The sequence below is a fragment of the Stomoxys calcitrans genome, chromosome 1 (genome assembly GCF_963082655.1).
Source record: "Stomoxys calcitrans chromosome 1, idStoCalc2.1, whole genome shotgun sequence".
NCBI lineage: Eukaryota > Metazoa > Arthropoda > Insecta > Diptera > Muscidae > Stomoxys > Stomoxys calcitrans.
This window is the reverse complement of record NC_081552.1, coordinates 4,237,055-4,298,173: the sequence shown is the minus strand read 5'-3', so window position 1 is coordinate 4,298,173 and position 61,119 is coordinate 4,237,055. Positions and strand designations below refer to the sequence as shown.

General features: G+C 39.5%; 4 protein-coding genes across 7 annotated transcripts; 3 read left to right on the top strand and 1 right to left on the bottom strand.

Moving 5' to 3' along the window:
• Nucleotides 1-3,482: 3,482 nt before the first annotated feature.
• On the top strand, nt 3,483-10,247 carry LOC106090005 (heat shock 70 kDa protein 4). 3 transcript variants are annotated; one of them, XM_013256035.2, is made up of 7 exons: nt 3,483-3,584; nt 4,046-4,268; nt 5,880-6,180; nt 6,250-7,443; nt 7,978-8,073; nt 8,710-8,910; nt 8,991-10,247. In XM_013256035.2, exons 2-7 carry the CDS (start codon nt 4,162-4,164, stop codon nt 9,603-9,605), a joined length of 2,514 nt encoding a protein of 837 aa, XP_013111489.2. In that variant the 5' UTR covers nt 3,483-3,584; nt 4,046-4,161; the 3' UTR covers nt 9,606-10,247. The 3 variants fall into 3 exon arrangements, with proteins under 3 accessions (XP_013111489.2, XP_013111492.2, XP_013111490.2); XM_013256036.2 differs by lacking the exon at nt 3,483-3,584 and adding an exon at nt 3,657-3,753; XM_013256038.2 differs by lacking the exon at nt 7,978-8,073.
• A 100-nt stretch (nt 10,248-10,347) lies between these two features.
• On the top strand, nt 10,348-36,063 carry LOC106090006 (glutactin). Its single transcript, XM_013256040.2, has 6 exons — nt 10,348-11,007; nt 33,570-34,242; nt 34,306-34,623; nt 34,688-35,063; nt 35,129-35,325; nt 35,392-36,063. The coding sequence occupies exons 2-6, from the start codon at nt 33,709-33,711 to the stop codon at nt 35,983-35,985; spliced, it is 2,019 nt and encodes a 672-aa protein (XP_013111494.2). The 5' UTR covers nt 10,348-11,007; nt 33,570-33,708; the 3' UTR covers nt 35,986-36,063.
• A 10,070-nt stretch (nt 36,064-46,133) lies between these two features.
• On the top strand, nt 46,134-55,532 carry LOC106089994 (glutactin). Its single transcript, XM_013256019.2, has 7 exons — nt 46,134-46,349; nt 46,408-46,878; nt 46,946-47,146; nt 47,296-47,464; nt 47,516-47,712; nt 47,792-48,412; nt 55,413-55,532. The coding sequence occupies exons 1-7, from the start codon at nt 46,134-46,136 to the stop codon at nt 55,530-55,532; spliced, it is 1,995 nt and encodes a 664-aa protein (XP_013111473.2).
• Nucleotides 55,443-59,542, bottom strand: LOC106090007 (glutactin). 2 transcript variants are annotated; one of them, XR_001221736.2, is made up of 7 exons: nt 57,973-59,533; nt 57,755-57,913; nt 57,375-57,692; nt 56,943-57,143; nt 56,530-56,877; nt 55,721-56,465; nt 55,443-55,575 (listed from the first exon to the last, which is right to left on the bottom strand). XR_001221736.2 is itself a non-coding variant. In XM_013256041.2 (6 exons), the coding sequence occupies exons 1-6, from the start codon at nt 59,413-59,415 to the stop codon at nt 55,788-55,790; spliced, it is 3,147 nt and encodes a 1,048-aa protein (XP_013111495.2). In that variant the 5' UTR covers nt 59,416-59,542; the 3' UTR covers nt 55,661-55,787. The 2 variants fall into 2 exon arrangements, 1 of the variants encoding a protein (XP_013111495.2); XM_013256041.2 differs by lacking the exon at nt 55,443-55,575 and having other exon boundaries at nt 55,661-56,465; nt 57,973-59,542.
• Between the last annotated feature and the right edge of the window lie 1,577 nt (nt 59,543-61,119).

Below are 61,119 nucleotides of genomic sequence, written 5' to 3'. Positions count from 1 at the left end.
CAAGTAAATTCAAAAAATTAAAAAAATTAAAAATATTTTTTTTTTCTATTTTTTTGGCCGTTCCTACAACATATATTTATGCCCATATTCACAAAACTTATTGCAGCTTTATAGTAGGTTTATTTGACAGATATCCTTTGAATAAATGTCAAATAAATCTACACCCAATAAAAAAGCAACTTTGAAAACAAATCCCACAAAAGCAAAGTTAAGCCAAGCGATCAGCCGACATACAATGTTATTAGTTTTTGGCAGTACTTGGCATTGAGGATGTCAACTTCTTATCTTTTCACGTTTTTTCTCTGTTTACGTTTTCTCCTATATGATGACATTTTCAATCGGTAGATTTGACAGGGCCTATTCATATTATGTTTCGCAAGTGATCTAAACCTTCTATTCAGGATTCACTAACAGAAGGTTAGGAGATAAATTGTAAAACCCCGTTTACACTGCTCTTTAAAACCGGAATTAATGACCCGATCATCTGTTTTCCTTTATAAAATCAGCCATGACATAATTACCAGATAGTGTACCATAAACAGCCGAGTACAATTTTTTCTTGCGAATTACATCTGTCAACGAGGTTTGGTTGTGTGTGTGTGTGTATTATAGTTGAGAACCATTACACACAAAGTAACACACTAAAATCAGAGTTGCACTTTTCACTGATTTTTACAGATAGTGCACTCAATATTTTATTGAGCCACTGCCACTATCTGTAAATGAATATATCTTAAAATCAGCTGAAGAAGAGGGTTTAAAAGAACGTTTATTTTTAAAACCATTTAAACATTTGCACAGGATTCACTATTAGTGAATCCTGACATTTGCATTTGCACATCAAGGTAGTTCCTTTGAAGGTTGATTTTTGTTGCTGTGCTAATGACACTACAGGCGGCCACCAGGATGCACTTATAAGGTGAGGTTATCAGAACAGCTGAGTAAAGTTTTTTATTTTTGTTTTGATTTTGCAGTAAATCTTGAAATCAAAGGCTAAATAACACACTGTTTCTTCTAAAATTATTAAAAGATGTTCTATTTGATCCGATATTCCACACATAACCAACAAAACAGTGTTATAATGATGAAAATACAAATATAAAAAACATTTGAACAAGATAAGTTGTAAAACAAAGTTAATTTCTGAAACCACTTTGATATTTCAATTTACGGCATTTGCCACTCAAGGTAGTTTCGTTAGGGTTAGAATTTTGTTGTTATGTTAATGACACTACCTCTTAATTCCACCATGTGTGTTCTTTTGCTTGAGTTACATACCATGCATGATATAACTACCAGGTGGTGTACCGTAAACAGCTGAGTACAATTTTTTCTCGCGAAGTGCCACAAGGTTGATTTTTTTGGGTTTCTTTGGCCAAAATGTTGCCATTTACATATAAAACCATAATATGGTATCAAACAATTTATCAGCTCCTTACGAGCATGTATGTTGTTGTAATTTCAACCAAAACCCACCCCTTCATAATTAATTTATAATGAAACACAAAACAATTTAAAAAGAGACAAATGCAGAATTTATTTGTAAAAAGAATTAGATTTTGTAGTATTTTCACTGTTGTAAGTTAAATAAGCACAACTTTCCAAAAGCCTTTGTCAGCACCTTCCACTTTTAGTATGTTTATAAAGGGTGATTTTTTTGAGGTTAGGATTTTCATGCATTAGTATTTGACAGATCACGTGGGATTTCAGACATGGTGTCAAAGAGAAAGATGCTCAGTATGCTTTGATATTTCATCATGAATAGACTTACTAACGAGCAACGCTTGCAAATCATTGAATTTTATTACCAAAATCAGTGTTCGGTTCGAAATGTGTTCATTCACCGTAACGTTGCGTCCAACAGCATCTTTGAAAAAATACGGTCCAATGATTCCACCAGCGTACAAACCACACCAAACAGTGCATTTTTCGGGATGCATGGGCAGTTCTTGAACGGCTTCTGGTTGCTCTTCACTCCAAATGCGGCAATTTTGCTTATTTACGTAGCCATTCAACCAGAAATGAGCCTCATCGCTGAACAAAATTTGTCAAAATTTGAACACATTTCGAACCGAACACTGATTTTGGTAATAAAATTCAATGATTTGCAAGCGTTGCTCGTTAGTAAGTCTATTCATGATGAAATGTCAAAGCATACTGAGCATCTTTCTCTTTGACACCATGTCTGAAATCCCACGTGATCTGTCAAATACTAATGCATGAAAATCCTAACCTCAAAAAAATCAGCCTTTATATATATTAAAAAATACTTTGTTATTTATGCATCCACAAACACTTTATTTTTTTCCCGACTAGAGAAAATACGTGTGAGCAACATCACTAACACTTACAAACACCCAATTACAATTAGAAGTTTGACGATCGCGTTTATTTGGCGTAAGAACATGACTTGTTGCACATCGACTGTGGTTTTGCTCTCAATGGGCGTCGCGAAATGTAAATTTTCCCTGGATGAAAAAACTAGTTATGACGAAACGAACACATTTCGCCAATTCTTTTCGTTCATTTTCTTTAAATGGAGTTTCAACGCGAAAACCGAATACAGTACCGGCCTTTACGCGCGTTCAAAGTTGGTTAACTTATTCCGTCAGATGCGTGCATGCATTTGTTATTCAACTCACACAATGCAAACTAATCTATTTTGAGTTTTTCTGACTTGCACGGGTAAATACACATAAGTGCTGCGCGAGGTATGTAACTCCACCTCACCTCTTAACTGTACCATAACGAGCCAGTGGAGGTAGTGCGCATGGTTGAATTTACAAGGTTGGCTCACTTGCCCAGCTGATGGAATTGTCCAACTCAAGAGTTGTTTCCAAATCCCACCAGAACGTCAAATGCTTGGTTTGGATTTTAAAATTTTTTCACATTTTGTTCCTTTTTTTACATTTAAATTTTTTTTAAGTTATATCTTACACGTTTTTAATCATAAATCTTTTGAACTTGTGGCTGCTGGACATGATAATGCATATAAAAACTAGAATGTCAATTAGGAAGTTCCAGAAATTTGATAACCTAGTGGGAATTTGCAAGACAAATTTATCCAGATAGTGTACAGCAAACAGCTGAGTACAATTTTTTCTGCCGGAGTACACTCAACGGGGTTCCATAACGGTCGGTGGTGTATGTGCTTTATAGTTAAGAACCACAGTACACACAAGCAAAGAAAACTTTCGTCAACTAGTACCATACTCAAAATCAGAGTTGCACTAATCACTGATTTTTGGCAAATAGTGCACTCGATTTTTTGTTGTTGGCCAACTGCCTGTAAAATTTGTCTTGGGAATTTGCACCACCATTGTCGTAGTGTTGTATAGTTGATTTCATTGTTTTTGGGCAAGTTAGCCAACCTTGTTATTTCAACCATGGTAGTGCGTTTTGTCGCCATGCCGCATTTTGTTTAGGTGTGTCTTATTTGATTTTTGACACATTTTATGCCATTTGCAACAGCTGTCAAAATTTTCTAGAAGGTTCGTGAGAGGGAGAGGAACGACATATCAATTTTTGATATCACAATTGAAAAAGAAACGCGTTGAGAAACACTCGAAAGAAATTTCCAAAAGGTAACCAACCAAGTGACTAACTAAAATCACACTTTTTTCTATGAATTTTAGACTTGACGAATTCGAAATGTTATGCCAAAGTCAAACACAAATGTTGAGTAATTGACAACGAGTTGAAAAAACGTGATATTTGTGATGCGAAAACGGAAAATTTGTGAACTTTTATAAAGTACATGTGAATAAAATTGCGTACATGTGTGTGTGTGTGTGTGTGTGCTTGATCGGTAGAGTGGAAAAATATAAAGGGACAGCTCTGGACTTTGTATAAAATACCTATGCCTCCATGTGGCTCTATGCAATCCACTTTACGGTCTAAAGAGTTGTCTAATTTTTTTTTCGGTTTGACGAAATTTCTGGATTTATTTAATTTGGCTTAAACTGACGTGTTTTGTGCGTGTGTGTGTGTGTGTGTGAAAGTCATACATATTGTGTATCACTTCCCCCTTTTCTTTGCTTTACAGAATTTCTGGAAGTTGTGATTTTTGAGGCTGTTTGAGAAGAAAACGAAATATAACCAAGAAATCAAAGGTTTTTTTTTTCATACACCTAAATAGAAGAATCAGTGAAAAAAGGAGAAATGTCTGTGATTGGTATTGATTTTGGAAGTGAGTCTTGCTACATTGCCGCAGCCAAGGCTGGTGGTATTGAGACTCTGGCCAATGACTACAGTTTGAGAGCGACACCGTAAGTACATTGCATGTTTCTTTTATGCTTATGTGTTTCATGTGCTTGCATTAATGCATTTTAAACAAATGGGGCCTGTGACAGACCAATACAAGGTGATTAAGCATTACAAGTTGCATATAAAAGTGAGGTTAGTTTTGTACATTTTCATTTTGTTTTTTCTTTTTGCCTTATGCTCCCAATGGTGGTTCGGTTCTGGGTTTTCAGTGCAATGACAATTCTCGCTCTTTTTATCTCACTCTCTTTTTTTTTTTTGTTAAGAGGGTAAGCAGAGGAGGAGTGGGTCAGCGAAAAATGGTTGATAGAATAGAATTAATAAATTTTTCAAATTTTAAATATATGAGAAATGCCTTTATTGGAGGTTTGTTTTCAATTTAAAAACATGTGTGGCCACGGAAAAATTTGGGGGAGGATTTTCTTTGTTTGATGTTGGGAGCATTCCAGAAAATGCCCGTATCTTACCAATTGTTCTGGAAATTATTGATTTTTTTCGGTTGGCCGTCCTTCAGCTGTTACGTTTTCCTGAAAAGCAAAACCACCCCGAATATTCTCACTTTGATCATATGTTTTGTCTCAGCTCGGACTATTTGCCCATATTCGTTGTCAGAGCAGTAGTGAGTGCGAGGTGCAATTATGGTGCTTTTCATAGTTGTTGTTGTTGTTGTTTGTGGATTGATTTAGCCGGCTTAGAGTTTCTCAATGTCGTGAGACTTGTGTTGGTATACGATAGAGACATGGTTTTTGTTTTTTCGCCACAGCACCAAAACGAGGAGGAACATTTGGTTGGCTGCTTACATTAACCAAAAGTGTTTCGGTATGTTGTTGGATGCAAACCATGTATGGCAAAAATATTGTTGTTCAGCGGTGCATTGTAAAATGAATGCATTTTCGGCATGTGAATGATGTCATTAGCTGTGGATGATGGCGGTGACACGGCTTTGGATCGATGAAAATTAAAGTCATTTGGGATGTGATTTTGCCCCTGTCATCAAATTTGTTGTGGCTTCTTTGGGTTTCTTTCACCTGAAAGTGGGTGGCAAACCAACAACATTTTCACATGTAGAGAGGAACGGACCGAAGAGCAATCCAACTTCTTTTATCGTCGATTCAAGCTGTTTCATTTCAATGTACCATCATTCCCACTATAAATATCAATCGTTGTTTATTTGAAAATATTTCCAAACTGTGTGGGTGGTTTGTATTTTTGTATATTTGGCCAAAAGCTGCGTCATATGGCAATCAAAATGTTGGTATCCCAAATAGCCATGATACACATGCACACAGGCACACCGATTTTTCGCACATGAACATGAGGTCTAGTCATCAACCGGTACTTTTGTGTGTGAAAATTGTGAAGTAATGAAGGACAATATCATTAAGGCCAATTCGATAAATTATCCCGCCAACTAAACTTGGCTTATTTTATATCCAAAGCCTCCCTCCGGTTGGAAGCTGGGAATTATGAGTCAATTGCTTATTTAGTCTAGCCAATAAGAAGTGATAGAACAAAACTTGTAATGACGTCATTTCTTCTCTGTATTGGTTACCCAGTAACTATTTAGCACTTATCAACAATCTCAATGCTTTTTTCTTGTCTCCTCCCTTTTGCAGATCATGTGTGGCTTTCGATGGCAAAAAACGTATTATCGGCGTCGCCGCCAAAAATCAGCAAGTCACAAATATGAAAAACACCGTTAGTGGCTTCAAACACTTACTGGGCCGCAGATTCAATGACCCACATGTACAGCGTGAACTTAACAGCATTCCAACAAAAGTCAAAGGCTTGCCCGATGGCAGCATCGGCTATCAGGTCAACTACTTGGACCAAGAGCAATGCTTTACTCCAGAGCAGTTGACTGCAATGTTATTTACCAAGTTGAAGGAGACTTCCACAAATGCTTTGGAGGCTCAGGTATGTTGGTTGGCACCCCAAGTAGAGGGCCTACATGGCATAATTGTACTCATATCTTCGATTTTGTAGGTAAACGACTGTGTTATCACTTGTCCTGTGTACTTTACAAATGCAGAACGTAAGGCTCTACTAGAAGCTGCTCATATCGCCGGCCTTAATGTTTTGCGTCTGATGAACGAGACTACGGCAACGGCTTTGTCGTATGGCTTCTATAAGCAGGACTTGCCCGAGGACAAACCCCGTAATGTCATCTTTGTCGATTGCGGCCATGCTTCACTGCAGGTCAGTGCATGTGCTTTCACAAAAGGCAAACTCAAGATGCTGGCCAGCAGCTGGGATCAGATTGGAGGACGCGATTTCGATACCACTTTGGCCGAGTATTTTGCCAAGGAGTTCTTGGATCGTTACAAGATTAATGCAAAAACGAATGCTCGCTCATGGCTGCGTCTTTTAACTGAAATTGAAAAGTTGAAGAAACAAATGTCGGCCAACAGCACGAAATTGCCCTTGGGCATTGAGTGCTTTATGGATGAAATCGATGTCTCATCAAGCATGCAGCGCTCGACAATGGAAGAACTGTGTGCTCCCTTGTTCCAGCGTGTAGAAATGACATTTAAGAGATTGTTGGCCGAATCAAAGTTGACATTGGATGAGATCCATTCGGTGGAGGTTGTGGGAGGCAGCACACGCATTCCGGCTATCAAACAGTTGATTGAAAATGTATTTGGCAAACCGGCTAGCACTACTCTAAATCAGGACGAGTCTGTGTCCCGTGGTGCTGCCTTGCAGTGTGCCATTATGTCACCGGCCGTGCGTGTTCGTGAATTTGGTGTTACCGACATACAAAACTATGCCGTTAAGGTTATCTGTGATGGAGAAGGTTCTGCGACAGGCAGTAGTGGCCTTGAGGTTTTCTCCGTTTTCCATACCGCTCCATTCAGTCGTATGCTGACACTACACCGCAAAGAACCATTTACAGTCACCGTTCTATATGCACAACCAATTCCCTATCCGGATCCCACTATTGGTCGCTGGACTATTAAGGATGTTAAGCCCACCGACAAGGGAGAGCTTTCGACGATTAAGGTGAAGGTTCGAATTAATCATCATGGTATTGTTTTGATCTCGAGTGCACATTTGGTGGACAGCAAGGAGGTGGAGGAGCCTGTTACTCCACAACCCGCCGAGCCGGCCAGTGCAGAACAACCAGCTGTCGGTGAGCAGCAACAGAACAATGGCGAGCCCATGGAAGTGCAGCAAGAGGTAAGTGGTGCCTATAACAAGAAAAAGGCCACATTGATCAAGCGTTAAAACATCTCTAAATTTGTCTCGCTAACTGTTGTGCCCTGTCACCAGTTCTTGTTTTCGTTGTAGTCATGTTCTTTTGTCACACCGAAGATAGTTCACATTTTACCCTAACCCTAAAGTAGTGTGTCCTTATGGAATTCTTATTATTATTATTATTATTATTTTACTAACCCGAATCAGTTATCATCTAAGACTCTTCTGTGTGTATTTTCTTTCTTTATCCTTTGTCAACGATCATTTGCTTATATTTATCTAAAAAATTAAGTTGAGCATCTATTCCTCCCACAGTTTGCACATTCATGAATTGAATTGATTGAATTGAATTTTATTGCCTAATATTGTCTAACAGAACAAGTAGATGGTGAAATTCTGAGAAAAATTGAATTTTGTGTTTTTGTTGTCTTCTTGGTTTCGTTCTTACCACCCACCACATCTTGTCATCATTGATTGATGATGATGGTCCATAACCACACAAACTGTCGCGCGTAGGCTTGTAATGATAATGAGGACGATGATAGTACAAATACTGCCTCATCACCTGGCGGACAAGGGTGGGCTCAACGGGTCAAGGGCTGGTTTACTCCGGTACGTTCTTTTCACATACGTTAACGATTTGTTTTACTTTGTATAATCATTAAGTTTTTTTACACACACATTCTTACCTCCAAACAAAAAAGACAAGAAATTGGAAATTTGTTCATACAGTAGAGTGACAACATTGGCTTTTGTTTGTAACTGTAAATAATGAATAAATAAATAATTGAATGAATGAATGAATGGCTACTTCTTTATCGCTGACTAAAGAAGGAAACAGCTCACAAGCCTACCCTTGAGTACTCTCTCTCTCTCTCTCTCTCTCATTGTCATTATAACAATGTCACAGCACACAACATGCACTGTACATGTTATGACTTTCTCTCTCTCTCTCTCTCGCTCGCTCTCTGAATCGATAAGCGCCTACTTCCTTCCACTTGCTTTGATTGATATATTGCGCACTCACCAAGTTCCTTTAAGAAGGGTCCAAACATTCATATGTCCCCAGCAACCACCAACCACCAACCCAATAATACTCAGGGTTCCTATAGGCTTTTGTTGTTGGTTCAGAGCTATTTACTACCTAACCACCACCACCACCACCAGCACCTAACTTTTCAAATTTCCTCTTTCTACTTTTTTCATGGACACCTATGCGATCTCAATCATGTAATTCTATGTTTTCAGGGTACGGAAAAGAAGAAGAAGAACACAAAGATGATCGATTTACCCATGGACTGCGAATCGCATGGACATTCTCTCAACGATTTGAATAATTTGATTCAACAGGAGGCTAAGATGGTGGCCAACGATGCCAAGGAAACCGAGCGTATTGATGCTAAGAATGCTTTGGAAGAATTTGTTTATGACATGCGCAATAAGCTACAGGTACACATGGAAAGGCGATTAAAGGTTTAGATGTGACAGGGTTATTTTAATTTTGCCAATGCTTTTATCCTTTATAATAGGGTGGTCCTTTGGAGCGCTATGTTGTTGAGGCTGAACGCGATGCCATTTGTGCTCAGCTCAATGACCTCGAAAATTGGCTGTACGAAGACGGCGAAGATTGCGATCGTGATACTTATGTCAACAGACTCAAGGCCTTACACAACAAGACGAATCCCATTAAGGATCGTGCCAATGACTACGAGCTCTGCCCCAGTGTGTTTTCCGAACTTAAACATGCCATCAACAATGCCCATGTAGCGGTCAACGAATTCAAAAAGGGCTCCCCCAAATACGACCACTTGACTGAAACTGAATTCATCAACATTGCCGAACATGCCGACAAATCTCAGAAATGGCTGGACCAGCACATGGCCAAATTTGCCGCGTCTCCCAGGACAGTTGACAGTCCCGTCAAAGTGGCGGACATTCGTCACGAAGTACAAACACTCAATGCCTGCGTGAATTCAGTAATCAATCGCCCCAAGCCCAAACCAGCAGCCAAACCGGCGCCACCTAAGGACAATGCAGCCGGGGCCGACCAACACAATGGCGAAAATGCCGACAAAAAATCGGAAGGTGATAAGACGGCGCACCCCAACAGTGTGCCCGATGATTCAACGATGGACGTGGAGTAGAATGTGATCGAGTCGCCGAGTATAGATGTATAGAAATTATAAGACAACAACAAGCACACACTCACACACACACACACAGACAGTTTGATTAGAGCAAAAATATTCAAATAAATAATGGCTTTTTAATAAAAAGCGCAGACCACAACAATAACAACAATCTACTATCCTATCCTTTCTTCCTCCCCTCTCGCATTGATTCATGCTGCCGCTAATACTGGTCCTAACTTTCTTATCACTAATCACCCAAACCAATCAACCAACCTATTATGTAATAGTCTATATTTTTTTTGTTAATGTCAATCATGAATACAACGCAAATAAATAACTTTCTTAACTCTACACACACACACACACACAGATGAAAAATAAACAGAACAAAAAAAAAAAACTCCTAATCGACCTTTCTCGTCCGATGTGTAATAGTTTGTAAAATTCGCAAACATTAACTCGGACTATATGAAAATTGATTAAATGATTATTTTTCTCATTGCATTAATCACAAATAGACTCAACGACGAGACATAAACAAGAGTTTGGAGAGATTGGTTACCTACATTTGGCCTACACATACATAACATATATGTATTCGAATTCAGATGCATTTAAAATCCAATAAATCGAACCAATTATCACACAATCAAAGTACAGCGTTTGTGTGTGGGGAATAGTTTGATCGAGTTTTGAATCAAACAAAAAGGGTAATGTTTTTTTGTTTTTATTTAAAGCCTATAACTACAACAACATAGGTGAATATATAGAAAAGAAATTAAATTCCTGATTTCATGTCAGGATACGGTAAAATTATGTGAAGATATATCTCAATGCACCAAAATGCTTCCAACGGTATGAATGCCATTTTCTCATAGGCAACGAATATGCAGCGACCCCCCACTTGACAAAACCATTCGTTAACGAATTGCGAAAAGGAACATTTCTCTAGTTTTTCTCGAAGAAAATGCTCGATATCTTGCTCTAAAACGATTCGATAAGGATTCATTCGTCGCTCTGTTACTGCCAGGAGAATATTCGATATCGAAGTATTGTTGGCGAATCGTTTACGAATGCTTTCCCGTACATATTATCGTTCGCTTTCCAACTCGCTAACGATTCGCTAACAATGTCGTCAGCGATTCGAAAAAGTATCGATATCGGACATTCTTTTTCGATAGTTTGTAGCATTGTTCCATTCCCATTTTGTTTCCCACTGTCTCATTAATGAAAATCAAAAATTTGGCGTAATTTAAAATTTATTTTATTCATTTGGTGTTGTTATGATTATATATAAAATTATTGATTTCTTAAAATATAGATACATTGAAATTTAATTTCTATTATCCATTTCTACACCCACAAAACAATTTATGTTGATCGAGGTGTATTTTCATCTAGCTTTGTCTTTTTGGTAAGTACAATAATTTTTTAATTTGTTCAGCCTGTTGTGGGCACATGGGAAATGTTTTTTTGTGTTCTGGTCCGTGCCGGGATTGAAAATAACCCTGGACCCTGGTGTACGTGTTTGTCTTTTTTCGTCATGGGAGATGCACATCCCGAAGTGCCTTCACCGCACGCTCCTGGTCCGTGCCGGGATTGAAAATAACCCCGGACCCTGGTTCTGTTCGGTTTGCCAGAACCGCCTCCATCATCGGTCGGTGTCGGTGAGGTGTAACCGGTGCAACGGTAGTATCCCAGCCCAAATATTGCCAGGCCAGTGCCGGGAAGTGTATCGTTTTTGCAGCTAAACTGCAACGGACTCTGTGGCAAGATCGATTAGATAGTGGATTTTATGAGTCGGATTAGATATTTGGTCGCAGCGATCCAGGAGACAAGGCTGACCAACACCTGCTGCTTGCACAGTTGTCACGAAATAGAGGTGGGATATTGGCCTTCGTGATACACAATTCCGTGCAATATATACCCATCTCGCCTGCGCCTGGCGCTAGTAACCCCTACATTGAGTGTATGGGGATAGCAGTCAGGTACGGTACTGCCGAGATGGAGCTATACAAAGGTTGGTAGTTGTGTTTCGATTAATGGCCAAGCTTACAAGCTTGGCCATAATCGTCTGGCCAGATAGTAACCCACATATGTCGTGACAGGGCAAGGAGGAGAGCCATTCGCCGAATTCGTAGTCTCCGAGCCGATGAACAGCCATCACAATATACCGTGGGCGAAGTTACGATTTGAATGCGAAGATAGGAAAGGAAGACATTTTTGGTCCAACAGTCGGAAAGTTTAGCCTCCACCAGATGACGTCCAGCAATGGGTTGAGGCTAATAGATTTCGCCGCGGCAAAAAGCATGGTAGTTAGTAGCACCAGATTTCAACCTAAAAATATTCACAAAGCCACATGGCTGTCACCCGATGAAAACACGAGGAACCAAATTGATCACGTTGTGATAGATGGAAGGCATTCATCCAGCGTGTCAGATGTTCGATCGATCCGTGGAGCGAATATAGATTCGGATCACTAAATCGTGGCAAGAAACGTTCGCACCCGTTTGAACATGGCGAGGAAAGTACGATCTGACACCGCACGGAAGCTGAACATTGAAAAGCTGCAAACACAACAAATGGCAGCGGCATATTCCACTCGACTGACCTAACTGCTTGATGAAAGCACTCCTTGTTCCGATGATATAATGGCGCAGTGGCAAACTATTGCCTACTCCATGGAAAATGCCGCGAAATCCGTACTTGGGTACCGGAAGCTTCCTCCAAGAAACCCATGGTACGACCAAGAGTGTCAAGATGCTACTGAAGCCAAGAATTCGACATATGGAGCAACCCTGCAATCAGTAGCAACAAAAAGGAGAGAGGAGAAACGTCTATTCCGCTGAAAGAAAAATGAAATGGAAAGGCGTAAGTGTGAGCGAATTGATATGTACAGGAGTCAGAATGAAGTCCGGAAATTTGGCCAAAGAATTAAACATCAAACCGATGGCTGTGGTGCGGGCACATCCTCCTGCAGATACAAAGAAGGAAATCTGAAAACTGACACAGATAACATGCTGAGGATATGGAAAGAACATTTTACCCAACTGCTAGTGTCCGACATTGGCGGCGAAGAGGATACCGCAGAACCAATCGATGATAATGGTATCGAATGTTAACCTCCTAGTCAGAATGAGGTGCAGATAGCAGTTACCCGACTAAAGAACAACAAGGCAGCAGTAGCAGACTATTTAAGACCGGAGGCGACACGCTGATAAGGCGTATGCATCAGCTTATCTGTGCAATCTGGCTAGAAGAACGCATACCCGATGTTGGAACCTCAGCATACTATGTCCCGTACACAGGAAAGGAGACAAGACGGAATGTGCCAACTACAGAGGAATAAGTCCCCTCCCTATCGCATACAAGATACTCTCAAGCGTACTGTGTGAAAGATAGTAACCTATAATCAATGAGATAATTGGGCCTTATCCATTCGGCTTTAGACCTGGTAAATCCACCCTGGACCAGATGTTCACATTGCGCCAAATCCTGGAAAAGACCCGAGAAGGACAAATCAACACCTACCATCTCTTTGTTAACTACAAAGCCTTCGATACTCCTTTACGTTGAAAGGTATTTCAAGCCATGTCTGAGTTTGGGATCTTGCTGACACGCGTTCCTCAGTAAGAATACTGAGCAGGTTTCACACAAGGAGACAGCCTATCGTGTGATCTCTTTAATATCCTGCTGAAGAAAATTATACGAGATGCTGATGTGATTAGATATGGCACACTAATCAGAAGAGAACACATGCTACTACGCCTATGCCGACACCTGGTACAATCGAGCAGATAAAGAAAATGGAGAAAGTGGGGAACCACAACTTTGAGATAGTCATTAACTTTAGCTACCTCGGCACCGCCGTAACCGAAAAAAGAATGACACCAGTTTTGAGATAAAGCGAAGAATAATACTGGCAAACAGATGCTACTTTGGACCAAGTAAGCAGTTTAGAAACAAGGCCACCTCTCGACAGACGAAGATTACACAATACAGGACACTGATACTACTCGTGCTGAAGCGTGGGTACTTGTAAAAGCAGATGAGGCAGTGCTTGGAGTATTTGAGAGAAAGATTCTTCGTAAATTATATGGACCAGTTTGCGTTAATGGAGAATATAGGTGACATATGAACCACGAGCTGTATGACGACGATAGCATAGTTACACGCATCAAAACACAACGGCTGCGTTGGCTAGGTCATGTTGTCAGAATGTGTGAAGAAGCTACAGCAAAGAAGTCTTCTGAAGGCAAACACGGTGGTACACGCAAACCGGGAGGACCAAAAGCCCGAAACTTGGTGTCAGAGATTTTAGAATGAGCGCATTAGATCGAGACGCTTGGAACGCTATTCTACTTTCGGCAAGTGGAACAAATGTTCTGTCATAGCCAATCAAAGTAAAGTAAAGTAGTGGGGGCGACTACCTAACCACAAACAGCCTTATTCTGAATAACAATTCCCTGGGAATTTTTCCCCTACTCCTTTTTCCCCTACTCCCTTTTCCCCCACTCCCTTTTCCCCTACTCCCTTTTCCCCTACTCCCTTTTCCCCTACTCCCTTTTCCCCTACTCCCTTTTCCCCTACTCCCTTTTCCCCTACTCCCTTTTCCCCTATTCCCTTTTCCCCTACTCCCTTTTCCCCTACTCCCTTTTCCCCTACTCCCTTTTCCCCTACTCCCTTTTCCCCTACTCCCTTTTCCCCTACTCCCTTTTCCTCTATTCTCTTTTCCCCTACTCCCTTTTCCCCTACTCCCTTTTCCCCTACTCCCTTTTCCCCTACTCCCTTTTCCCCTACTCCCTTTTCCCCTACTCCCTTTTCCCCTACTCCCTTTTCCCCTACTCCCTTTTCCCCTACTCCCTTTTCCCCTATTCTGAATAACAATTTCCGTTATTCTAAACAAACCTTGAAGAGGGAAATGTCTCCCAGAGAAAAAAGTAGGTATTCTGAATCGAAATATGAGGGAGAATGAAACGATAAAATTTGGGAAAAATTCCCCTAAACAAATGGAAGGGAGTTAGTATAAAAAATAATTAATTGAAATATTTTTACGAAAAAATGATACCACTTCTTACTATTTATGAACATTTTATTATGTACGGAAACTATTCATCAACAAGAAGAACACATTTTGTTGGGTTCTCCCGGCTTAAATATGTCCTGTACCCACCACAGAAGGTTTGGATAAGCTTTTCAGGTTTATTGAAAAAACAGACGAGAATTCTGGAATTGGCATATGATTATACGTGGGTATATTGCTATAGCAGTGTGTTGTACTCTGAGGCGTCATCCCTTGCCGGTAAAGGACTTCTTCGGGTCCATCTGGCTGCCATGGGATATACATAGGTATTAAAATACATGTGTGGTTCATATTTTACAATAATATTCCTAGATCCATATGTATAGAGATGTTGCTAAATGATACCAAAAGGAGGCCCCTTTATCATTGAGCTTAAAGTAGAATCGGGAAGCTTTCATTAATATGCAAGAAGTCTTCTGCCTGCTCCTTAATGGAATGTTCGTGGGCAAATTCGTGACATAGCCAACCATCATTCAGACCATCAATTACTCAAGATTACTTGCTGCCGCATTTGGCAGCATAGCATTTACGCCACCGGGATATAAATAAATCCATAAGTCGCCATTTGGCAGCACTATGTCCAAAAGCCGTACCAACCAATGTGCCCGGAAATGTCGATTACGTCTTCAAGTTCTATCTTCATAAATGTGGGTCTTTAGATGAAGCCGCGCATCAGGCAGACCACCACTACATTCATGACGACGCACAGTGGGCCAAATGGCAAAAAAATTGGAAATAAGTCTACAACTTTTTATCTGTTGATTTTAGCCATACAAAATGTTCTAGACATTTGTAGAGGAGGACATAGGCTTTCAGAAAAGTGCTGTTGTTGGTCCATATCTTTAATACAGGGTGAGCTACAGGGTGTCAAAGTTGACCACTTTTGACTTCTCCAAGCTTCTGGGGGCCATAACTTTTGATCTACTCAACCGATTTACATGATTTAGGACTCTAGAGAAAGAGCTTGACAAGATCTAAAAAACTTATGCATAAAGTACCATGCCATCGTGTACTGTTAAGGAGTTATGAATTGTTTAATTTTAAAATATGAAAATTTGGCCTTGGTTTTTTTCAGTGTTTTTTAAATAACTCCGTCAATTTTAAAGCTATAAACTTCATACTTCACACAAATTATGCCAGCATATGTGTGCATAAAATACAAAAGGAATCACGTGAATATCTTTGGCGGTTTAAAAATGGCATCGTTTTCAATATGAAAAATATTTTTTTTGTCAAAAAATTGCAAAATTTTTCAAAAAAGATACTCCCATTTCCTTTAAGTTTTCGCAAACTTTGGCCGTCAAAGCATTATCATTTCTTTCCATTTTCACAAAGTCGAGGTATTAAGAAAAGTTTTAAGTGCTAATTTGGCTAATTTCGATATCAAACAACACCGTTATCTTAAGACCAAAATGGCCAATTTTTTTACTAAACTTCAAAAGTTTCTCACTGGAAAAAAAGTTCCACGGGGATTTTTTCGCTTTTTTTGAACTTAAATGAAAGCTTAAAATGTTCCCAACATTTTAAGGTATGTCTCGCCATATCCTAGCCATAAATGAGATCGTAGCGATCAAAATACTGAAAAAAGTCAATTTTCAAGTAGTGCTATATTCATTGCTAAAAAACAAGTATTACGTCACATTTTATTGCAAAGATGTTAAATAAACTTTTATTTGGTAACACTTCTTCTACAAAACACAAAAAGAATCATGGAAATATCTCTATTCTATTCCATTTTATGGAACCGGCAATAAAAAAGTCAATTTTTCAAAAAAGTCGAATTTCCCAAATTTTGTTTTTGTTGTCCTAATTGCACATGACACACTATAGCCATATTTACGCAACATACCTTATCGTAAAGGAAATTTTCATACCTTTCCAACGATGTATAAAACATTTCTCAACTCGGATTCTATCTACTCTAAAATTCATTTACACTTCATTAAACTCTATATAAAAATGTCTATTTGTGAAATGGAACCTTATATGGGGCCTACACTAAAACATTGATAGATTTGCCCAGGGTTTACAATACAAATGTGTTAGAATAAAAAAAGGTCTCCTGCCAAAGTTTAAAAAAATTGGAATAAAAATATGTGTTTTAGAGCGAAAACACTTCGCATCGGCGTGCGTTTATATGTATATTAGCTACTCCCAAAATAAAAAAGCATTTTAGTTTTGTATTATTTGATTTTATTCTCTACCAAATAATCTAAGGTATCAAAATTTAAAAGCTCTTTAATTTGAATGGCATCGGGATCGTCCTTATCTATATCGTCACATATTTTTGGTAGCCATTTAGTTCTGATGCTGTATAGTACCGGATCAGACGATAACAATAAATATTGAAGTAAATCATAATTTTGGTTAAATTTGGTGCTCTTTCGGGTATTGAAAAGCCGGAACTGTTTAACATCTCTATTACGGGATTCCTGAGCTTCTTCTGTAAGTTCTCCTAACGGAAGTATGTTGTATTCCACAATTTCCTTGCCATGATGTAAGACTTTATGTACTGTCGGTGTTAAAGCTTTCCACGAATATAAATCAGATAAAATGTTTTTTGTGTCATTACTATAAGCTTCAAATTTGGTTGAATTTATCATCTTTTTGCTATTGATTACAGCCAAAATCACTTTGAATCGTCTTAGCAAGTGTTCATCAAGACCGGTTATTTTAGATGTCGATACGGGGTCCTCAAAAAACCGCCTTGCCGAGTTGCCATCATTTGTGCTTCCGTATCCGTAAAGAGGTTTATCTATTATAAGTCCCTTTTGTTTAAACTCCAACTGGATTCGATTCTTCTCTTCCTGCCTCATTTTGTGAAGATCTTGGTTGTTTCTAGCAGAGACATCGCGGTTTCCAGGGCTAGTCCGATATTTAAGGTCATACGATAAATGCAAACAATACTCCATGATTCGAATTCTACAGTGCAGGGGCGAAATACCGAAATTGAGCGCATTTTCGTTTACTAAATTTTCATCAGACTTGTCCTCGAATTGCCCATTCTTCTTGCCACAAATATTGCATCTCCAATTGGACATAACGCCAGTTAATGCGTTTGCCACCTTTCCATCGATCATAGTGAGTTGTAGTTGAAACGAAACTTTTATATTTCTTCCCAATTGGTTTATAACAATCATGGGTAATGCAGCAATTTCTTCCTTTATTTCGTTCACCAAAGATCGTGTTGTGTTCCGGTCTTCCTTTGTATACTCAAACCGAATTGGGCGACATAAATATTTTGACCCAGGTGTTCTATTTATCCATATATCTTGAAATGCATTTTCTTTCGATGATGAAGATTGGTCCTTGTACAATCTCATTCTCAATGGTACTAATGATGCCATGAAAATTGATGCGAAGTTGGTATCTATTTCTGTTTGTTGCTTATATTCGGAAAATCCAGATGATCCATCACAACCCCATTTGCTGATCAAAACCACTTCGGAATTATTACATGTGTTCAACTGTTCTTCAGTAAAATTAGAAATAATTCTAACAGCTGTATTTTCAACAAGATCAGCAAGTTTCACTCCTGCTTTTAATTCGTCCACGTATGTATTTGATGGCACCATTTTCGTCCTGGTGTTGTACAATTTATGTTTTGAGGGTAAACAACCCCATCCTTTTTCACGAAGAGCCTTCCTCATTGTTGAGTATTTGTTTCTTGAGAGGCCTAGGTTCAAAATCAGGGCCAGTGCATCTTCCTCCGTGAATTCTGTAGTCGATTTTGGAGTTGGAATACTTTCTACCATTCTCTTTTCCCTTTTCGGAGATGCTAATGGTAAAACATCGACAATTCGTCCAACATTTTTTGGTTGTGTTTTTAACAATGCTGTTTTGAACGTATCTTTTATTAAATTTGGCGGATGTGCCGCCAATAGTTCCTCTTGTTTTTTCTTTTTGGTTTTCTCCGTAACTTCGTCGTATGCTTTGCTAGGCCGGCCGGGAATCAGCGGTTTAATTTCAATAAGTAGATCCGATTTCAGCCACTTCTCATACATTTTGAAAAACTTGATTTTTGCGAATGAACATTCTGGCAACCTTCTCTCAAATGATTTGTAGAATTTTTCAAGTTTGTCTAAAGCGTCTTTATTTAGCCTTATTCCATATATGTGGTCCAAAGTGTAAACAAGTTCCTTAAATGACTCCGTGTATGATTTGGAATCATTTTTGATGTCCCATACAATTTTCGAAAGAGTGGAATACTTCAGTATGACTTCCATAACTTATAAATGTCCTTTACGCCTCTACAAAATATAATGAAGAAAATTTGGATTTTGTTCAAATATTTATGCAATATATTCACAATTAATGACCCATTTCAGGTATCAGACGCAATCGTAAAAAGGGGTCCAAAGTGCCTCTTTTTACTTACTCTTCTATAATTATTTACCTGGACTCGAATTTGGTTAAAAAAAATGACAATGAATTTTTTATGGGTAGGTTTTTTCACATTCATTGATACGGTGGATTTCCTGGGAATTCGACATAGCGAAACAGGTAACATTTGTCTGCATCAAATCTTAACACAAATATATATATATATGCAGGTATATTTCTAGGTTACTTTTTATTCAAAAATCATCAGCTTACATTAAAAATAGATGTAGGTACTATACAAACGCACGCCGATGCGAAGTGTTTTCGCTCTAAAACACATATTTTTATTCCAATTTTTTTAAACTTTGGCAGGAGACCTTTTTTTATTCTAACACATTTGTATTGTAAACCCTGGGCAAATCTATCAATGTTTTAGTGTAGGCCCCATATAAGGTTCCATTTCACAAATAGACATTTTTATATAGAGTTTAATGAAGTGTAAATGAATTTTAGAGTAGATAGAATCCGAGTTGAGAAATGTTTTATACATTGTTGGAAAGGTATGAAAATTTCCTTTACGATAAGGTATGTTGCGTAAATATGGCTATAGTGTGTCATGTGCAATTAGGACAACAAAAACAAAATTTGGGAAATTCGACTTTTTTGAAAAATTGACTTTTTTATTGCCGGTTCCATAAAATGGAATAGAATAGAGATATTTCCATGATTCTTTTTGTGTTTTGTAGAAGAAGTGTTACCAAATAAAAGTTTATTTAACATCTTTGCAATAAAATGTGACGTAATACTTGTTTTTTAGCAATGAATATAGCACTACTTGAAAATTGACTTTTTTCAGTATTTTGATCGCTACGATCTCATTTATGGCTAGGATATGGCGAGACATACCTTAAAATGTTGGGAACATTTTAAGCTTTCATTTAAGTTCAAAAAAAGCGAAAAAATCCCCGTGGAACTTTTTTTCCAGTGAGAAACTTTTGAAGTTTAGTAAAAAAATTGGCCATTTTGGTCTTAAGATAACGGTGTTGTTTGATATCGAAATTAGCCAAATTAGCACTTAAAACTTTTCTTAATACCTCGACTTTGTGAAAATGGAAAGAAATGATAATGCTTTGACGGCCAAAGTTTGCGAAAACTTAAAGGAAATGGGAGTATCTTTTTTGAAAAATTTTGCAATTTTTTGACAAAAAAAATATTTTTCATATTGAAAACGATGCCATTTTTAAACCGCCAAAGATATTCACGTGATTCCTTTTGTATTTTATGCACACATATGCTGGCATAATTTGTGTGAAGTATGAAGTTTATAGCTTTAAAATTGACGGAGTTATTTAAAAAACACTGAAAAAAACCAAGGCCAAATTTTCATATTTTAAAATTAAACAATTCATAACTCCTTAACAGTACACGATGGCATGGTACTTTATGCATACGTTTTTTAGATCTTGTCAAGCTCTTTCTCTAGAGTCCTAAATCATGTAAATCGGTTGAGTAGATCAAAAGTTATGGCCCCCAGAAGCTTGGAGAAGTCAAAAGTGGTCAACTTTGACACCCTGTAGCTCACCCTGTATTAAAGATATGGACCAACAACAGCACTTTTCTGAAAGCCTATGTCCTCCTCTACAAATGTCTAGAACATTTTGTATGGCTAAAATCAACAGATAAAAAGTTGTAGACTTATTTCCAATTTTTTTGCCATTTGGCCCACTGTGCGACGTAGTAGAAACAAGCCTTTATTCTACTCTCTAAAGTAGTTCTGCCCAAGAACGATTCGGTAGATTCAGCCACCTCAACTCCTTTTGGCAAGGGAAACGCCAACGTACACCAGGCCACTCTGGAAGCATCCCATTTTAGCCAACCATTGTTGGATGGAGACGGAAAGTTGTTATCGCAACACAGAAATATTGTAACACGCTTGTAATGGTATCTTTCGCTAATCTTTCGGTTCGAATGTGAGGTTACATACAAGAATGGGGGATGGGGCTGATTCTTGACCCTTTGCTCTCAATCGATACCAAGTACAAAATTGAACGTGCTCCAATATAAAACTTTCTCAACACAGACAAACATTGCGGACACATTCTATCTAATATCGGACACTTACTTTAACATGGGGTTCATCATACTTCAAACATTATCTTAATCTTTAGATGTCATCAGATTTCGCCCTCTCCAACCAAAGCTCCTCATTCTGGTCCTAACTTCTTTTTATCCATGATTTTATATTATCCATTTTTAATAGCCATGATTTTATATATTGGGTTGCCCAAAAAGTAATTGCGTATTTTTTAAAAGAAAGTAAATGCATTTTTAATAAAACTTAGAATGAACTTTAATCAAATATACTTTTTTTACACTTTTTTTCTAAAGCAAGCTAAAAGTAACAGCTGATAACTGACGAAGAAGAAAGAATGCAATTACAGAGTCACAAGCTGTGAAAAAATTTGTCAACGCCGACTATATGAAAAATTCGCAATTACTTTTTGGGCAACCCAATAGTTCGCGCCATTTTTCGTTGTTTGTGTGTGTAATTGTTCTTAACTATAATACACACACAACCAAAACTCGTTAACAGAAAGTGCACTTCGCGAGAAAAAATTGTCACGCCTTATGTACGAACCACGCGATACAAAAAACAGTGAATTTCTGTATTAAAATCTTTTTACCTTGTTTGAAAAGATTTTTATAAGTCAATTGACTTTCTAGTTCATAGTTGAATTAACAAAGTTGGCTCACTTGCCCAGCTGATGGAATTGTCCAACTTCAGAGTTGTATCCAAATCCCACTAGAACGTCAAATGCTTGGTTTGGATCAAGGCGGATTTAAAAAGGTGGTCTCACACGCTTGATGACAAGATGGTTGATTCCGCCATATGATTTGTGGTTGTTGTACAAATGAGACCACCATTAATTGTTGCGCCATAGGTTTGGATCATCACATAATTACCAGGTAGTGAACCGTAAACAGCTGAGTACAATTTTTTCTCACGAAGTGCTCTTTCTGTCAACGAGTTTTGGTTGTGTGTGTGTATTATAGTTAAGAACCATAACGCACACACAAATAACGAAGAATGGCGCGAACTTGCATTACATACACACTATTTAGATAGTGCATCAAATATTTTGTTGTTGGGCAACTGCCACTACCTGTAAATGAATAAAGCTTGTGTCTATACAGACAAGCCCGCTTCAATTGACGCATTGGAAGATAACATTGAAGCATTTATTCGTGAAAGAGAATGCCAAAATTGGACGAAGCGGATGGACCATTTGAGGCGCAGTCAAGGTCAACATTTGCATGTAATAATTTCATGTATTTCATGCATTTTTCTCAATTTTATGTGTTAGTTTTGAACAACTTTCCTTGAGCTTTTAAAAAAATTATCCGTTAGTACAATTAAGTTACATTTTTAAATTTTTTTTTGGAATAGTTCGCTTCTTTACTTACCTATTTACGCATCTCAATAAACATATTTGCACCATAGATGGGCAACAACATACAACCGCATATGAATTCTTATGCCCGCGGGCAAAGGACACGTACGCACACGTACAGTGTAAGCAACTTCGTGTGGCTTCGTTCGGTCGACGCATTGTTGTTGTTTTACATTGCTGTACCCATCATTGACTTAAACACATTTCACGTTCTACCCTTATACTCACAAACTTACCTCTTTGGTTTTGAACATTTTAACCTATTGCAAATATGTATAGAAAGGCCTCTTTAGCAAATTGTGTTATCGTAATGCCTTCGACTTAAGCCAAACACACAAATGCACCATAAGACAACCGATTTCAAAAGGTGTGATGGTATTCAGCTTTAGGCTTACAAAGGTACATTTGAATGGCGGGGGGATAAGAGTTATTTTTCATTGTGTGACGTTTTTGATTGATTGCAAGCAGCTATTTTTCAGTGGCTCTTAATATTTATTTATTTTTAAGCTTTCACGCTACAGGATGGACAAAGGTTTCATGGAAACAAACTAACTTACAAATGTACCTACATACCAATATACATATTTATGTGTGCTATATTTGAAAGTTCTTGCGTTAATCGACATATATGATAGGGGGAGTTGGGCTGCTTCAATTTGGTCTGCATGCTATCGATTTCAAAAGATTCTAGATTTTTCTAATTTTTTATAGTCTGTCCGTATGGAAAATAACCGATGGTGGTGTGTTATACAACATCAGTAGGGATGGATTTCTACCGGGTAAATACCCAACGCTTGGGTAATTATTGGATAAATACCCAATAAATACCTTTTTTGGGCATTTATCGTGGTATTTATAATTTTACAGATATCTTGGGCATAAAAAAATTTCCAAACTATTTTTGATGATTTCGTATTCTTTGTATATAAAACGGACCTTCTGTTCTCATAAAATCGGATATATCTATATATTGGGTTGTCCAAAAAGTAATTGCGGATTTTTTAAAAGAAAGTAAATGCATTTTTAATAAAACTTAGAATGAACTTTAATCAAATATACTTTTTTTTGCACTTTTTTCTAGCAAGTTAAAAGTAACAGCTGATAACTGACAGAAGAAAGAATGCAATTACAGAGTCACAAGCTGTGAAAAAATTTGTCAACGCCGACTATATATAAAAATGAAAATGAATTTGTGTTTGTTTGTATGTTTGTGGGTTTGTAAATTTGTTTGTTCCGTATAGCTTCATAAACGGCTGAACCGATTTCTTTAAAATTTTCACAGATTGTGGGGAGTGGTCCGGAAGGAGCAATAGGCTTTATAATTTATTGATATTGGTAGGGGGCGGACCCTCCCCCTTACCCCAAAAGTACTATCCCAAAATAAAAGTGAACCGATCGGGAAAATATGGGATTTATATGAAAGATATTCAAGAGTAGACTACGAATTTCATATTAAAATCTGGATCCAGGTAACTGGGGGGACCGGCCCAACCCCAAAACCCCATAAAATTGGTTTGTTGGACGATAATGACAATATGCGTCTCGAATGAAAGGTATTCGGGAGTAGATTACGAAAATGGGCGGGAAGGAGGAAAAGGCTTTTTAGTTTGTTGATATTGGAAGGGGGCGGACCCTACCCCGTTACCCCCAAAACACCTCCTAAAATCAAAAGTGGACCTATAGGGAGAATATGGGTTTTAAATGAAAGGTATTGGGGAGTAGAATACGAATATGGTATTAAAAATTGGGATGAAGTATGTGAGGGGTCGTCCAACTTCAAAAACTCGTCCCAAAACAATTATATTGGACGTAAATATCAATATGGTACTCAAATGAAAGGTATTCGGGACTAGACTACGAATATGACATAAAAATGAGGTCCAAGTAATTGGGGGTCGCCTCACCCTCAAATGGGAATACAATTCGATCCTAGCTAGATGAGACTCAAATTAAAGACATTTGGTAGCAGATTACGAATATGACATTGAACTTTGTGTCCAAGAATCTAGGTGGTGCTTTACCTCCTAAAGTCGCCTCCAACTGTTTATTTGACCAATTAAAACCATGGGGGATAAAGTGATAGATATTTTTGAGTGGAGTGCGTCATTCAAATTTGTGCTCAAGTGGCAGGTGGAGGGAGGCGTGGGGGGCGCCAAACGGCTGTATACACCAATTATGACAATATAGGGTTAAATTCAATGTATAAGTTTGGACTGCGAATTTGATATCTTTATTCTGCTCATATATCTGGCGGACCACCTCACCTCTATTATAACGACCTAACAGGACAATGCCGCCATACTTCCAAAGTTATGACGTTCAGTGTGATAGGGCAGTTGCAAACCTTAACGTCAAGGTGGCCGCCAACTAGCTTATCGACAAGGAGCCTTCTTTTCCTAGACAAGTCCAAACAACGTGCTGCTGGGCAACACTTTCATGTTCAAAAATTGTACATGGTTTAATTACTAAGAACTGTCGCCACCTCACTTAATATAAAGACCGGCAAATTAGTTTTTTTTACCACTGAGAATCGTTTAATATGGCAATTTGATTTAATGTAAAAAAGACTAAATTATGACTATTCAACAGGGAGCCATATAGTCACTTATATACAACTACCACATCATAATCAACATTATAGGCGCTAAGCCGCTCCAAGCGAGTAGCAGCACAGACAAAGGAAATCTATAGACTCATAACATAAGTTCAAAAAAGCTGAAACAGATGGGAGAAATGTCAAATTCTCAGTCGTTATATGTGATTGCGCAGCATCAGGGGCGACATTTTGGGTATTAAAATCTAAACCTTTCCCTTATCGAAGGTAGCACTAACATTTAAATAAGCGCCATCTATTAGCTGTTTGCAAATGGATCAACTGAATGGAGACGCCACCACGAACAGAGAGAGGGAAGAGTGGTAACAACTGATCATGCAGCATTTATCTTTGTTATGGCAACCTATCGATCCGTAAAACCAAGAAAAATAAAGTATAGGAATTTCGTTGCGGTTGTTTGCTGTGTTATTTTTTAAATTACCCACCCTTAGATAGGTGTTTCAGGTAGTTTAAGTGGCTATCTTTGCCATAGATAAAAATTTATTTAGTAGAGTGCGAATATCCAAGGTCAAGATCCCATATTGGTTTATATGGCAGCTATATTAGAACATAGACCAATATGCCCCATTTAAAATCCCAACTGAATCTCATAGGAAGTATTTGCGCAAAATTTCATGCGCCTAGCTTTAGCCCTTCGACAGTTAGCGTGCTTTCGACAGATGGACGGACCGACATGGCTAAATCGACTTGGAATATCAAGACGATCAAAAATATACGTATATATTTTGTTGGGCCTCAGATGAATATTTTGATGCTTTACAAACGAAATGACGAAATTAGTAAATGATGGAGGGTATAAAAAAAACAAATTTAGTGATCTAGGCCGTAAGTTTTTGTACTGAAGTCTTAAATGGATAATGATTATTGTCGAAACTATTATTGAACGAATATCCAGTGTTGAAAATTTTTTCTGATATTTTTGTGTAAGCCGAAGATGCTTACCCATGCGCAACGGTGACATTAGATAGGACGACAAAAGTGGAAATTCGATTGAACTTAAAAAGAGACAAAATGATGACAATGTGATGGGAATCAACAGCGAGCATCACCAACAACAAATTCAGCGTCATCTATTGGGATATAGAAATTATTTGAATAGCCAAGCAAACCCGAACAAAGAAAAAGAGCGCTAGAGGTACAGCAGAGTGTGTTCAAAGTTGATCATATGCTTCTTATTACTGTTTTGACAAGTTGCTTGTCCTACGAATAAATAAAATAAACGAACTAACCTTTGACTGTTTTCGGTATTATTGTTTTAACCCTCCTACCCTGGGACAAGCTTCCACAATAGTCTGAAAGTTCTTAGTGAATGCAAACAAGAGTAATTGAAAAGAAAGTTATAATTTATATGGTGTAAAAGGAAGCGCAACGAAACGGGCCGGGTTCAGATAGTCTTATATAGAAAATCACTTTGTGTTTGTTTGTGTGTTCCTTATAGACGGCAAAAACGGCTGAACCAATTTTCTGGAAATTTTTACATATGGTGAAAATAGGGTACTACATTTTTTGATATCTTAAGGGGGAGCGGACACTCCCCTTTACCTTATTTTTGAGAAACGCCAGATCTCGGAGATGGGTGGTGCGATTTAAGCGAAATTTTATGTGCTCTCTTATAGTAAAAACAAAATTTTGGTATACAAATTTCCGATGGGGTACCTGGGGGGCCGCCGCACTCCCAAAACCTACAAAATAAATGTATAGAACAATCACGACAATATTGGGCTCAAATGAAAGGTATTTAAGATTAGAAAACGTATCTGATATCCAAATGTCGCATTAAGTGTTTGGGGAACCACCCCAACCCCAAAAGGGCCCCTAAATCGAACATATCCATGGTTACGAGTAGAATACGAATTTGATATCCACATGTGGGACCAAGTTTCTGGGGGTCCACCCCTTCCCCAAAACACCCCCCCAAACATGACTTATTTACTGACCAAGGCAATATGGGGCTTAAATAAAAGCTATTTGAGTGTAAAATACGAATCTGATATCCAAATGAGGGACCAAGTATTTGGTGGGCCGCCCCTTCTCAAAAACATGCCCCAAAGAGGACAAATATGGGGCTTAAATAAGATGAATTTCAGAGTAGGACACGAATCTGATATATATTTTCAAGGCCGAGTCACTGAGTGGCCATCCCATCCCCCAAACCGGTCATGATTGCCGACTTTGGCATACCCCTTTCAACATTTCAGCCGGTATCTCATGAATAATAGCTTCAATATTGTTTTCCAATGGGTCAATTTAAGCGGGCTTGTCTGCATAGCAGGGATTGAAAATGCAACATTTTAAATATTACTAAAAAGGTACCTTTTGGACCAAAAGAGTACTTTTTCTGATATCCACTTTCGGGTCAAAGGGTTTGACTACTCCAACCCATGACCAAAACCAAGAGAATTGAGTAGATCTAACATTCAAACTTTAATGGGTGGGTCGATTTACGCGAAATTTAGTTTGTTTATGATAAATCAAAAAGAGAACTTTGGTATACTTATTCAAGGTGGGATGTCTAGGGCGGCCGCCCCAGGTCCAAAGCCCGCCAAATGGAAATTTAAACCAATAATGACAATATTAGGCTCTAATGAAAGGTATTTCAGACTAGAGCTCGAATCTGATACATGGGGGTCCACCTCACACCCAAAAACACCCCCATTCCGGACATACTTACTCACCATAGCAATATAAGGCTCAAATGAAAGGTATTTGTGAGTAGAGCACCAATATGATATCCACATTGGGGCGAAATATCTGAAAGGCCGTACCAGCACTCCCAAACAGAACTTATTTCCTGACCGTATTAGTAAAGATCTCAGACAAAATAAGAGAGTGAAAAAAGGCGCAGCGGAGCGGGCCCTGTGCAGCTAGCGTTATATATAGACCGATCTCCAGACTTAACGTCATGAGGCAATAAATTGGTCAATTTGTATCCGATTTCGATGAAATTTGGCACAGTGAGTTCTGGTACCCCTCTAACTAACTCAGATCGAATCATATTTGGATATAGCTGGCATATAGACCGATCTCCAGATATAGAGCAATCCTAAAGTGTGAGCTTACCTACAGGCTGGAATGATGAACTCCGATCTGTGTGATGTTTATTGTTATCAGGTTGCTGATAGTGGAATGCTCCATACGGAGTAGCTGCAATTGTCTGCAGTCGCGGACAATCAGCGATATCGAGCGGAGAGTTTCAGAGAGAGGCCGGCCGGCACCGGCTCTTGCATAAATACTGAGTGCCTATGATGCCCGATATGACAGGGCGAGTTGTTGACGCCTTTAAATAATCAATGGCATGATAGCCATTTCCGCTCATTTATAGCAACTAGACGAGGATCGCCACCTCCACATATAGACATGTGGCTACAACAGCAACAACAACAACGATCTTAATATTTTTGTTATTTTAATGAAATGTTTGCAGTTACTTTTTCAGGATAGCTTCTGCTGTTCCAGCAAACTTTGTTGCAGTGCCTCTTCTTCCATTTCTTTGACATTATAACGAGCTTTAGAAATGAAACAAGTGAAAGCGTGCTAAGTTCGGCCGGGCCGAATTTTATATACCCTCCACCATGGAGCGCATTTCTCGAGTTCTTTTCCCGACATCTCTCTTAGGCAAAAAATGATATAAGAAAAATTTGCTCCGCTATTAGAGCGATATTAAGATATAATCCGGTTTAGACCACAATTAAATTATATGTTGGAGACCTGTGTAAAATGTTAGCCAATTCGAATAAGAATTGCGCTCTTTGTGGGCTCAAGAAGTAAAATAGAGAGATCGATTTATATGGGAGCTGTATCGGGCTATAGACCGATTCAGACTATAATAAACACGTATGTTAATGGTCATGAGAGAATCCGTCGTACAAAATTTCAGGCAAATCGGATAATAATTGCGACCTCTAGAGGCGCAAGAAGTCAAGATCCCAGATCGGTTTATATGGCAGCTATATCAGGTTATGAACCGATTTGAACCATATTTGGCACAGTTATTGGATATCATAACAAAATACTACGTGCCAAAATTCATTCAAATTGGATAAGAATTGCGCCCTCTAGAAGCTCAAGAAGTCAAGACCCAAGATCGGTTTATATGACAGCTATATAAGGTTATGGACCGATTTGAACCATTCTTGGCACAGTTGTTGGATATCGTAACAAAACACGTCGTGCAAAATTTCATTCCAATCGGATAAGAATTGCGCACTCTAGAGGCTCAAGAAGTCAAGACCCCAGATCGGTTTATATGACAGCTATATCAGGTTATGGACCGATTTGAACCATACTTGGCACAATTGTTGAATATTGTAACAAAATACGTCGTGCAAAATTTCTTTCCAATCGGGTAAGAATTGCGCACGCTAGAGGCTCAAGAAGTCAAGACGCAAGATCGGTTTGTATGGCAGCTATATCAGGTTATGAACCGATTTGAACCATACTTGGCACAGTTGTTGAATATCATAACAAAACACGTCGTGCAAAATTTCATTACAATCGGATAAGAATTGCGCACTCTAGAGGCTCAAGAAGTCAAGACCCAAGATCGGTTTATATGGCAGCTATATCAAAACATGGACCGATATGGCCCATTTACAATACCAACCGACCTACACTAAAAAGAAGTATTTGTGCAAAATTTCAAGCGGCTAGCTTTACTCCTTCGGAAGTTAGCGTGCTTTCGACAGACAGACGGACGGACAGACGGACGGACTTGGCTAAATCGACATAAAATGTCGCGACGATCAAGAATATATATACTTTATGGGGTCTCAGACGAATATTTCGAGTAGTTACAAACAGAATGACGAAATTAGTATACCCCCCATCTTATGGTGGAGGGTATAAAAAGTTTCAACTTTTGCAACAAAATAAGAATGCAAAGAAAAAACTTTATGAAGCGAAAAGTTTCTTGGGGTGGTGTTAAGTCATGGACTGCAAACAAACCCCTGTCTTAGATTTTCTATAACCTTGTAGGAGTAAGAATTCAAAGCTGATTATCAAAGGTATATCTATGCCGGTTTTTGCCCATTCATTCTTTTTTCTACGCATTTGTAGAAAATCAATTTCGCATGACGAAAGTCATCGTTCTAATAGAATAAAACACTTTGTAAGACACATAACGTTGGCCCCAGGCCTACTTTGTCTGTGCTTGTGTTTAGTAATGTTTTTATACCCACCACCATATGATGAGGGTATAGTAGTCTAGTCTTTCCGTTTGTAACAACACTAAAAATATTGATCTAAGACTACATAAAGAAAAGGGTGATTTTTTAAGAGCTATAGGAAAGTTAAAAAAAAAACACATAAAATTCAGAAAAACGCTTGAAATCTTTATTTGATTCGATAGTATGGTCCATATAATTTACTTTTTGAAGATTATTCGTGCAAATGTTGACCGTGACTGGACCTTTTGAGGGTCCCCATCCGCTTAGTCCAATTTTGGCAACATTTTAGCCGGTATCTCATGAATAAAAGCTTTAATATTGTTTTCCAATGGGTCAATTTAAGCGGGCTTGTCTGTATAGCAGGAATGGAAAATGCAACATTTTCAATAGTACTAAAAAGGTACTTTTTGGACCGAAAGAGTACGTTTTGTTTTGCATTATAGTTTCAAAAATATTTGAGGGCAGAAATCAAAAAATTCTCTCTGGAAAAATACTGCCTTACCGATTAGTGATTACACTGTACAACAACCCCTATATATAACCCCATCTTTTGCGAAATATACATCAGCTATGGGTGAACAGATTGATTCGAATTGTTGTTGTTGTACATTGATAGTAATCCAAAAACGGAAATCAGATATTCAAATTTTGGGTCAAGCACCCAGGGATACGCCCCAACCCAAAACCCTACTAACCGACATGTTGACCAATGGGTTCAATATAGGACCTTAATGAAAGGAATTCAAGAGTAGAACGCGAATCTCATATGGAAATTGGGTGTCAAGTGTTCCTTCCCGCAAAGCCTTCTAGAGGCTCAATAAGTCAAAGAAGGCGACTCGTGCATAAGGAATTTTTAACCAAATATGAAAAAATTCCAAACGACCTGCATACGTCAAATTCAACCGTCGGGCGGACATGATTCGATCGACTTACAAGCGAATACTCCTATTTAAGCGTGATGCGTTTCCCAAATTAAGAACGACTTGTCAGTAAAAAAAAAACTAAAAGCTCGAAAACATCCGAATACTTAAAAAAACTTCCTAGTGCAACAAAAAGTACTAAATCGGTCGCTGGGGTAGTATGGTATTCTTCGGATGAAAAAAGTACTGAAAAAAGTATTAAAGTACTGACTTTTCCATCCCCGCTGTATAGACATGAGCTTTAACATAGGCCCTCAAAAAATAGTCTAAAGGCATTACATCGCACGATCTAGGCGGCCGGAATTGACCGGTCCCACACGTGATAAAATATTCATTGAACTCGCCTCTCAATATGTCCATTGTTCCGCATGCTGTGTGGCATGTGGCACCGTCATGTTGAAACCACATGTCCATCTCATCTCACGGTAGCGCTTACTTTTAACAGTTACATTACGATCCGCATCATCTTTGAAGAAGTACGGTCCAATGATGCCACCAGCACATAAACCACTTCACACTGTGACTTTTTCTTTATGCATTGGTAGCTCTTGCAATTCTTCTGGCTGATCTTCACTCCAAAATCGACAATTCTGCTTATTAGCGTACCCATTGAGTCAAAAATGAGCTTCGTTACTGAACACAATTTTGCGATAAAAAAGGTGGATCTTCGGTCAACTTTCCAATAGCTAATTCATGAAAAAAAAAATTCTGCGTTGCGGTACGCTCCACGTTGTTGAGTAACAGAGACCCAACTGCTGGGAACGGCGACGACGATGGATAATTGATGGTCATCATTAACACTGGCCGATACAGCTGCGATATTTTCTTCAGTTCGAATTCTACGTAAGCGTGGTGGTGGTGGTTTAATGTCCAACAATGTATATTTGGTGCGAAATTTAGTCCCAATAGCCCGAATAGCCGCTTAAGTGGGTCGATTAAACAGACCATAAAATGGAAGAAGCGCGCGATGAACTTTCCTAACAGGGCACGCATTTTGATAATAAAATTCAATAATTTGCAAGCGCTGTTCGTTTGTAAGACGATTCATGGTTAAATTATGGACTAAACTGAAGATGTTTGACAGCGAAACAAAACCCGAAATGTGCGTGAGCTGTTTAAGCCAGTGATGCTAAAAAGATAAAAGCTAAAAAATCACCCTTTATATATATTCTTGATCGTCTCCACATTCTGAGTCGAACTAGTCATGTCACGATAGCGGTCGAACGCGTAAAGCTAGCCCCTTGAAATCCCACGCAAGTGAGCCATATCGGTTCAGATTCGGATATAAAGGGTGATTTTTTTGAGGTTAGGATTTTCATGCATTAGTATTTGACAGATCACGTGGGATTTCAGACATGGTGTCAAAGAGAAAGATGCTCAGTATGCTTTGACATTTCATCATGAATAGACTTACTAACGAGCAACGCTTGCAAATCATTTTCAGTGAATCGACAAATTTTGTTCAGCTTCCGATTTCTCGATTTGACTTCTTGAGCCCCAGCAAGCCGCAATTTGTGTCCTATTTGGCTGAAATTTTGCATGTGGAGTTCTGTTATGACTTTCAACAACTGTGCTGAGTAAAGTCCAAATCGGTCTATAACCTGGTTTAGCGCCTATATAAACCGATCTGCCGATTTAATTTCTTGACTCCTTACAAGCCACAATTTTTGTCCGATTTGGCTGAAATTTTGAATGCGGTGCCAAGTACTGTTCAAATCTGTCTATAACCGCACATAGCTCCCATTCCTAGAAGCTTTAATTGTTGCTGGTTTGATAGGAGTTAGATACAAAGTATACCCTTCAACTACCCATGGTGGTGGGTTTCCAAGATTCGGCCCGGCCCAACTAAGCACGCTTTTACTTATTTTTTTTATGGGTTTACATTTACCTTTTGGAGTTATGACTGTGTGCGTGTTGTGTGCAGTTTAGAAATCGAAGTGATTCTATTGTATTATCCATCCAGTAGGGTGAGTGGCCCCTTCAGCGACCGGTTTCAGCATGACATTTAACCCCTTTTAGTAATTGGACCAACAAGTGGTAGACGCTGTAGTCATCATCGTCATCACCTTCGTTCGTGGAAACAAATAAACAGCGCCACAGAGAGAGAGGTGTAAAACCCATTAATAATTAAAATTGCTAATTTCCAAAAGAGATTTTGATTTCGCCATTCATTTGGCCATTCCAGGGCTAAAGAACTGTGGATTGCTGCTTTCTTGCTTTTCTATTCTTCTTGTTCTGCTTGTTCTCTTTGGTTCTTTTTCTTGTGGCGAGTCAAAGTGTATTGGAGGAATGCCCTATGGCATCGCGATGTGTAAATCATTGCTCTGTTGTGTTGTGGCCTAATTTCTAAAGAAGTTGCCCAACCACCTTGGGGCGACAAGAATCCAGCCAAGATAATAATTTAAATACATCTGGATAGGTTTTTGATTTTTTGATGATTTTCCGAGGTTTCTTGCTGGCGTTTATTCTCAAGATAAAGCAGTCGTGGCTGATACCCATAATACTACGCGCGCTCCATAGCTACAAACAAAGGAGAGATAACAGGCAAGGAGTAAGTTATGCGGCCATTGTATTTGGTTCTTTTGATCCTGGTGATCGGGGCCGCCCTGATCGAGGCTCAACAGCAAAACCGTAGGAAGAATGGTGGTGGTGGCGGTGGAAAGCAGCAGCACCAGCAGCAACAAAATAATAAAAGGAAGCCCATGGGCAAGCCAAATGGCAACAGGAATAATAATAGGAATAACAATAGGAATAAAAATGGCAATAAAATGAACAAAGAAAAACCGACTGCCAAGAAAACCTTGGTAAACCACATCATTCCTGGTTTGGGGGCTGTGAGAGGCCGCGTAGTCAAGTCCGAGTGGACGGGGCAAACCATCATACAGTTCTTTGATATTCCATATGCCCAGGGGGCCAGTGGTGCCATGAGATTTAAGCCAGCATCGCCTGTGGCTCCTTGGACGGGCACCATGAAGACCGAAAGACCCTTCGGAGGGTGTCCTTCCATACAGGACGATAAGGACTATGATGCCTTGAAGGCCAGGAATATTGAGGCCGAGGATTGTCTGAGTGTAACAATCAGCACCAAATCGGTAAGCAACATTGAAAGGTGCCAGCAACAAGAAATGAATAAAGCTACCCAGCTGTTGTATTAGTTCTCTTCCAGTTCGCCGGTTATGGTGTACATCCATGGTGATAACTTGTACGATGGCAGTGTTCTGGACAGCCCACCTGGCTATCTCTTGGAAGAGGATATCGTTTTGGTTTTGGTGCGTTATCGCTTGGGTCCTTTCGGTTTCCTGTCGACCATGACCGACGATATACCTGGCAATGCTGGTGTCACAGATGTCATCTTAGCCCTGAAATGGGTGCAAAATAATATTGCCTCCTTTGGAGGAGATCCAAACAAGGTGACACTGTTTGGCCAATCAGGTGGTGCTGCTATGGTCAACATATTGACCATGAGTCCTGCGGTAAGTATGGGCTCTTGAGACCTTCCAAAACGATTCTAATTTATGTGTCTGTGTTTTACTCCAGGTGTCCGATGGTCTCTTCCATCGTGTAATCTATCAGTCAGGTTCGGCTTTGTCGCCTGCTTTCATAACTGATAATCCGCTGCCAGCGGCAAAGGATATTGGCAAATATGCCGGTTGCAAGAATGTCAATAAGGTGGAGTCCCTCAACAAATGTTTGCGCAAATTGAATACCACCGAATTGTTGGATGCCTTCAGCAAGCATGGAGCTTCGAAAATCGGCCAGGGTGTGGGTTCCACGGGAGCAGCACAATTTGTGGTGGGAGGACCTTCGGATATCTTGCCTCAATTCCCTGCCAAACTTTTGACCTCGGGCAATTTCAAGGCTTATCCCACCATGGGTGGTACGCCCAAAAATGCCGGTACCCTACCATTGAAAGGTATGTTGTCATCATGCTCATTCATCATTTCTCTGGGCAAGACTAATGGGCCTGGGCCATTGTAGACATCTATATTGACAGCTTCAATGAGACCATCCCCGATGACCAAATGAATGCCACCGACTATGTTAAGCAAATCATTGTGGAGACGAATGGTCCTGATCGTAGTGGAGCCTGGATGAAATTCGCCAAAGAGGAAATCTTCACCGAAGAACAAATGAAGAATGGCAGCTTCCGTTGTTTGACTCCCGGTTTAATAGATGTTAGTGCAATACTTTCCTCTTCGCGCTGCCCCAAAAGGTTGATCATTTATTTTGTTTTTTTGTAGTTGTGCGGCACAATTGCCTACAAAAATCCTGTGCTGCTGGCCATGCAGGGAAATGCCGGCAAAATGCCCAATAACACTTACCTGTATTCCTTTGACTATGAGGGTGAATTTAATCGTTATGGCACCTTTGAGGACCAAGGAGACATGCCCTTCGAATTGGGTGTATCCCTTACCGATGAAAATCTCTACTTGTTCCCCTGGCCCCGCTACTCGATGGTCAACACCAACCGTGATATGAAAGTGGCTGCGCGCATGGTCAAACTGTGGGCATCATTTGCTGCTACTGGCAAACCCACTGCCCCCAATATGCCTGAGTGGCCGGCAATGACGGGCAGTGCGGGCCCATATTTGAAAATTGGCAAGACCGTCTCCGTGGGTGACAACTACATCGATGAATTTACTGCCGCAGTCCAGGAAGCCGATATGGGCTATAGTCTGGTCAACGATGACTATTTCGATGTTTTAATGGAAGACACTGAGGAGGACGATAACTCCAAGGAGAAGGAGGAAGAGGAAGAAGACAATGACAATGATTCACCTGGTGAAGCTCGCGGTGGAAATATTGTACTAATCGCCCATAGGAATAAATATTAAGGTGGTTTTTCAACACATCTGATGCATAGGTAATGGAAGCATTCTGATCTTTTGAAAAAAGAAAAATAAAAAACATTGAAAAAAAAATCAAAATTAAGGAATTTAAATGGAAGAAGAAAGTGGTAGATTATTAACCAAAGGCGATAAGTAATAGGAAAATTTGTACTCAATATAAGTACAAACATTTTATTCGGATTTTTTTTTTTGTTTCAATTATTTACTATAAATGGAAAAACGACGTAGTGCCAATTCCAGGCAACCAATTGAGAAAAATTGAAGGTTTCACTTATTTCTCCAAAACTGAAAATTGGTAGTAGTCCAGTTGATTTTTTGTTTGATTTCGATCAACAATGTCTTTTTATAAAATCGCTCATATCCAAAAGAACAAATAATGACATTTGTTGGTATTCGACCATGTGCCTCTAGGTATGGGGCATACTAGCGTTACGAGGAGGTGTCCAATGAAAAACTCTTTAATATAAGAAAAAAATCAATAATATGCACTGAAGTGAAGTCGCAAACTTTTTTGTTTTTTTTTTTTTTTTTATTTTTCATTATTCCATTTCTTTTTTTCTTGACGTGTATAAGAAAGCTATGCGTAATCAAAGCTCTAGTCCGAACAAGAAATGAAGATGTTTTTATAATTAGCATCAATGACCTGAAAGTAGCCCCCATGAATGTTAATAGATTTATGCTCATAAATATGGGGCATCGCCAAATGTAGATCAATACTACATACTATTGTAGATGCTAGTTGGTTAGCCTTTTATGTGACACCCAGATATATACGAATGTCGTGAGGAACTTTTATTTAAATATGATGCGACAGCATAACAGCATTCATAATTTGTTATGTCTTTCATAATTTTCAAGCACTCCGCTATAGTTTGAGGGGTACAGCTGTTTTGACTTAGCTGCCAAAACAAGTCTTAAATTTATTTTGTGGCAGCAAAGCGATTTTCGCACTTATATTAAATGTGCTTGAAGGCTAACAAGTGTCAGTTATCCGTTTTGCCTATCTGCCACAAAAGTGACTCTTTTATTACGTTGTATGTGCATATAAGAGTAAGAAATCCAATTTTCTTCTCCGCGCAAGAATTTCAATGTGTAGGTGTGTTGGACAACTGAAGACAGACTTATTTTTGGTTTTTATTTTTTTGTGGCTGGTAAATAAGAACAAGTAAAAAGGCGTCAAGTTCGGTCAGGCCGAACTTTGGATACCCACCACCTCGGTGGGTATCGTCAAATCCGGGGAAAAATGCATACCTTATGACCCATAGCAGCTATATCGAAATATGTTCCGATTTGGACCAAATACTAATAAGTAAAAGTCATTGTTCAACTGTATAAAACAAAATTTTGCTCTTTTTAGTAGCTATATCTAAAAATAAACCGCTCTGAACCATAAACGACACGGATGTCGAAAAGCCTAACATAAGTCACTGTGTCAAATTTCAGTGAAATCGGATTATAAATGCGCCTTTTATTGGGCCAAGGGTTTTCATCAAGATATATGTCTACATGGCAGCTATATCCAAATCTGGACCGATCTAGGCCAAATTGACGAAGTATGTCAAAGGGCCTAAGACAACTCACTGTCCCAAATTTCGGCGACATCGGACAATAAATGCGCCTTTTATGGGCCTAAAACCCTTATTCGGAGGATCAGTCTATATGGCAGCTATATCCAAATCTGGACCGATCTGAGCCAAATTGAAAAATAATATCGAAAGTTTCATCACAACTCACTGTCCCAAGTTTCGGCGACATCGGACAGTAAATGCGCCTTTTATGGGCTCAAAACCTCAAATCGAGAGATCGGTCTATATGGCAGCTATATCCAAATCTGATCCGATCTGAGCTAAATTGACAAAGGATGTCGAAGGGCCTAAGACAACTCACTGTCCCAAATTTCAGCAAAATCGGTTAATAAAAGTGGCTTTTATGGGTCTAAGACCCTAAATCAGAGGATCGGATTACATGGCAGCTATATCCAAATCTGAACCGATCTGGGCCAAATTGACGAAGTATGTCAAAGAGCCTAAGACAACTCACTGTCCCAAATTTCAGCAAAATCGGATAATAAATTTGGCTTTTATGGGTCTAAGACCCTAAATCAGAGGATCGGATTACATGGCAGCTATATCCAAATCTGAACCGATCTGAGCCAAATTGAAAAATAATATCGAAAGTTTCATCACAACTCACTGTCCCAAGTTTCGGCGACATCGGACAGTAAATGCGCCTTTTATGGGCTCAAAACCTCAAATCGAGAGATCGGTCTATATGGCAGCTATATCCAAATCTGATCCGATCTGAGCTAAATTGACAAAGGATGTCGAAGGGCCTAAGACAACTCACTGTCCCAAATTTCAGCAAAATCGGTTAATAAAAGTGGCTTTTATGGGTCTAAGACCCTAAATCAGAGGATCGGATTACATGGCAGCTATATCCAAATCTGAACCGATCTGGGCCAAATTGACGAAGTATGTCAAAGAGCCTAAGACAACTCACTGTCCCAAATTTCAGCAAAATCGGATAATAAATTTGGCTTTTATGGGTCTAAGACCCTAAATCAGAGGATCGGATTACATGGCAGCTATATCCAAATCTGAACCGATCTGGGCCAAATTGACGAAGTATGTCAAAGAGCCTAAGACAACTCACTGTCCCAAATTTCAGCAAAATCGGATAATAAATGTGGCTTTTATGGGCCTAAGACACTAAATTGAAGGATCGGTCTATATGGCAGCTATATCTAAATCTGGACCGATCTAAGCCATATTAACGGAGGATGTCGAAGGGCCTAACACAACTCACTGTCCGAAATTTCAGCAAAATCGGAAAATAAATATGGCTTTTTTTGGCCTAAGACCCTAAATCGGCGGATCGGTCTATATGGGGGCTATATCAAGATATAGTCCGATATAGCTCATCTTCGAATTTAACCTGCTAATAGACAAAAAAAGAATCTGGGCAAAGTTTCAGCTCAATATCTCAATGTATCTCAACTGTAGTGTGATTTCAACAGACAGACGGACGGACATGTCTAGATCGTCTTAGATTTTTACGCTGATCAAGAATATATATATTTTATAGGGTCGGAAATGGATATTTAGATGTGTTGCAAACGGAATGACAAAATAATATATCCCCATCCTTCGGTGGTGGGTATAAAAAACAAGTAAAGGCGTGCTAAGTTCGGCCGGGCCGAATCTTATATACCCTCCACCATGGATCGCATTTGTCGAGTTCTTTTCCCGCCATCTTTTCTTAGGCAAAACAGGATATAAGAAAAGATTTGCTCTGCTATTTGAGCAATATAAAGATATGGTCCGGTTTGGACCACAATTAAATTATAAGTTGGAGACCTGTGTAAAATGTCATCCAATTTGAATAAGAATTGCGCCCTTTGGGGCTCAAGAAGTAAAATAGAGAGATCGATTTATATGGAAGCTGTATCGGGCTATAGACCGATTCACACCATAATAAACACGTATGTTGATGGTCATGAGAGAATCCGTCGAACAAAATTTCAGGCAAATCGGATAATAACTGCGACAGGCTCAAGAAGTCAAGATCCCAGATCGGTTTATATGACAGCTATATCAGGTTATGGACCGATTTGAACCATACTTAGCACAGTTGTTGGATATCATAACAAAACACGTCGTGCAAAATTTCATTCCAATCGGATAAGAATTGCGCACTTTCAAGAAGGAGGCTCAAGAAGTCAAGACCCAAGATCGTTTTATATGGCAGCTATATCAAAACATTGACCGATATGGCCCATTTACAATGCCAACCGACCTACACTTATAAGAAGTATTTGTGCAAAATTTCAAGCGGCTAGCTTTACTCCTTCGACAGACAGACGGACGGACGGACATGGCTAGATCGACATGAAATGTCACGACGATCAAGAATACTTCATGGGGTCTCAGACGAATATTTCGAGTAGTTACAAACAGAATGACGAAATTAGTATACCCCCCATTTTATGGTGGAGGGTATAAAAAAGAGTTCTTCCTAAACCATCAACCAAAGCGGTTGGTCTTCAGTGGTTCCTTGACACACCCGTCGATGTGCAGTAATAGGCTGCACATTGTGCTGATTCCGACGTGACTGTGACATTTTTTCATGTAAGTATACAGTTTAGAGCAGATTATTCTCGACGAACATATTCAAAGCGAATGTGAACATTGTGTCTTTTAATAACAGATTGGGCAAAATTGTCCATATTAGTGTGCTGGAGAACAAGTCGGAAAAGTGTTCCGAAATCCTTCACGGAAACAAAGAGTGATTTCCTAAAATATAATGGGGAGCTTCGACGTATGGGAGAATTTTCATACGACTTCAGAATATTTGTAGAAAGAGTGCAAGATTCCACTCGAAAATTCGACAACCAACAAATTAAAGAGTAATTTTTTTGAAATAAATGGGGTTTAGTTCCCTAAGGAAATAGTATTTCCTAAATTATGTTGAGGAAAAGTAGATGACTGCCAGAGGACGATGGAAATGACATGACAGGACAGAGCATGGAAATGATTCCATCATCATGCTGGAGGTCACATCCAAACCATTTTAGGTTTGGATGAGTGTGATAGGCACATTCGGACAAAGACAGAGAAAAGTGTCGAAAGCCAATTTGGACGGACATGGGTAGATCGGCTTAAAATGTCTTGACAATCAAGAATACATATACTTTATGGGGTTTTAGACGCATATTTCGAGGTGTTACAAACGGAATGACGAAATAATAAAACCCCCCCTCCCCCCCTCATCCTAAAAACATGATTGTCTCCGACCATTATTGTCAGACTCACTTCAGCATTCATAAGATTTTTCCAAAGCCTGCAGTTACTTCTTAAAATTAAAGAAAAACGAACCATTGAAACCTATAAAACATACCAAAATGATGCCGGCAATGAGTTGCAACTTTAATTTTTTTTTCATTTTTTTCACTATAAGCAGAGTACAACTTTTCCGTCTATTTTTAGCCATTGTTCTACGTGTATGATTAGTCTTTCACAAAAAAACGTCAAAATTGTCAAATTTTCCTAAAAAAGTCATCACACCCAAAATTCGACCAGTACAGTAAGATTTGACTACTTACAACTGATACAAGGTCACTACAAGTTCCTATTATAGCTGCTGCTTGACTTTGTTTACTATTATTATCAATAAAACCATGGAGGCCACCGTGGCGCAGAGGTTAGCATGTCCGCCAATGACGATGAATGCCTGGGTTTGAGTCCTGGCGAGAACATCAGAAAAAATTTTAATCTCAGATATAGAGATAAACCTCTACCAGGTTAATCTCTATGTTTTCATCGGAGTTTTAGTCTTCCCCTTTTTCATTCCTTCTGGCGTTTAACAATGCTACCGTCGCACAGTGGGCCAAACGGCAAATAATCTGTTGATCTTAGAGGTAGAAAATGTTTTGGACATTTATAGAGGAGGACATAGGCTTTCAGGAAAGTCCATATCTTTAATACAGGGTGTCAAAGTCGACTACTTTTGACTTCTCCAGCCTTCTGAGGGCCATAACTTTTGGTCTACCGAACCGATTTGCAAGATTAAGGACTCTAGAAAAAGAGCTTGACGAGATCTAAAAATATCAAAATTTTGTCTTGGGTTTTATCAGAGTTCGATTGATTTTTTTTTTCAATTTTTGAGCTATTTCACACAAACTGTGTCAGTGCATGTATGCTTAAAATAAAAAAAAAATATATGTCAATATTCTTAAACATTTTTAAGCCTTTCCTGAAAGCCTATGTCCTCTACAAATGTCTAGAATATTTTGTACCGCTAAAATCAACCGATAAAAAGTTTTAGACTCATTTCCAAGACTTTTCGTTTTGTGCAACACTGTGCGTCGTCATTTAGCGACGACGAATATTAAAGAGATCACACGATAAGTTGTGAAGTTGTATCCCTGTCTGAGACCTCACCTCATTTTGTATTCTTTTTGAGGCACGTGTATCAGCAATTGTCATTTTGCAGAGTCTTAGTAATTTTGCAGGGATATCAAACTTAGATGTGACTGGAAATACCCTTGAGCATATAGGCCTGTCAAAAGCAGCTTTGCAATCAAAGAAAATATGGTAAGTGTTGACCTGTTCTTTTCGAGTATTTTCCATAATTTGGAGCAGTGTAATATCTGGCCTAAGCCGCAATTATCTCATTGACTTTATTGTGTGGAGGAGACTAATTCCTCTCTAGTTGGAACATATCGTCTTCCCTTCATTCTTGTGCACGGCATATAGCATACGGAGGTTCCAATCGTCGGGTGTGGGTCTTCCACATCAGTTTTATTTAAAATTTTGGTAAGAGTGTGTAGTTTACGACGTATATGATTTCAGCTACCGGTTTCTGCCCGACGTAACGTAACTTTCAAAAAACTCTTCCTACCTTCACTGCAAATCTATGAAATGTGTGAAAACTGTTTGTATTGAAAGTTTTCCGTGTTTGTGTTTTTAGACCCGCCATCGAAGGATGGGGGATAATAAAGATATTCAGCTGAAACTATGTTTTGTCCATACGCAGATAACGTTCGAAGATGGGATTTATCGGATTATATTGTATCTTGATATTGCCCCATACAGCCGCCATAAAGACCGATCTCCGATTTAAGGTATTAGGCCCATAAAAGTCGCATTTATCGGCCGATTTGACTGAAATAGAGCACACCGATTTGTATTAGGGCCCTCGATATTCTTGATGAGTATGTCCTAAGGCGATCCATGTTTGGATATAGTTGTCATATAAACCGATTTCTCGATTTAAGGTCTTCAACCTATAAAAGGCGCATTTATTATCCGATTTCACTATAATTTTACGAAATGAGCTGGGTGAACCCCTTCGAAGACTGTAGTTTGGTTTGGATCGGACCATTTTTGGATATAGGCACCTTGTAGACCGATCTCTACAAGTAAAACGACATTAAGTTCGCCGGGCGAAACTTTGGATTCATACCACCTCGGGTATATGTGTAAACCACATGTCGTCGTAATCCGTTGAAAAATGTATAATTTATGAGGGTACAAGCAGCTATATCGAAATATGGTCCGATATGGAGCAAATTCGGCACGGGCGTGGGTATAAAAATGGCGTTGAACGCTTATTATTCCTCATACATTAAATGGACATATGATTTTTTATGATGATGATTTTTACTTTGCACATTTTTACTCTCTTAATAGCCAAGTGACATTTTGTTGACAAATATGGTAAAAACTAAAAAAATAGGTAAAATTAGGCGGTATCGCAATATGGGGACTATGTCAAAAGATGGACCTATCTTGATAATTTTGTTTTACATATTTGTCGCACTCTTAGAAGCCAAAATGCCATATTACAGCTACATTTGTTGAACAATAACGTCCAATCCCTCAAAATCAAAATATTGGGTTGCCCAAAAAGTAAACGTGGATTTTTTAAAAGGAAGTAAATGCATTTTTAATAAAACTTAGAATGAACTTTAATCAAATATACTTTTTTTCTAAAGCGAGCTAAAAGTAACAGCTGATAACTGACAGAAGAAAGAATGCAATTACAGAGTCACAAGCTGTGAAAAAATTTGTCAACAGCGACTATATTAAAAATCCGAAATTACTTTTTGGGCAACCCAATAGATGAAATTGGTCGGTACTGCCATATGGAGGTTATGTCAAAACATGGACCTGTCTTGAAAATTTTTGGTTTGCATATTCGTTGCCCTCTGATAAGCAAAAATGCCAAATAACAGCACCATTTGTTGAAAAAAAACCTTCAAACCCCTTTAAAATAGGTGAAACCGGGCAGTACCACTATATGGGGGATATACCTAAACAAGGACCAATGTTCATGATTTTTATACCCTCCACCATAGGATGGGGGTATACTAATTTCGTTATTCTCTTTGTAAATTCTGGAAATATTCGACTAAGACGTCATAAAGTATTGGGTTGCCCAAAAAGTAATTGCGGATTTTTCATATAGTCGGCGTTGACAAATTTTTTTCACAGCTTGTGACTCTGTAATTGCATTCTTTCTTCAGTCAGTTATCAGCTGTTACTATTAGCTTGCTTTAGAAAAAAAGTGTAAAAAAGTATATTTGATTAAAGTTCATTCTAAGTTTTATTAAAAATGCATTTACTTTCTTTTAAAAAATCCGCAATTACTTTTTGGGCAACCCAATATATATATTCTTGATCGTTATGACATTTTAAGTCGATCTAACCATGTCCGTCCGTCTGTCTGTAGGAAGCAAGCTTACATTCGAAGGAGCAAAGCTAGCCGCTGGAAATTTTGCACAAATACTTCTAATTAGTGTAGGTCGGTTGGGATTATAAATGGGTTATATCGGTCCATGTTTTCATATAGCTGTCATATAAACCGATCTTGGATCTTCACTTCTTAAGCCACTAAAGGGCACAATTCTTATCCGATTTGGCTGAAAATTTCCATGAAGTGTTTTATTATGACTTCCAACAACTGTGCTGAGTATGGTTTAAATCGGTCCATAACCTGATATAGCTGTCATATAAACCGATCTTGGATCTTTACTTCTTAAGCCACTAAAGGGCCCAATTCCTATCCGATTTGGCTGAGATTTAGCATGAGGTGTTTTGTTATGACTTCCAACAACTGTGCTAAGTATGGTCTAAATCGGTTCATAACCTGATATAGCTGCCATATAAACCGATCTGGAATCTTGACTTCTTGAGCCACTAGAAGGCGCAATTCTTATCCGATTTGGCTAAAATTTCGCATGACGTGTTTCGTTATGACTTCTAATAACTGTGCCAAAAATGGTTCATATCGAGACATAACCTGATATAGCTGTCATATAAACCGATCTTGGGTCTTGACTTCTTGAGCCTCTAGAGGGCGTAATTATTATCCGATTTTTATACAACGGCTTCTCCCATGACCTTCAACATACGTGTCAAATATGGCCCGAATCGGTCTGTAGCCTGATACAGCTCCCATATAAACCGATCTCTCTATTTTACTTCTTGAGCCCCTAAAGGACGCAATTCTCACTCGGCACTTTGCACATTTGCATCTCTCACCCACAGAGGGTTACTCATGTGTTGTGGCCTATGCCGTCAAGTTTAATGAACTTACCTATTCATGTAAATATTTATTTAATCATAGCAGGCGGGAGCAAATCGACAGTCGTCAGCGTTTGCGGCATCTTAGAAGCAAAGGCGTTAATGGCTGCGGTGGTGGTGTCGGTGGCTACCTTGATGGAAAAAGTACCGACAATACAACGATTGATTGACACTGAAATTGTCTGGACAAAACCGTATTGATTTCGGCCAATACAAAACACAACACAACACAAGAAGTTCGTATTGTGGCTTCTTCCGTTGGTCAAAAGAAATCGGGGAAATAAATAAAAATGATGCGATTATTAAAGCTTTCACTTAATGGAGCTTATTTTGGATTTGGTCGGTCAAATTCAGTGTTAGATAGGTTCTGAGTTTTGAAATCGAAACTGAAATCTAACCGCCGCTGTGCAGCTGGAAGAGATTTAACGAGGGGGGAGCCCATGAGGGAAGATAGGTAGCCAGCCGCAACAATACCATCATCACTCATGTTAATCCACTTCGGATGCCAGCAATACATCAGTGTGATGCTCGCAATTCAACAGCGAAGCTATTAAGCCAAGCGTCTAATGATTACCGTGCCATGGTGGACTCACATATGCTAATGATGCTGATGGCAGAAAAGTTTTAATCGTTTGTGTGTGTCTTTTATTGACCAAATATGAGTCTCATGTTTACGTTTGCGGCCTGCTGAATGGCTAGTCGAGGCAGCGAGTCATCTGGCAGCCACGGCTATGGGTCAAACGAGCGCTGACAGCCAGCCATAGACTTGACGCATTCTTTCACTTTTCAGTTCGCCAAAATTTCTTAATTTCTATCACACACAATTTGCGAAACGATGTGGAGATAGCAAGAAAGGCTAGCGATATGGATTTGAAGGTGAAATTTGCATTCGGTTTTAATGAAACATCATCAAATATGGTAAAATGGAGTTCTCCAACGCCGAGTGAAATCAGTCTTGGCTAGAATTCGAATTAAAACAGTTGACTCGTTGAGTTGTGCTATGCATTTGCGAAGGAATTGATGAAAGTCATTGGTTAGAAGAGGAAAATGTTCCACACACTGAAGGTGGTTGCGCTAATGGCGCTGTTGGCCTCGCTCGATTCCACTCAGGCCTATGACGAGGAGAAGGATACCATTGTCGAGTTGCCAAATTTGGGAACAGTACAAGGCAAGATATTGGAGACTGCCTGGAGTAGGAGAGAAGTTTTGCAATTTGTGGACGTCAAGTATGGGGAATCACCATCCGGAGTTCATAGATTTAAGGTATGCTGCATGCAAGCATGTGCTCTGGGGCAGTTCTTTGTAAACTTTTCAATTTTAGGCCCCCCGTCCTGTGGAGCCTTGGGAAGATGTAATGGATGCTACAGCAGCTAAAATTGGATGTCCTTCCATTGTGGCCATGGAGTCCTTGCAAAAACTGGATGAGATTATGGACATTGAGGACTGCCTGACAATGACCATAACCACCCCTGGCCTAAATGGCAGTTATCCTGTTTTAGTTTATCTACATGGTGAATATTTCTTTGAGGGCAGCAATTCCGAAGCTCCCCCCGACTATCTTCTGGAAAAGGATATTGTGTTGGTGGTGCCACAATATCGTCTGGGCCCCTTTGGATTTTTGTCCACCAAAACGGATGAAATTCCCGGCAATGCTGGTGTCTTGGACATCTTTCTGGCTTTGCAGTACATAAAATATTTTATTAAATACTTTGGTGGTGATCCTAATAAGGTGACTGTAGCTGGTCAGGTGGGAGGGGCTGCCATAGCGCATCTCTTAACATTGTCGCCAAAGGTAAAAGGAATGAATCTGTGTCAATATGGCAGTTATGAAGAAAGAACTTTCCACTTTTTTTTTCCAGGTGGAAAAGGGTCTATTCCATCAGGTCATATATCATTCAGGATCGGCACTTATGCCCATATTTTTGGAGGAAAATCCCAGAAAATTTGCCCAAGAAATAGCCGAAAAGGCAGATTGTAATCTTACAACGGTGGGTGATCTAAACAGATGTCTCATGGATATGGCACCCTTGGAGCTTTTGGAAGCTTTTATGGAACATGGTGTAAGTATAAGTTTTCCAATTGCCGACACTTCTGTCAGGCGTCATCTCTAGGCAACCTGTGAGGCGGTTCGAGAAGGGTGTTTATGGTGTGAATTGCTTTTTTACAACAATTATTTTGTTCAATTTGAAATATTTTTCATGGCATCCAGATTGAAAAATCGGAATTAGGTGTGGGCTATACAGGTGGCATACAATTCACCATCGGCGGACCTAGTGGCGTGCTGCCCGAACATCCCTACGATTTGATGTTAAAGTCCAATTATTCCTATCCTGCTATGGGAGGGTGCCCGAAAAATGCCGGATCTAAGACAATAAATGGTAAGAGAGATATTTTCAAGATCTTGCAACTACAAAAGTGTTAAATTGCAGAAATTGTCGAAAATGATTTTGAGGGTAACATACCGGATGACACCTACAATAGTTTCGACTACATAGACCATGTGATACGCCAAGCTGTGGGCACGGACAAAACTATGCTTCTTACCAGTTTCATTACGCATGACTTCTTCAATAGAAGGCTTATGGAAAATGGAACATTTGCAACACTCATACCACGACTAATCGACGTAAGAACAACGCGAAAGCAACCAATACTGTAAAATCCAAAAATTTTCCAAAATTTTCAATTGTCCTCGCCATTTTTAGGTGGCCGGCACTCTTATACATAAATTGCCCGTTTTATTGGCTTTGAATATGAACAACAAACATGTGCCGGAAAACACATTCCTTTATTCCTTTGACTATGCGGGGGAATTTAATCGCTATCGTGATATGGATGAGGAGCACAATATGCAGAGCCCTTTCAAGGGCGGAGTATCCTTGACAGATGAGGCGTTGTATCTCTTTCCCTATCCGGATCATGTGAAAAAACTAAGTCCCCCCGATGAGGCCATGGCCAAGCGTATGGTTGATCTCTGGAGCTCATTCGTTATCAATGGCCATCCCTTTGGCAGCCACCGTAGTGGTTATTGGCCTCCCATGACCACATTGTATGGGCCCTATGCAAAGTTAGATGAAACCTTAACCATAGCCGGCAATTATTTCAAAGAGTTTTCTGCCACCATTCTGGATGAGGAACAAGGCTACAGTCTGGTGCGGGAAGTGTACTATTTGCGACGAAATAATTCCAAGAAACACACGAGACGATTATTTAAATTAAATCCCCGTAGAAGGTTCACCACAAATCGGCTACAAGCCAAAGCTGACAATAAGAGAGCCAAGAAATCACAGCTTCAAATTGGCAAGCCATTAAGTAAAAATAGTATGGTAAGGAGGCGTCCTAGTAGAAATAAAGTAATTTATCGTCACTGAGATTGGTGTGAGTTTTTTTTTTATTTTTTTCTTATTTACGAATAGGTTGGACAATATTCTGTTGAAATTATAAAATTTTTTTCAAAAATCCTAAATTGTAGGCACTTGTAGGAAATATTGAAGGGTGATCTTCCATAGCTATTGCGTTTAAAGAGGTTTTGAATCTATACAAAATGTTGGAAAAATAAGCTAACCTCAATGTTGACGAAATGTTCTATAACAGAACTGTCTGAACATTTTTTTCAAGAAAACAAAAGATTTGGATATTTGGATCCTAAATTGCTTATAAAACAAATGTTTCATGAAAAATAAGAGACATTTTTTTTGTCTGCACTCAACCAAATTTGTTGATTTGCCAAAACAGCAGTTTTTTTGTCTGCTGAAAATGGGTAAGCAGACATTACATTTTGGTCAGCTAAATCAGCAAACTTAAGTACAAAAATCTGCTGATAAAAATGTTTATGTTATTTTTTTATGTTTGCCTGTTGCTTGTTTTTATTACCCATGTCTTTACAAATTTTGTTGCAAGAGGTGATTTTTATTTGTGGAATATTACTGTAAAGAAGCCACCTGATCCATCCATTGGTATACATTTCGAAATGTGACCGAGCTAGCTCTCATTTTTTGTTATTGCTCTACCAATGTGCATATGACTGGCATGGCCTTATGTTTTTAGAAGTAATTTTGTGTAGTCATTTTCAGCAAACAACCGACTGTACAGCAGTTAGACTGCTGCTCTGAAATTGCAGAACTACTGCTGTAATAGCAGAAATACTGCTATAATAGCATCAAAATTAACCACTAAAATTCAGCAGGCAGTGTATTTTCAGCAAACTTTTTTTCTATGAGTGTAGAAATTTAGATTTTATGAAATGTATTCTAGTCGTTTTTGCAATATAACAAAAAAAAAATATTTCTTTTTCTGGCAACCCTTTGAATAGCTGCAGCATATGCTGTCTTGAGTCTTTAATCAGTGGCAAATATTTTTAAGAATACTACCAAAGAAGTTTTAGCACAAAGGCGATGTTACTGGTCCCTATTGAAATGCTAATGTTCTTTCAAATTGATGATCCCATTTGAAAGTAGAGCATAAAGTCATTTGGCTAAAACGCTGGCAGGCATTTATGCGAAAAATATGGTAAGTGAGAGATTTAGATCTCATTTGGAGCATACATTTCATATTTTCATAAATCATAAGGCAGCCGTTTCCGCATGCGATTTCGAGAAAGAGAGCCAATTTCGATAATTGGATAAACGATTAAGCTATTTTGAAAAGTGAAAGATCAATGAAAGTGATTCTCTATTAGGTTGGACAACAAAAAAAGAAAGAAATTCGAAATTATTGCTTGTATTGGGTTGCCCAAAAAGTAATTGCGGATTTTTCATATAGCCGGCGTTGACAAATTTTTTCACAGCTTGTGACTCTGTAATTGCATTCTTTCTTCTTCGTCAGTTATCAGCTGTTACTTTTAGCTTGCTTTAGAAAGAAAGTGTAAAAAAAGTATATTTGATTAAAGTTCATTCTAAGTTTTATTAAAAATGCATTTACTTTCTTTTAAAAAATACGCAATTACTTTTTGGGCAACCCAATAGTAGACGCTGTTGTTGTATACAATAAACTTTAATGTATTAGCTCCGTTGGATTGCTTAGAATATTTTCTGTTTGCTGTATGATTTCCCCAGTTTTTATCGTTCTGCCGGTGAGAGGAAGAGAGAGAAAATCATGCATTTCCATAACACGATAAACGATTTAGCTGGGCACATAAATTTCATTTTGTAAGTCCACTGCACAGCACTGAGGCGACAAAAATGCAAATTATAGTTTTAGTTATCTCAAAGCAAAATGTCAATTATTGTTTTAAAAAAGTGTTATTATATAAAATACTAGCTGACCCGGGCCCGCTTTGCTGCGCCTTCTTTTACTTTATGTGGAACAAAAGTTTCCTAGGAATATTTATTTTCGACAATTAAGGAGCTTTTAGTGTAATACCATGCTTTATTAAGAGTTTAACTATATAAGTGCCTTTATCTGAATCCCATATGATCTTTATTGGACTACGAATTTAAGTTTGGACGTAAGGTGAACTCCATTCTTAAAATACTTCATTTCAGCCCGATATTCCCATGATGTCTGATTTATTGGTGTTTTCGGGGGAGAGGTGGTCCCGCAGATACTTGGCCCTGAAAACATACCAGCATCGTGCTCTTCTCTCAAATACCATTTATTTAAACCCCACATTGCCATTGGCTTAAGAGCAGTTTACAGGATGAGGCGTCCCCCAAACACGTGGCCCCAAAATAGGTTATCAAATTCGTTTTCTAATCTCAAATACCTTTCATTTGAGCCACATATTGGCATGGTCGAAAATTTTTTTCCCTTTGGGGGTGTTTTGAGAAAGGGGTGATGCCCTAAATACATGGTCCTACATTTGGATATCAAATTCGTATTCTATTCTCAAACACCTTTATTTGTGCCCCATATTGCGATGGTCAGTAAAAAAATTGCTCTTTGTGAGATATTTGGGGAAAGGGGTAGACCCCCAGAAAAATGGTCCCGAAAATAGGTATCAATTCTTGCTCTACCCCCCTAAACCTTTCATTTAACCTCCACATTGACATGGTCGGTAAATATGCCCGATTTAGGGGTATTTTGGGGATTGGGGTGGTCCCCCAAACACTAAGCCCTGAAAATATATCAACAACGTGCTCTATTGTCATATATCTATTGGGTTGCCCTAAAAGTAATTGCGGATTTTTCATATAGTCGGCGTTGACAAATTTTTTCACAGCTTGTGACTCTGTAATTGCATTCTTTCTTCTGTCAGTTATCAACTGTTACTTTTAGCCTGATTTAGAAAAAAAGTGTAAAAAAAGTATATTTGATTAAAGTTCATTCTAAGTTTTATTAAAAATGCATCTACTTTCTTTTAAAAAATCCGCAATTACTTTTTGGGCAACCTATATATCATTTATTTGAACCCCATATTGCCATTGCCCTAAAAATTGGATATCAAATTAGTTTTCTAATCTCATTTAAACTCCTTTTTGCAAAAATGTCCGGTTTGGGGTATTGCCCCAAAAAACTATGAATATTTGGTTCCACTCTCTCTAAGACCCAAATTGTCTTGGTGAGCAAATACGTCCCATTTGGGGGTTGCTATGGTGGTGGGACGTCCGCTAGACAGTTGGCCCCAAATGTTGATATCAGATACGTGGTCTACTCCCACATACCATTAATTTGAGCACCATATTTCCATAGTCTGCAAATCGACAATTGGATATCAGATACTTTTTTTTTATCCTAAATATCTTTCATTTGAGTCCCATATTGTGGTGATTGGTCTAAATATATGTTTGGTAGGTTTTAGTTTGGGGCAGCCCCCCTATGTACCCCATCCGAAATTTGGATACCAAACTTTTATTTTTAGGGTACTATATGAGAGCACACAAAATTTCGCTTAAATCGCACTACCCATCTCCGAGATCTGGCGTTTCTAAGAAGTAGGGTAAGGGGGTAAACCACCTTTCGTCATAATCCGGTGAAAAACGCATAATTTATGCCCCCATTGCAGCTATATTGAAAAATGTTCCGATTTGGTCTAATAAGTACAAGTCATTGTTAAATTTTGTGGAACAAAATATTAATTTTTTGGCAGCTATATCCAAACATAGACCGATGTGAACCATAGACCACACGGATGTCGAAAAGCCTAACATAAGTCACTGTGTCAAATTTCAGCGAAATCGGATATAAATGGACTTTTTACGGGGCCTAGACTTTAAATCGAGAGATCGGTCTACAGCAGCCATATTTAAATCTGGACCAATCGGGGCCAAATTTAAGCAAGATGCCGAAGGCCCCAACCCAACTTACTGTCCCAAATAACGGCGACATCGGACGGTAAATACGTCTTTTATGGGCCCAAGACCTTTAATCGAGAGATCGGACTGTATGGCAGCTATATCCAAATCTGGAGCGATCTGGGCCAAATTGCAGAAAGATGTCGAAGAGTCTAACACAACTCACTGTACCAAATTTCGGTGACATCGGATAGTAAATGCGCCTTGTATGGGCCCAAAACCTTAAATCGAGAGATGGGTCTATATGGCAGCTATATCCAAAGTTGGACCGATCTGAGTCAAATTAAAGAAGGGTTACTATACCAAATTTTGGCAAAATCGGACAATAAATGCACCTTTTCTTCGAGAGATCGGTCTATATGGCAACTAGATCCAAAACTGGAACAATCATGAGGGCTAACGCAACTCATTGTCCTGTCACTGTTTCATCAAAATCGGACAATAAATGTGGCTCTTATGGGCCTAAGACCTAAAATCGGCGGATCGGTCTATGGGGGAGTGGGAAGGCCGCCAGGTTGGTGGTTTGTGGGTTAGGGGGTGGTGTTGACCCCCAGAAACTTGGTCCCGAAAGTGAGTATCAATTTTAATCATGGTAAGTAAATATGTATGTTCGATTAAGGGGTGATTTGGGGGTGGGGTGGTGCCCCAGACACTTAGCCCATATATGGAGTTTGAGGAGGCCACTCGGTGACTTGGCCCTGAAAATATTTATCAGATTCGTATTCTACTCTAAAATACCTTTTAATTGAGCCCCATATTACCATGGTTGGTAGATGCGCACTCTTTGCGGGGTGCTTTGGGTGAGTTGCCGCCCTATACACATTTTACCGAATATTGATATCAGATTCGTGCCCTACTCCCAAAACCTTTCATTTGAGCCACATATTGCCACAAGGCGCCTTTTATGTCCGATTTTGCATGCGATGTTCTGTTACGATTCAAAAATCAGTCTATAACCCTATATAGCTCCCATATAAACCGATCTCCCGATCATCCTTGTTCGGTTCGTAGAAGTTTTATTGTTTGCTGGTTTGACAGAAGTTTGTTATGTACAATAGAATTAAATTATGCCCTTCAACTCAATTAAGTTTGTATAAATTTTTGAGCAGAATCCATGGTGGTGGGTTCCCAACATTCGGCGCGGCCGAACTTAGCACGCTTTTAATTGTCTCAAATGGAATAGTTCGTCACAAATGTCGCCAGCTTTGGGAGGGGATAACCACCGCAGAACAATTTTCTGGTGTTCACGCCAGGATTCGAACCCAGGCGTGCAGCATCATTGGCGGACTTGCTAACCTCTGCGCTACGGTGGCCTAATAAAACACATTATGCCAAATTCCAGACAAATCGGATAAGTAAGCTATATCGCAACATGGACCGATATAGCTCATTTACAATCTCAACCGCCTAGTTTTATTCCTTCGAAAGTTAGCGTGCTTTCCACAGACAGACGGACGGACATGGCTTTATCGAGATCAATATTACGATGAGTAACAAATGGAATGCCGTAATTAGTATACCCCCATCCTATGGTGGAAGTTATAAAAAAAAACATTTTTTTATACCCACCACCGAAGGATGGGGGTATATTCATTTTGTCATTCCGTTTGCAACACATCGAAGTATCCATTTCCGACCCTAAGACAGCGTAAAAATCTAAGACGATCTAGACATGTCCGTCCGCCTGTCTGTTGAAATCACGCTACAGTCTTCAAAAATAGAGATATTGAGCTGAAATTTTGCACAGAGTATTTTTTGACCATAAGCAGGTTAAGTTCGAAGATGGGCTATAACGGGCTATATCTTGATATAGCCCCCATATAGACCTATAGACCAATCGGCCTATTTAGGGTCTTAGGCCCATAAAAACCACATTTATAATCCGATTTTGGTGAAACTTGGGACAGAGAGTTATGTTAGGGTCCCGAACGTCCTTTGTTAATTTTGCCCAGATCGGTCCAGATTTGGATATAGCTGCCATATAGACCGATCCTCAGATTAAGGGTCTTAGACCCATAAAAGCCACATTTATTATCCGATTTTGCTGGAATTTAAGACAGTGAGTTGTGTTAGGCTCTTTGACATCCTTCATCGATTTGGTCTAGATTGGTTCAGATTTGGATATAGCTGTCATATAGACCGATCCTGCGATTAAGGGTCTAAGGCCGATAAAAGCCACATTTATTATCCGATTTTGCTGAAATTTAGATCAGTGAGTTGTGTTAGGCCCTTTGACATCCTTCATCAATTTGGCCTAGATCGGTCCAGATTTGGATATAGCTGCCATATAGACCGATCCGCCGATTTAGGGTCTTAGGCCCATAAAAGCCACACTTATTACCCGATTTTGATGAAATTCGGGACAGTGAATAGCGTTAGTCCCTTCGACATCCTTCTTCAATTTGGCCCAGATCGGTCCAGATTTGGATATAGCTGCCATATAGACCGATCCTTCGATTTAGGGTCTTAGGCCCATAAAAGCCACATTTGTTATCCGATTTTGCTTAAATTTGGGACAATGAGTTGTTTTAGGCCCTTTGACATATTTCTTCAATTTGGCCCTGATCGGTCCAGATTTGGATATAGCTGCCATATAGACCTATATCTCGATTTAAGGATTTGGGCCCATAAAAGACGCATTTAATGACCGATGTCGCCGAAATTTGAGACGGTGGGTCAAGTTAAGCCCCTTGACATACTTCTGTAATATGGCACAGATCGGTCCAGATTTGGATATAGCTGCCATATAGACCGATATCTCGATTTAAAGTCTTGACCCCAAAAAAGGCACATTTAAAATCCGATTTCACTGAACTTTGACAGAGTGACTTATGTTAGGTTTGTAGACATCCGTGTTGTATATAGTTCAGATCGGTTTACTTTTAGATATATTTCGATATAACTGCTATGGGACAAAAGGTATGCAATTTTCACCGGATTTCGATGAAAGGTGGTTTACATATATACCCGAGGTGGTGGGTATCCAAAGTTCGGCCCGGCCGAACTTAACTTGTCTTAGTTAGGTCTTTGCCTCTGCTGGGAAAATGTCTAGCTAAGCCAGTGGTTGTGTCTTTTATAATATTCTTGCATTTAGTTTACAACAGGGTGTCGGCTATGCCGCAAATTCAATGAACGTCTTGGTTTTAATCTCTTCCAATCTCGGCCAATACCGGCATATGAACATTTTCGTAGCAAAATGAAAGTGCAAGTTTGATTAATCATATTTTAGAAATATTGTAAATGCAGGTTTCTGAACTCTGAAATATAAGGAAAGAATGGATTATTCCCACTATCATCCCACAACTGATTATGTAGGTCGTGCTGATAAGACATACACACACATACACACACACACACGCTCTCACATTTATTGAGAACAGAACATTTAATTTTTCTACATACATCTACATGCATCTAAGTTATCGGACACAATAGGCCTACATATGCTATGGTCTAAGTTTTCGTTTTTCTAAAGCAATCGCCTCTGGTGTCGCATGGAGTATTGTGAATAGCGTGGATTTGTGTTCGTTTGTCCCGGCTGAGATGGTGTTTGCTCTGGGTTCCCATACCTATTGGGGTAATAGTGATGGGGGTATTGCTGGTAGTTGGGATGTTGCGATCTTTGCTGATAATTGTATGAGGGATAGGGCCTTGGCGTCGTTGTGGTGGTGGTTGATGTTGATGTTGTTGAAGTCGTCGTTGTCGTAGTGGTGGTTGTTGTGAAATATTCAGGATAGAGATTTGGCACCGGTATACCATCGCCAAAGTGGTAATCCAATTCCAAATTGCCTGCCCTCGTGTTAGTGAATCGCAAGAAGGGTCCGAATTCTGTGCTAACATTGGGCCATATGCTTTGGTTATATGCTGGCATGCCATACTGGGCAAAGCTGACCCACATTCGAACCATGGAGTTGGCCACATTTTTGTCCATGGGATTCAAACGGCTGACTTCCTCAGGATAGGGGAAGAGATAAATGTTGTCATCGCTCAGAGTGGCATCGATCTCAAAGGGCAATGGATTTCGCAAATGTCCAAATCGATGGTGTTGGCCACGATAATCGAAGCAATAAAGATAAGTGGAAAAGTTTTTGGAAGTGTAACGGAAACTGTCCACCACAGGAGCCCTGTACAAAATCAAATTGACCAACTGGAAGGTGTAACCAAAAAGAGAGTTAAGAAAGGAATAGACACAACGATAAAGCAGTTCCCACCTCCAATAGCTTCTGCACTAATCCTTGGATAGTGGGGTTACGCACATCTTCCGGAGTGAAGATGTGAGTCAAGGCCCAATTCTTCCACAGTTGGTAATGCCGTTGTTGCGAGGTATGCTTCAGCACCACATTAATGTAGTCGGAAATGTTACGGGAACGTAATTCGACCAGTTGGTCATAGAATCGGGTCATTATGAAAGCACCAGCATCTTTGGCAACACCGACTATGGTGGGATAGGTATTATTGGCCACCATAGAGGCAGGATGTTGGGGTAGATAGCCCAATTTATCGCCCACAATCAATTTAAAGCCACAGACAAAAGCCAGACCTTTGGGCTCATTGCTTTCCTAAGGAAGGTACAACAAAAGCATGAGGTCCCTCAATATCCTTTGCGAGATTTCAAAAGACTTACAAAGTATCTCTTGAAGTAATTTAAAAGTTCCGAGGTTTTCATTCTCTCGAAGCAGCTGGCGAAACCTTCGATGCTGCGGCTGGGAGGACAGCGAGCGAAATGGGCAAAACTGCGCAGAGTACCAGTGGGTTGTTCATCCAAAAAATAGGGATTCAAGGCAGTGCCTGATTGCAAAATTAGTTTATGGAACAGACCTTGGGCCTAGGGAGAAAATAAAGAAATCATGTTTGCCAACTGACTTAAGACCAAAACACAATGAGCGCGTTGGGCTTGTTGTTGAGCGTAAAAGTTAAACAATTTTCCACTTCCTCGCGTATGGCAACACAGAATGACGCGTTGCTTTTGTGGGTTTGGTTTGTAGAATTGAATTTTTCAGCGCAACGCCTAACGGGCTCATTCTGTTTCGGCGTTTACTCTTTCTCGCTTTCTTACCTTACCACTCAAACTTAGAGCATGAACCAAGGTGGCACCGCCTGCCTGGCCGAATAGCGTCACTTGGTCTGGGTTGCCATTGAAGTAGCGAATGTTTTGCTGTAGCCATTCCAAAGACATTTGCACATCGGACAAGGCCACATTGCCAGGCATATCATCCGTAAGCGTGGATAGGTAGCCAAAGGGTGCCAAACGATAATTTACGGTAACCAAAACAACATCGTGTTCCAAGAAGTAATCAGGCTGGCCCTCTTCAGCGCTACCATCGAACAACATCTCTCCATGGACGAATACCATAACAGGATAGGATCCAGGTCTCTGCAAAGAAAAGGGGAATTTAGAAAGAAGAATTCAGGCAGTAAAAGAAACTCCCGCATTACCGCTGGTGTATAGATGTTCAACGATAAGCAGTCATCCACATCTTCACCACGAGCCTCTCGTTCGGCCACTAAGGATAAATCAGGAAATTGTGGGCAATTTGAAGGTTCAAACGTGGCATCAATTTCCCCATAAGGGTTTATTCCGGCTGGAGAAGCACTCTACAAAGTAAAAGGGACTCTAAGAAACGCCAAAGTGAAGGCAGATGATTGCCACTTACCTGGAATCGTCCAATGCCGGGTCTCACGGTGGCATACTTGAGACCCAGATAAGCACTGATGGGTCTGTTTCTGATTATCTTGAATTCCCTGTAACCACGAACCGAACCCAGGCGTGGCACCGATATGACATGGGTTTCCCGATTGCCTGTTGACAAAGCGTTTCGATGCTGAGGAGGTGGTGGCATGTGTTGCGATTCTGGGTAATTTCTTGGAGGTGGTGGAGTTATAGTTCTGGGATCAACAGGTCTTTCTTCTCGTCTGTCCGCTTGAGGATATAGGGTGCGAGTTGCGGTATAGATGGGTAGCATTTGACGAGCTTCGGGAACTTCTACTCTTGTGTGGGGTGTCACCATTCGGGGATCCTCTCTGGTATAGGTTGGGGCTTGATGGTTCACGCTTGGGGTATGGCGATGTTCTTCCCTTTCGTAAAGGCTCCTATCTTCAGCTCTTGGTGCTTGAGGTGACATCTGGCGAGGATCTGTTCTTGCATAGGTGGGTGCCTGTTGGGTCATTGTATGTGGATAGGGATTTTCCTCTCTTCCATACAGACTTCTGTCGTCAGCTCTTTGAGCTGGGCGGGGATCTTCTCTTGCATAAGTGGGAACATGATGGGTCATAGTATGTGGATTGGGGTTTTCCTCTTTTCCGTAGACACTTCTATCGTCTGCTCTTGCAGCTGGGGGAGATATAAGGCGAGGATCTTCTCTTGTATGGGTTGGGACCGATGGCGGTTGATGACTTATCGTTCGTGGGTCCATATTTTCTTCCCTATCATACAGACTCCTATCTTCCGCCCTTGGGCTATGAGGTGTTTTAGCTCTAGGCTCCTCAGATTCCTGCCTGTGACGCATATCGCTCTCATGCATATTGGGCTGGTGTGGGGCGATAATGCGAGGTGCAGGATATTCTCTCGACAAATGAGAAGGAAAACTTAGAGGATTTACCACCGTTTCCTCTCTTGTGTTTGAAGTTGAAATATGAGGCGCTATTATACGTGGCTCAGGGTATTCTTCTCTGGAACTTTGAGATCTGGCGACGTGTGATTGCTCATACGAAGTTGATTCGGGAGTTTGTTCCCTTGAATATGGGTTCTCTTCTTCCGTCTCAGGCACAGGCGGGGCTATAATACGAGGCTCTGGATAGTCATCTCTGTCGGTCTGTGAATACGAATCTCCCCTATACATGTGGCCATTAGTTTGGGGATGGTGCGCGTAATTGGCATGGGGATCCAAAGGATGATGATTGTCAAACCGAACATCTTCCTCATAGTCACCAAAGTCTTCGTTTATGTTGTAGGGCTCTCTATGTTGATGCTGGGCCATGCTCAGCTGCAACAGGAATCCTCCCAGTACTAGACATTGCAGCAATGATTTTAATTTTCCATTTTTCCGACTCATGTTGCTGCCGCTCAGCGATGCAAATGAAACTAAATTCGATGCCATAGTTCTGGCGATTAGCAAAGCTAATCTCTACAGCGTCTGTGACTGCGACGAGAATTATCGTCAAGAAGCGGCAGCTGCAGCCCTTTTGAGGTTATCGCCTTAAGTTGTCCAAGAATTGATATGCATGAAGTCTTGATGCTGCTTCAAGCCAGTCCATGTTCAACGTTCTTTGCTTTTATCAATTCTATACCAAAAAAAATAATCATAGTTACATAGTAAGACCAAAATACACACTGCTAAACAATGGGAGAGGCGATCTGCTTTGTTTTGCTTGCAATTGAAAGATAATGACGGCATAGAACTTTTTTCTGAACAATAGGGTGATGCAGATAACCACTGTGTGTAGCGAATAATAATTTGACAGATAAACAGTTTAAGATGCAGATCGGTTGGTACAAAATTTTGGCTCAATGCACTGTTTCTAAAATTATCGACATAAACTTGACAACATTAGACGGAAATTCTACAAACAAATGCCGAGGGGCCTAACATACCTAACTCTCTCAAATTTCAGCAAAATCGGTTAATAAATGTGGCTTTTATGGGCCTAAGACCTCAAGACGGTCTCTATGGGGGCTATATCAATATAAAGTCCGATATAGCCCATTTTCGAACTTAACCTGCCAGTGGACAAAAAAAGTATCAGCTCAATATAACAATTTTTAAAAACTGTAGCTCGATTTCAACAAACAGACGGACGGACGGACATGGCTAGATCGTCTTACATTTTTACTACGATCAAGATTATCTGTATCAAGCTGTATCAAGGCTATTGATCGATTCAGACCATATTAGCCACGTATGTTGAAGGTCATGAGAGAAGCCGTTGTACAAAAATTTCTTCTAAATCGGATAGGAAGTGCGCCCTCTAGAAGAATTGCGCAGCTATATCAGGTTATGTAGCGATTTGCCCCATACTAAGCACAGTTATTGAAAGTCATAGACGAGAATTGCGCCCTCTAGAGGCTCAAGAAGTCAAGACCCAAGATCGTTTTATATTGCAGCTATATCAAAACATGGATCGATTTGGCCCATTTACAATCCCAACTGACCAGTATTAGTGCAAAATTTCAAGCGCCTAGCTTTATTGCTTCGAAAGTTAGCGTGTTTTTGACAGACAGACGGACGGACGGACAGATGAAAGGACATGGCTAGATCGAGTTATAATGACATGACGATCAAGAATATATATACTTTATGGGGTCTCAGACGCATATTTCGAGGTGTTACAAACAGTGGACCGATCGGGACAATATGCGATTCAAATGAAAGGTATTCAAGAGTAGAGTACAAATTTCATAATAAAAGATGGGTCCAAATACCTGGGGGGCCGCTCCAGTCCCAAAACCCCTTAAAATTGGTTTATTTGACTCAATTGAAAGGTATTCGGGAGTAGATTACGAATATAGTCAGGAAGTAATAATAGGCTTTATAATTTATTGATAACGGAAGGGGGCCGCCCCTACACCGTTAGCCCAAAAACACCACCCAAAATAAAAAGCGGACCGATAAGGACAATATGGGCATCAAATGAAAAGTATGCGGGAGTAGATAACGAATCTGGCATACAAATTCATGTCGAAGTATTGGGCGTCACCCCATCCCCACAGAAACTCCCGAAATGGGCACATTAGCCAATCACGGATATATGGGACTCGGTTTGTTTGTTTCATATAGACCGAAAAACGGCAGAACCGCGTTTTT

Bases quoted from the DNA above. Each gene is read 5' to 3' on its own strand.
- LOC106089994 (XM_013256019.2), top strand. From the start codon at position 46,134: ATGTTCCACACACTGAAGGTGGTTGCGCTAATGGCGCTGTTGGCCTCG. The intron at 46,350-46,407 runs GTATGCTGCATG...TTTCAATTTTAG, and splicing joins CCGGAGTTCATAGATTTAAG to GCCCCCCGTCCTGTGGAGCC. The intron at 47,465-47,515 runs GTAAGAGAGATA...GTTAAATTGCAG, and splicing joins CGGATCTAAGACAATAAATG to AAATTGTCGAAAATGATTTT.
- LOC106090005 (XM_013256035.2), top strand. From the start codon at position 4,162: ATGTCTGTGATTGGTATTGATTTTGGAAGTGAGTCTTGCTACATTGCC. The intron at 6,181-6,249 runs GTATGTTGGTTG...TCGATTTTGTAG, and splicing joins CAAATGCTTTGGAGGCTCAG to GTAAACGACTGTGTTATCAC. The intron at 7,444-7,977 runs GTAAGTGGTGCC...TGTCGCGCGTAG, and splicing joins CCATGGAAGTGCAGCAAGAG to GCTTGTAATGATAATGAGGA.
- LOC106090006 (XM_013256040.2), top strand. From the start codon at position 33,709: ATGCGGCCATTGTATTTGGTTCTTTTGATCCTGGTGATCGGGGCCGCC. The intron at 34,243-34,305 runs GTAAGCAACATT...CTGTTGTATTAG, and splicing joins TAACAATCAGCACCAAATCG to TTCTCTTCCAGTTCGCCGGT. The intron at 34,624-34,687 runs GTAAGTATGGGC...GTTTTACTCCAG, and splicing joins TATTGACCATGAGTCCTGCG to GTGTCCGATGGTCTCTTCCA.
- LOC106090007 (XM_013256041.2), bottom strand. From the start codon at position 59,415: ATGGCATCGAATTTAGTTTCATTTGCATCGCTGAGCGGCAGCAACATG. The intron at 57,144-57,374 runs GTAAGAAAGCGA...TTTTCTCCCTAG, and splicing joins CTCTAAGTTTGAGTGGTAAG to GCCCAAGGTCTGTTCCATAA. The intron at 56,466-56,529 runs GTGGGAACTGCT...TACACCTTCCAG, and splicing joins TAGTGCAGAAGCTATTGGAG to TTGGTCAATTTGATTTTGTA.